The sequence below is a fragment of the Python bivittatus genome, unplaced genomic scaffold, assembly GCF_059951505.1.
Source record: "Python bivittatus isolate LINGU-HERP-01145 unplaced genomic scaffold, Pbiv_v1 ctg000470_np1212, whole genome shotgun sequence".
NCBI lineage: Eukaryota > Metazoa > Chordata > Lepidosauria > Squamata > Pythonidae > Python > Python bivittatus.
In genome coordinates, this window is record NW_028277065.1 from 2,784,499 (window position 1) to 2,845,446 (window position 60,948).

General features: G+C 36.1%; 9 protein-coding genes across 9 annotated transcripts; 8 read left to right on the forward strand and 1 right to left on the reverse strand.

Moving 5' to 3' along the window:
• Positions 1–5,118: 5,118 nt before the first annotated feature.
• LOC107326710 (olfactory receptor 6C74-like) lies at positions 5,119–6,084 on the reverse strand. The gene has a single exon (XM_088143083.1). The coding sequence runs from the start codon at positions 6,082–6,084 to the stop codon at positions 5,119–5,121; it is 966 nt and encodes a 321-aa protein (XP_087999209.1).
• A 5,653-nt stretch (positions 6,085–11,737) lies between these two features.
• On the forward strand, positions 11,738–12,745 carry LOC103051951 (olfactory receptor 11A1-like). Its single transcript, XM_007445161.2, has one exon. The coding sequence runs from the start codon at positions 11,738–11,740 to the stop codon at positions 12,743–12,745; it is 1,008 nt and encodes a 335-aa protein (XP_007445223.2).
• Positions 12,746–18,781: 6,036 nt separating this feature from the next.
• Positions 18,782–19,636, forward strand: LOC103056445 (olfactory receptor 5AP2-like). Its single transcript, XM_007443386.2, has one exon. It carries the CDS (start codon positions 18,782–18,784, stop codon positions 19,634–19,636), a length of 855 nt encoding a protein of 284 aa, XP_007443448.2.
• A 5,966-nt stretch (positions 19,637–25,602) lies between these two features.
• Positions 25,603–26,771, forward strand: LOC103056675 (olfactory receptor 6B1-like). The gene is made up of 2 exons (XM_007443387.4): positions 25,603–26,513; positions 26,672–26,771. Exons 1-2 carry the CDS (start codon positions 25,714–25,716, stop codon positions 26,769–26,771), a joined length of 900 nt encoding a protein of 299 aa, XP_007443449.4. The 5' UTR covers positions 25,603–25,713.
• Positions 26,772–33,970: 7,199 nt separating this feature from the next.
• LOC112542768 (olfactory receptor 1M1-like) lies at positions 33,971–34,828 on the forward strand. Its single transcript, XM_025176402.2, has one exon. The coding sequence runs from the start codon at positions 33,971–33,973 to the stop codon at positions 34,826–34,828; it is 858 nt and encodes a 285-aa protein (XP_025032170.2).
• Positions 34,829–39,099: 4,271 nt separating this feature from the next.
• On the forward strand, positions 39,100–39,702 carry LOC148215615 (olfactory receptor 6C4-like). Its single transcript, XM_088143085.1, has one exon. It carries the CDS (start codon positions 39,100–39,102, stop codon positions 39,700–39,702), a length of 603 nt encoding a protein of 200 aa, XP_087999211.1.
• A 6,046-nt stretch (positions 39,703–45,748) lies between these two features.
• On the forward strand, positions 45,749–46,327 carry LOC148215616 (olfactory receptor 11L1-like). Its single transcript, XM_088143086.1, has one exon. The coding sequence runs from the start codon at positions 45,749–45,751 to the stop codon at positions 46,325–46,327; it is 579 nt and encodes a 192-aa protein (XP_087999212.1).
• Positions 46,328–50,107: 3,780 nt separating this feature from the next.
• LOC112542769 (olfactory receptor 2G3-like) lies at positions 50,108–50,710 on the forward strand. The gene has a single exon (XM_025176403.1). It carries the CDS (start codon positions 50,108–50,110, stop codon positions 50,708–50,710), a length of 603 nt encoding a protein of 200 aa, XP_025032171.1.
• A 2,330-nt stretch (positions 50,711–53,040) lies between these two features.
• Positions 53,041–53,619, forward strand: LOC148215617 (olfactory receptor 11L1-like). Its single transcript, XM_088143088.1, has one exon. The coding sequence runs from the start codon at positions 53,041–53,043 to the stop codon at positions 53,617–53,619; it is 579 nt and encodes a 192-aa protein (XP_087999214.1).
• Positions 53,620–60,948: the final 7,329 nt, after the last annotated feature.

Consider the following 60,948-nt stretch of genomic DNA (forward strand, 5'->3'; position numbering starts at 1 on the left):
ACTGCTGACAATATCCAGGCCTATCTGCCAAGTGTTAGAACCTGGTCTGCCCAGCACAAAAGTTAAAACTAAAGGGTGCACTTCTGGAGGGTTGACCTTGTTTGTTAAGGAGTAATTAGGTTGGCAGGGCCAGAAATTGACTCATAAGGTTGATCCTTCCCATTTTCTAGTAAATAAATTGAAGCATAAAAACAAAGGACATTCTTTTGCTGAAGGAGAAGAAACATCAATAACCTGCTATGCTGATGACACTACTCTAATAGCTGAAAATGCAAAGGTTCTTCAAGGTCTACTAATAAAATCCAGGAAGATAGTGGGGAAAAAAATGGAACTCAAATTAAATATAAAGAAGACCAGACTAAAGACAACATATATAACAACCAGCCTTAGAATACATAATGAACTGTCAACAGTAAAGGAACAAGCAGTCAAGAAATAGGCTGCAGATTAGCACTTGGTAGAGCAGCCATGAAAGCCTTGGAAAAGATATTGAGATACCATGATGTGCCTATACCTACAAAGATCAGAAGAGTGCAAGCAAAGGTATTCCCTGTGACACTCTGTGGAGGTGAAAATTGGACTTTGAAGAAACAAGATAGGAAGAATATTTATGCTTTCGAAATTTAGTGTTGGAGAAGACTCTGAAGAATACCTTGGACAGCCAAGAAAAACAAACAAATGGATCATTGAACAAATCTACCCAGAGTTCTCATTCAAGATACAAATGACCCAGCTCAAATTATCCTACTTCAGACACGTTATGTGAAGACCCAGCTCTCTGAAAAAGGTTCTAATTAGGAAAGGTGGAAGGAAAGACAAGAAATTTGCAAATCAATTTGGGATTACCTAGAGAAGTTGACTCAAAGAGAATGCTATGAACTATTAAAGTTTGGAACTTTTAAAAGAGAATCAGTTTCTTTTAATATGAATATCTTCATTTGAATTGTATCATTAATATTAATGATCTTAATAAAAAGTAATATGGAATGTTCCACATTACTGAGAAATTCCTAAAACAGAACCTGCAGCACATATATTACTGAGTGAAACCTGAGAAGATGCAGGAAAGGAATGTTAACTTTTAAGCTGTTTGTTGTCCCTCCATATATGTTCACATATTAATACTTTAAATTTATATACACTTGTATATGTATATAAGCTTAGCTCATATTCCTGACATAGCAAAGCATTGTTACAAGTATCCAAGACATACCAGTTGATATAGAACCTGGACAATCAAAGGTGCCATTGGTGGAAGCCTGAGGCCACAGCATCATTATATTGTCCCCCAATAATCTTCTCTTCTCCCAGGTGAACACCTTCAGTGTCTCCAAATCTTCCACCTATGTTTTTTCTTCTAGTCTTTTTTCAACTAGGTTGGTGTCCTCTGGACACAATACACTTTATAAGGGTCTTAAAATATGTCACACAGAACCTGAAACAATTATCTAGGTGTGGTTGCATCAACTCAGAATAGAAGGCAATATGATTTCCCTTGATCATGACATTATATTTCTGTTGATGCAGGCTAGAATTGCCTTTCCTCCCCCACTTTTTCTGCAGCTGCATTTCAATACAGCCTTACATTCAGTTTGTGTAAATCTTAGACATCCAGATCCCTTTCATATGAAATGACAATGGGTATGGTTCCTCCAACCTCTTCTATTTTCATTTTTTCTTCCCATACGCAAAAACTGCATTTCTCACTGTTGAAATTTATTTGGTTGATTTCTGCCATTGCTACATCTTGCTATGATCCTCATGAATCTTATTGATATCCAAGGTATTTGCTGCCTTCCTCTTCTATGTCATATGTAACCTTGATTATTGTATCATCCACGTCATGTGTAAATATCTTGATTTAAAAAGAGCCTTTGGGACGTTCCTCAACTCTTTCTTCCAGTTTAATGTGAGCCATTGCTATGTACTTTGGGGGGCATAATTATTCAGACAATGATTTCTACAGCATCCCCATGGTCACCTAAATTTCATACTCTATCAGTAAAGGAGATCTTTTTAGTTTGGCTTTGTTTGTTTGTTTGAATTCCATGCAGTGCAATGCATTTTTTTCTACATGGTTCATAACTTACTGTTTAACTACCTGTTCCTGAGTTTCACCCATTATTGACATGAAGTTGATCAGTTTGCAATTACACTGGTACTTCTTCCCACTTAATGGAATGGAGCATTTGTCTTTCTCTAATCCAATGGCACTATATCCATTCTCATGTTTTTTTCAAAGAACACAGAAAGGGGTTGCAGGTTGACCTCTACAAAACTTCTTGAAGACTCTTGGATACAATTGGTCTAGTTCAACATATAAACTTTATTCATGGTAGCCAGGTGATCCCTAACCATATCATCCCTAATCTGAGGTGTCCCTTCCTTCTTTTGTCAATTGTTCTCATTACTTCTGTTGGAAACTTGTTCCCCTTTGAGGAACAGAACCTATCTGTTGGTGTCCTATCATCTTTTCCTAGGAATGGGTCCGCTATTCTTTTTTCTTCTTTTTGTTAGTGATGTAGTGAAAAAGGTTTCTCTCTTTTGTTTTGTTTTTAGCTTTCCCTGCAAATCTAAGTTTAGCTCTTCATATGTATTGAGCATGGTTTTCTAAATGTACAGCTCCCCCTTTTATTTATTCATTCATTTATTTATTTATTTATTCATTCATTCATTCATTCATTCATTCATTCATTCATTTATGATTGTACATCCAGTAAGCGATTTCTCAGAAATTTCCACCTCTCCTGCAATCCCCTTGACCTAAGGATTGCTATCCATTGACTGGAGAAGCATTTGCAAATATTTTTCAATGGGAACCAAGAATATTGTCAAGAGACCTGTCTCTGATATGACTATGTTTGATGGTTATATCAAATAACTGTCAAAAAGTTTCTTTAACAAATGGCATTCCCCATATTTCATCTATCCCAAAGTTAATGGATGATGCTAAGATTTTCTTTCTGCACTGTGAAGGAATATCCTGTTTTGTTGGAATTAATAAATGTGCAATCATTTTTTTTTCTGAATTCATCATTTATTAGCATATAAATGTTCTGGGTCAACAGTTACTGCACTGCATCTCTCTAAGCTCTGCTGCAGTGACTAATTCCAGTAGTATCCTCATTATTATAGCACTTCCACAGGATCACGCCTTGAAAACCTATCAGATTTTTTAAAATTACTTTCTCTCTCTCTCTCTCTCTCTCTCTCTCTCTCTCTCTCCCTCTCTGAGCTGCTCTCATTTCCACAGGCTGTTTTCATTTTGGTTGTTGTTGTTGTTCTAATTAAGTCTACCAGTTCACCATTGAAATGTCGGACTTTTTCTTTTTAACCCAGCTTCAAAATATACATTTGTCTTATTTGGGAACTTGGATGAAACCCATGTACCTCAAAAAACAACTAAAATGATTAAATGGTGAACTAGTAAACTCTCTCTCTCTCTCTCTCTCTCTCTCTCTCTCTCTTTTAAAGAAAATAAAATCTGTAGCTCAGGAAAATTAAATATATATTTTTGCTTTTTAAGCCAATTATGTTCCATATTACTGAGAGATTCCTAAAACAGAACTTGGAGCATATATTACTGAACTAATTCTAAGAAAATGCAAGAAAGGAATATTAACTTTTAATCACTTTGTTGTTTATGTTTATGTGTGTGTGTGTGTGTGTGTACACCCACACACAGACACACACACACACATTTTTATACTTTAACTTTCAATATACAAATTTATTGAACTTCATTCATATTCATGACACAACAACCAGGTGCTACAAGTATCCAAGACATGCCAATAGATACAGAGGCTAGACAATCAATGTTACCATCAGTTTAAGCATGAGGCCACAGTACTAATACAATAGCTGAGGCCAAAGATGTCGAAGAGCATTGAGTTCAGCCTGTTAAGAGACATCTGAGCCCAAAAGAGCAACTCAACCTTCTTATCTCAGGTCTTTTGCATTTTAACAGCAGCTCAGTTTTAAGAGGTCAGCAATCCATGGAACCGGGGCTTTTTTTTTTTTTTTTTTGGTAATTACTACCTTTATTCTGTTACATATATCTGAGAAATTATGCGCATCTAGTACATTCTAACCTGCTCCTAGAAAGGCAAAGAATGACCCATTACTTCCATAACATAGAAAATTGGGAGTGCATGGAAGCAGATGAATTCCTTAAGGACCCTGTGGTAACCTGCCATCTGGACTGAGTACCTGACAAGTCACTGCTGGAGCATCCCAATGCAGGCAGGCTTTTCGTAAACCAGTTCAGAGTCCAGCTGAAACAATAGGCAAGTTTTATAACTGAAGAAAATCACAGAAGGAATGATCAGTCTCTTTGGCTATACATTAGTGACAGAAGAATTTTAGTATTTCTGTGATATTAACAGGAAGAAATGCAGTTATCTGTAACGCTAGAGCAACAGAAGACCAAGCTTGTTATTCCTTAATTCTTTATAATGCCATGGGTTACAAATTATTGGTATCAGATCACAAAATGTTATTGTTAAAAAGTGACATCCTGTAATCCCAAGGAACTCAAAAACTATGTTTGGATCATACGGGCATTAACTGAATATGTCTTTCCTCCATATGTAAAGTACCTAGGATCCTGGATTAGAATTGTTCCTGGAGAAAACAATTATAGGAAACATGATGTAAAGATATTTCTTGAATTAATAAGAATCAAGATTGCTATTAATTCAAGATTTTATATTTTGAATTCTCCAAAATCCATACATGAATATTGCAAAATATCATTTCAAAATAGCAGAATATATGTGATATCCATAGGAAATGTTTATTTATTTAATTAATAAATGTATATATCACTGAGCATGACTCTGGGCAGCATACAACCAACACTTTACACAATGTCACAGCTGCAAAAAAAAAAAACCTTTAAAATATAAAGAAAAGCAAGACTGTGGGAGAAGAACATCCATCTAAATGCAATATAACCATTGCACAGGCTTCCATGGGATCCCCAAGGCTGCTGGAAAAGCCATGTTTTCAAGGCCTTCCAAAAAGCTAACAGAGATGGAGCTAACCTCACCTCAGGTGTGTGTGTATGTGTGATGTTCAAGAGGACAGGACAGGAGCCACAGCAGAAAATTGAAATTAAAGAGATTCAGAAAACCTCCCAAATTTGAAGAATTGTTTTCTAAGGATTTCCTCTATCTCTTTGTTTCGTAGGCAATAAATGAAGGGATTAACCATAGGGGTAAGAGCTGAATACAGGAAAGAGAAGCCCTTTTTCATATCTTTGAATTTTCCAGTGGTTGGCAAAATGTAGACAAACATTAAGGATCCATAGAAAATGGAGACCACAATAAGATGGGAAGAACAGGTGGAAAATGCCTTTTGTCTCCCATCCACAGAGGGGATTTTCAGAACTGCTCGGATGATAAAAGTGTAAGATGAGAGAGTTATGAAAAATGTAGGTAAAATTGCTAGAGATGATGTTATTAAAGCAGTGGTTTCAATCACCCAAGTGTCATTGCAGGAAAGTCGTATCAAAGGTGTGAAATCACAAAAGAAATGGTCAATTTCATATTGATCGCAGAATGTGAGTTGTGCCAACAAGGATGTCAAAACTGCAATAAGCAGAAATGCTATAAGCCATGACATCAAAACTAGCAAGATACATGTTTTGTCATTCATAAGTGTGACATAATGCAAGGGTCTACATATGGCTAGATAACGATCAGATGACATTGCAGCCAAGAGATAACATTCAGTAGCTCCTGGAGTGAAGAAGAATTGTATTTGTAAAACACAGCCCCAAAAAGAAATTGTCTTGTTGCCTGTAAGACAATTGGCCATCATTTTGGGTAATATAGCTGAGGTATAGCAGATCTCCAGACAGGAGAGATTTGAGAGGAAGAAGTACATGGGAATGCGGAGATGCTTTTCTGCCACAACCAGTGCAATGATGAGAAAGTTCCCAGATAAAGTTACAATATAAATGATTATAAATAACATGAAGAGGAGAGTGTTCAGGTTCTCAGCATTCCCAAATCCGAGGAGGATAAACTCCTTGATGCCTGTTATGTTCTGCCATTCTGAAGGTTTTGCAAACTGCATCTATTAGTAAAACATCAAATGCTGAGGATCTAGAAATGTATGGACTATGTAGGCATACCAATTATCTACCAGTATTGGATAAATTCAAAACTGGTAGTTATGTGTGAAACAATTTTTGCAAATATATTCACTTCAATTTAGCTTTAGCAAAATTTTCATCAAGATCACAGAAAAAAGGGTTGCATCCTCACATTCACATTAACTCCACTGACATCATGAATAACTTATATTTGTGACTAGATTGATTTCTCTTAAGTATTTCCTCCAAATTTGATGAATGGACTATGCTGGTTGCCATACTGCATATGGGACTTTAATTTAAAGGGAATATGTTGAGAGAAGGAGAAGGAGAAGGAGAAGGAGAAGGAGAAGGAGAAGGAGAAGGAGAAGGAGAAGGAGAAGGAGAAGGAGAAGGAGAAGGAGAAAGAACTTGAATCCACATTTCAATTACATGTATTTCATTAATAATATTACAATTTTTTTTTTAAATTCTGACTTTTAGACTTTAAATAAAATGTATGTGTTTCAAGTTGATTTTTGCTAATAGAAAAGATAAAACACTAATAAGGAAATGAAATGAAAAAGACATATAAGCAGAATACCTATGCTTCATTTTCTCCAAGCTGATGTTACAGTTCTATTCTTTCTTCCATTTGATGTAGAGCCATTGACAGACACCTTTGGGGTGTTATTATTCAGGCAACTTTATCCACAGCATTTCTATGGTCACCTAAACTGCTCTCTCTGTCAATCATGGAGATCAGTATAGTTTCAAATGATTTATTTTTCACAACTTTAGGCAGGCTCCTCTCGAGGAATGCATTTTTTTCCCTAAATGATCAATAACTTACTGTTTAATAACCTGTTTCTGAGTTTAGCCCATTATTGACATCAAGTTGATCAGTTTGTAATCACCCTCTCAGCCGTGGGATTGAAGTCCTGGCAAAGTCACTTCTTAAAGGAGTCTACCTTCATAGGTATTTGCAGCAAAATGTTATTGCATCAAAACCTTTGCCCTTACATACTTGCTTTATGTGTGACAACAAGCATGTAAGACACAGGTTGTTTGTCATGATGTTACAATGCACTTTTCATTACTTGTCCTCCTTCTCCCACCTGGGATACTTAGATTTACCTTTTTAATGTTATAATTAAGGATTGAACTCAGCTGAACTCAAATGGAATTGTTTTTGAGTTCAGATTTTAACTTCCTTGACATTGATTTCTGCTCTGTCTACATGTTTTTCATGAGATTTATTTAGGGTTTTTTTGAGGGGGGGGGATTTCCATCTGTCTATTTCATTATCAGTGCCATGATAAATTGATAATTTAAGTTTATGGATATCAAACTAGAGCAAAGAGGACTACATTTCCCATTTTCACAAATTGTTGATTGTTTGGTGTTTTGCTTTATTTTGTTTTTGAGGCTCCTGCATCTGTGACAATGATTACTTAATTATTGGTCTGACTCCAATCTCCCCTTTTAAGAAAATGTTGAGAAGGTGGTAGTTGGCAGTTGCAAAGATCCCAGGATAAAATGGATTATCTGGATCATTTTCAATTTAATTCAATGTATTATGGTCATAGACCACTACAAGCAGAGTGCTCTGTGAATATATATAAATCTATCTTAATAGATAATAAATGAAATAAAATTTAAGACAAAGTTAAAATATGTTTATAACACAACCTAACTAGCATCTATGAGTGAGATTCAGGATGCAGTCTATATTTAAATTATAAAGTAGACACAAAATTATATAAAGTATAATAATGTCTAAAATTACAAGGAAGTTATATCTAAAATTTAAATGAATTACAGTTACATAGAATGCATTTGGCTAGCATAAAATTGGCCTATCAGGGTCCAATGGATCTTCCGTGCTGTTACACAAATCTAGCCACATGCATTGTCATCCAGGAGGTGACTTGTAGTTGGATCTATGAGGTGATGTTGGTTTCTTTGAGTGAGGGAATGGTTTTCTCAGCCTTCAAGGAGGCTGTGGTGCACCCTCTACTCAAGAAGCCATCGCTTGACCCAACAGTCCTAGATAATTATTATCCAGTCTCTAACCTTCTCTTTTCATGGAAAATATTGGAAATGGTGGTTGGGCTTCAGCTCCCAAGGTGCCTGGAGGAAGCAGATTATTTGGACTGGGTTTAATATGGAGACACCATTGGCCCTCTAGCTGATGATCTATGGCAGAACTGGGATGGGGTGGTGGTGCATCCCTCCTTGTGTTCTTTAATCTCTCAGAGGTTTTAATACCATCAGCCATGGAATCCTTTTGGATTGGCTTCAGCAATGGGGGTGGGAGGCTTCTTTCTCTGATTTTATGATGGTTCTCCTCCTTTCTCTGAGGCCTGTTTCAACAGCTGTTGACAGATGGAGAGAGAAAGCCCATGGCCCCTTATTTGTGGAATGCCAAAGAGCTCAACACTCTCTCCCCTTCTGCTTAACATCTGCATGAAACTGCTGCTTGAGGTCATCAACCAGTTATATATATCAGCCCCTGTTTGGCTGAGTAATGTGGCCAAAGTCCTAACCCAGTGACTGGAGGCTGTGCAGGTCTAGATATAGAAAAAACAGTCCTAACAAGACCAATTGGCTATGTTTGCTTGGGTGCTCCAGATCCAGAGGTATTACATTGCTGGCTCTCAGTGGGGCTGCTATTCCACCACTGTGAAATTTGGGGTTGTTTTTGATTTTCAGATCTTGTTGAGGCTAATAGAGTCTTTTACTTATACCAGATGTGCCCTTTCTTGGATTGGGAGAGCCTTCAGACAGACATTCATGCACTAGTCACAATATGATTACTGTAATGTGCTTTATATATGACTGCCATGGTCCAGAATGTGACAGTGTGGACAATGATAAGGATGCCATGTCATGTGTGTGTGATCCTGTTGCATCACAAGCTGCACTAGTTACCACTTGATTTCCACATGCAATTCAAGGTGCTGGTTATCACTTTCAAAGCCTTTCATGGCATATGGCCTGGCTATCTGAGGGACTGCTTATTTTTAGTCATCTCTGGCCATCTGGTATGAACTAGCAGGGTGGGCACATTCCAGGTCTCATCAATTAAGAGAACCAGGAAAGTGCAAATACTCTGTTGGAATTCCTAGCCTCTGGAATGACCTCCCTCCAAAGATTCATGTGGCTCCCACTGTTATATTGTTCAGGAAATTATTGAAGACCTGGTTGTTCTCCCAATCCCTGGGAACAAGGTGACTATGGAGCCCCCTTTATTGTTTGGCTTTCTTTTATTTTGGTCTGATTAGTTTTGGTTTTGGTTTGGTATCTTGCTTTTCCAGTAGGTGGTATTATTTATGTGTTGGTTTTATAGTTGTAAGCTGCCCAGAGTCATTTGGGAATCAGGTGGCCCTTAAATTAAATGAACAAATTGCTTGGGGTGAGGAGAGGTTGAGCCTGTAGGTTTTCTATTTATGGTGTCTTAGGGCTTGACTCTCTCCATCTCCTGTTAAATATCTACCTGAACCCAGGAGAAGATAGCATGTGTGAGTTATCATCAATATGCAGCTGATACTCAGTTATACATCTCCACCCTAGGCTGAACAGAAACTGCAACTGAGATCCTTCCTGGTGCCTAGAGGCTGGATTAATTTGGATGGGGAGAGAAATAGGTTTAGACCCAATCCCAGCAAAATAAAATAAAAGTTCTTATATAATAGAGATTGACAATCCATAACTCATAGGTACCTACATCTACAAGCCTTAATACAACAGAACTCTAGAACCCTAATTTTGCTCTGCTAGTAACAAATCACGAATAATTCATTTTCAGAAGCATGATTCTTTTCTTCTTTTTTAATTTACCACATTTTTTGATGGCAAGGCCTTCACAAATTAGTTTGAAATATGCTAATACAATCAAAATATGTTAAGGTATACATTGGATATATCATAGAATGATTTAAAAAGGGCTGGTTACAATCTGGCATTGGATATGCAACTCAAGATTTGGAACATTAGCTCATATGATTTGGTCTTGTTCTTTTGTGAACCTTTGGTTTAACATGAATAGCTCAATACTATTTTAAAGTATTAAAGTGTTTTAAAAATGTATATACTCTTCTTGGCTGCAGAGCAAGTATTTGGAATGTATAAAGACATCATGATATTTAGTTACAGGGCCTGATTAAAAGGAAAAAAAAGAAAAACTGCCAGAAGAAATTAACACTTAATTTACAGTGATGGATTGCTGACATTTAGATTTCTAGGCATCCCCCTCACCTTTGTTGTTGTTATAATTATTATTGTCTAATTACTATAGTATTGTTAATTTTGAAGGTATATTATAATGGTAATGCTGTTGTATATATCTACATTTTTTCTGTTAATTAGTTTAGTACATTTTAAATATATATTAAAATCATTTTTAAAATACCAAAGGAAAATAAGATTATAAATGGCTCGCAAATAAAATAATTCAAGCAGGAACAAAGGCTTGTTTAAATTAAGATTATGAATGGTAGGAGCACCAACAACAATAGTCACCTGCTTAAAGAATGTAAAAGTTGGTATTTCTTGAATGCAAGGAATTATTCCAAGTTATCAAGCTCCCTTCTTGCGATACAATGTTCTCTAGCTGTAACATTAATTCCATCCAGTAATTAATCCCAGAAGCTTAAACTGTTTGTTTCTTCCCTTCATTCTCCTCATTTTTTTTTACAGAAGTAGTTTAAAAGATCTTGAAGTTATGATCAATTTATCATCACTTAAGAAGGAAATTACAGAGGAGGCAGGGAGGAAAATCACATAGGAGAACAGAATTTATTATATTAAATGCAGGTTTTGTTAATTTGGAATGTTCATTCCAAGTGGCTGTTGTTTTGGTTTGCAAGGTTCATGATACATACCGAATAGGCTTCTTCTGAAGGACATTTTGGATGGGACTAAAATGTTTCTAACTAGAGACACTATTTTTCACTTGAAACATTTTGATTCAAGAGATTACTGCTTGGGCATTTCCTTCTTAAGGTAAACCTTCTCCTGTGATCATTATGTTTTCTGCCATTTTTTTCCCTATGTTAGTCACAACAATTTTGTAATGCACACGGGGGGGGGGGGGAGAGAGAGAGAATCTTAAGGCAGGAGATGGAACCTCTATTAGTATCTCCAAGGGATAGAATGAATGTTGCCCTTGTTCAGAAAACAAAACAAAACAGAAACTAGCAAACATACAGACAACCCATACCATTTTCTGTGTTAAAATTCTAAAATATAGTTTGAAGGTTATTTGCTATTTTCAGGAGATTATGTTCCTGTTCCCTCTCTGAAGCACCCACAAGCTGAGTTCCTACACTGCCTTGAACTGGGATGTGGCTTGTATGGATTTGGCTTACTATACTGTGTGAACCAGGAATGATGGTGACAAACGTAGCACTTTCTGTGAACACAGCCAATTGTGGCTTATTCAACAAATCAATAAACTAATCTTCCACTAATAAATAATATATAGATAAAATAATAATAATTTAAATTGATTTGTAGAAAAGCTGTTGTTTTCAGTCTTAGTAGTGAAACAGTCTCTTGCTAATGCATAATAACATGAATTTCCAGTTATCATAGTATTATAATAATATTTCTACAGATTCAGAAATCATTGATATGATACTCTTCCTCCAGATGCAGATCAGTGGTTTTGACAAAGGGGAAAATGGCACAGACATCACAGAATTCATCTTATTGGGTTTTGGGAAACTTGAAGATTTCTGGATGCTTCTTTTCCTGGTGTTTGTCATGATCTATACTTTGACTATAACTGGAAATGTTTTGATTATCATCCTGATCGTATCTGAGCAGAATCTTCATACTCCTATGTATTATTTCTTAGCAAATTTGTCCTGCTTGGAAGTTTGCTACAGTTCAACCATCCTACCCAAGATGATTGCAGATTTCCTAAAGGATAGCAAATCAATTTCTATCTGGGGTTGTTTCATGCAATTGTTTTGTTTTGGTTGCCTTGTTATTGTTGAATGTTACCTCCTGTCAGTGATGTCTTATGATAGGTTTGTTGCGATCTGCAAACCATTGCATTATTCCATGATTATGAATAATAGAGTCATTTTTGTTTGCATAGCATCATCATGGTTATGTGCAGCATCAATTTTAGTGATAATCATATGTCTAGTAGCACAACTATCATTCTGTGGCCCCAAGGAAATTGATCATTTCTTCTGTGACTTCAGCCCACTGCTCCAACTTTCTTGTACAGACACAAGCCATGTCAGAATTTTAGCTCTCATATTTGGATCCATTGATATTCTGCCCCCATTCATTCTAACCATTGCATCTTATGTTTGTATCATTACTGCTATTATGAGAATTCCATCCACCACTGGAAGACAAAAAGCATTTGCCACATGTTCCTCTCACCTCATTGTGGTCACCATTTTCTATGGAACTCTGATGATTGTCTATATTTTACCAGACACTGGCACACTCAGAGATGTTAAAAAGGTTTTCTCTATCCCCTACACCATCTTAACTCCCATGGTCAATCCTCTTGTTTACACCTTGAGGAATAAAGAAGTGAAGGAATCTTTGAAAAAGGCTCTGAGTAATTTCACTGAGTTCAGTGAAAAGAAAATATGTAACATTGTGGTGATAGCTGAATGCAACTCCAAGCTATAGTTGTTCCATTCAAGTTTTGTTGAAGAAGCTAGGACCTGGATTCACATGAGCAACAAAACTATCATCTGTTTTACTATTACTGTTTTGCCTTTCTCCCACTTCTGCAAATATCCATTGTTATATTGAGCACTTTTGCAATACTGAATGATTGGTAAAACTTCACTATACTATTCATTCTCATTGCTTGACTGCAGAAAAGGGGATAGAAAACACAAACATTATTCTCCAAGATTTTGACTTCCCTCACCACATCCTAGGCCAAAACCTATCCTAAGGTCTGTTTCTGCCTTCACTTATGGTACATAAAGCTGTACCATAACTGAAATATACCTTCACATCAGGGACTGTAATAAAGATTATCTACCTATCTAATTGAAATATATTGCTCCAAAACAATAACCATGTTTATGGAAATCTTTCTTTACCTGAATTCTGCTATCCTATTGTATAATTAATTGTATCAGCAACATTCATTCCCATATTCTTATAAGCCTGTCATTAAATTTGGATGCTACAGTTGTTTTCAGCTATTATGCAGTGGCCAATATAGCAACTGTAAATATTTTTAAATAGCATACCAACAGTGCCTTCTTATGCATGTCTGACAAGATCTAAAATCTAGTGAGCTAAGTGGATTAATTGCCAGTTCTTATATCTCTGAGATAGCAGCCTAGAATAATTTTACAGTAACTATTAGAAGACATTTAGGCCTTCAACTCTTAGTAATTTAACTAAGTATGTCCTAAATTATGAAGCAGACCAATATAATTTATGATCATCTTCTGCAGAAATAAAATATGTTATTGAATATTTCTGTTTATTTATTTATTTAATTCAATTTATACAGCCACCCATTTCACTATGGTGACTTTGGGCAGCTAAGAGCAGTTGAAATACAACCAACAATAAAAATAAAATACATAACTAGCAGCCAAGATAAATCAAATCAAACTATAGTTAACATAGCCATCTCATGGGCTCTAACTGACAATCCAACCCCAAACCTGGCAACACAACCACCTCTTCAGGGCTTTGCATAAAGCAAGCAGGGTGGGGGCCAATTTAATCTTTGGGGGAATAATGTTCTAAAGGGCATAAGCCATGAGAGAAAAGGCTTGTTTCCTGGGTCCAACCAAATGACACTTCTTGATGGAACCCATTACATGTCTCTTCTACTGGTTCTGATGGGACAATCGGTGAGAGGTAGTCCTGTAACTAACTCATGTTAATGCAATAGAGGGCTTTATAAGTAATCACAAGCACCTATATAGAGTTTTATAACCCTAATAGGTTTGAAGTTTCCCTTTAAAATTATGCTCAGTAAATTACCCAGCACACAAATCAACCCCATTCTTCTTTATCTAGCAAGGTTTACTCTGAATTTTTTTAAAAAATGTTGCTTATTTGTTAATTCATCTATCAATTGCAATAGTAGTTTACTGCAGGGCCCATATGAAGGCAGATTAGGAGCTTAATTTTTCATAATTGTCTTCAGTATTGTTCTCTATATTTCTCAGCTGCTTTGTGATTTTCTTAAATAAAATGTGATACATATACACTTATTTTTATATCACAATAAAAATAAGTCCCTATTTCCTAGTATTATCATTTTATCTCTAATAAAACCACATGTCTCTTCTCTGGGTTGCTCATAGAGTGTTAGCCCAGACAGTTAGAATTTACCACTGTATTTTTGTACTACCAGGAAATCCTGACATTTTCCTGTTTATCCCAGGAGGAGTGGAAAGCCAAACGGTTGATGACAGCTTCATCAAGACTAATGGTGCTATATTGAGAAGGCAGACTGGGTTTGCTTGGTTGGTTCTAGATTGGGAACAAGACCAGAAGTACCAACAGTAAGGGAAAAAAAGAGTTGGGAGTATAAGATAAAAAATAAAGGATTAAACCTCACTAAAGCAATTTAAATCAGATTAACAAAGTACAGATTGATAATATAGATTATTTTGGACTATCTTCAAACCAGTTTAAGGTCCACTTCTGTCTTGCAGAACAAGCAGCTCCCTTGCAGGACTGTTCTTTCATCAGGTCCTCCAATATGCAATAAGGATATTGTTGTAAACTGTAATGTGGATTTGTTGTATATTTGTCTTTAGGTCAAGCATTCAAATGAGAATAATCTTGAAAAATAACATTTCAGGGATTTTGTATGCCATCCTTTCAGTTTTGCCCTGACTTCCATCTGCATTATTCATTTTGGAGTTTATATTAGCAGGAATTTGTGACAACAACAAGATTTATATGTTATGTAAGCATGTGTGTATGTCATATGGGTTGAAGGTGCTAAAACCATTGTGTATAAGTGGTTCATTTGTTGGACTTTGACTAAAAAAAGATCAAGGCTCAGATCCCAATTCAGTCCTGAAGCTTATTGGGTGACTTAGAACCAGTCATTGGCTCCGTGAGTGGCTTCACAGAATAATACCCACAAGAGAACTTCAATGCTCCCATTGTGCTAGACTCTGCACGTCCAGACTAGGACTGCAGAACCACCTCTGTGTTCACAGATAAACTCCACAACAGCGTGTCTTCTTTGAACCCGAAGGACTACTGTATTATATATCATTGACAGATAGCCGAAGTGGCTGACATTGGGAAACCCTACCAGTGGCTGGAAAGGGCTGGACTAAAAGACAGTGCTGAAGCACTGATCATAGCAGCACAAGAACAGGCACTGAGCACTTGATCCATAGAAGCAGGGGTCTACCACACTAGACAAGACTCAAGGTGTAGATTGTGCAAAGAGGCCTCAGAGGCAGTCCAACACATAGTGTCAGGAGGTAAGATGCAGGCAGGAACAGCATACACTAATGGCACAATCAAGTACCTGGCATTGTGTACAGGAACATCTGCACAGGGTATGAGCTAGACCCTCCCAAGTCCAGATGGGAGATTCCACAGAAGGTTATGGAGAATAACAGGGCTAAGATCTTGTGGGACTCCAGATCCAGATGGACAGGCAGGTACTGACCAATCAGCCAGACATTGTGGTAGCACACAGGGGCCAGAAGACAATGGTAGTGATAGATGTATCAGTGCCAAGTGACAGCAACATCAGGAAGGAGTATGAGAAGCTGGAGAAGTGTCAGACCCTGAAGGAGGAATTAGTGAGGATGTGAAAAGTAAAGACCAAAGCAGTAAGCAGACTTCTAAGCCCCAGTAGCATGCAAACAAATAAGGAGTAGCTGATATGATTCTTTTAAAGATCACTTGTAGCTCTTAGCATGGTCCTGGTAGACTTGCCTTATAGAAATGTTGATATTTTAAGAGTTTATTTTCATCATTTGCTAAGTACAGTATTTCATTTCATCATGCTGTGGTAAGATGAGGAAAGCATAGGATTGGCAAATCATTTAATTATACAAATGTCCAAGTAGTACAAAGGTCAACAAAAATGTGAATTCTTTAAAGCAATAATATAAATAAAAACATTATTATACTTAAAACTGTATTTTTTTTCTCGCAAGAGTTACAACGGTTACTTTTGTTGCTCCAGAAATACATTGTTCTTGTTGTTGCATGCTTCCAATTAGTATATTCCGCAGTTAAAAATGTGAGAATCAGAGTTTAAACTACAAAATGGCATTCTGTTCTGCTGACAGAACCTGCTGGCGAGCCCTTTGCTATGAAGCCTCTACCAGCTTTGAAGACAGGTGCCACCAAAACTGATAGAAAACCATGAGTGGTGTCACAGAATAACACCCACAGTTACTATAACACTGGACTTCCAGTGCCCCCATCATGCTAGACTCTGCGCTTCCAGACTGGAATGGCAGAGCCACCTTGCTGTCCAGAGGTGAACTGCATGCCTTCTTCAAACCCAAAAGAGTACCATATCATTGTGAATGAACTGATAAAACAGCATACCTAATGAGATTCCCACAGATCAAGCCACAAACTTCCAACCTCTTTTGTTGAAGCATTTGGATATAGATTTGGGGATGTCTGGGGTTAGTACTACTTTGTATTACCTGCAGACAGGTAAATTAAAGGAAAGATTTAATCAGTCTCTGAAAAACTCTTAAAAATCTACACAAGATACAGTACCTCCAAACATTGGAATCTATGGCTGTTCTGATTCACACCAATAAAGCAATACAGGTAGTATTAAATAGTTTTGGGCCAGTGCTATGGGAGAAGGCTCTAGAAGAAAAACAACCAAGTCCTCTTTTCTGTTGGTGCCATCTGTGTTTTGATGTGCTGACAAAACCTTGATTATTATCATAGGGTCATGGGAAAGTAACTACTTTCAAGTCTTTCACTATGTTTGGTTCTGCTATCACTTTCAATCACTCCAAAAAGTGATTATCAAAATATCCCCTTTTCATTCATTCATTCATTCATTCATTCATTCATTCATTCATTCATTCATTCATTTAAATTTATTGGCTGCCCAACTCCAGTGGACTCTTAAAAATGATTTTTAAAAGATCATGGATGGGCCAGGAGGGAGATGGGTAGCTCACCCTAGATCAAGCATCCCCAAACTTTTCAGCCCATCAACACCTTCATGAGGTTTTGGATTGTCTATCAACCCCTAAACATTTAGTATATGAAAATAAGTTAATAAACACTACTTTAACTTATAGTACTACATATAATAATAACAACAATAAAGACAATAATGGTTTCTCCCATCAGCCCTTGGGGGTCAATATTGACCACTTTGGGGAACCCTGCCTTATTTTAAACTCCCCCTAGTTAATGCATATTTAATCTGTCTGTATTTCTTAATTAACGTTTCCTTTGAGGTTAGACTTTTGCGTAAGTCTAATGGGATTTCTTACTGTTTTTGTACATTTTATCCTCTGCAATAACTGGTGCCATTGGATATAGAACCTGTAAATTAAACTTGTCTGTCAGATAATTGACCATAAAACAGGTGATGTATAAAGGACTGTTCTATTTCAGGAACTGTATTTAACTGTAGCATAATCCTACGTATGTCTATTTCAAAGTGGTTTCTATAGAGATGAATAAGTTACATTCCATGTGAAACACTGAAATGTTGCAATATATACTATTTGATGTGTATCATCAGACTACAACATTTCAGTTTTTGTTTTCCCAAATACAAAATTGTGGAACAGAACCAAAAAGCAAGGTAAGACAATCAATCAATCAATTAATCAATTAAAAATATTGTTAGGTTTATTAAATTGAAAGAAATGTATAAGTTAAGATCTGTTGGGTAAAACTATAGTATATGGAAAAGGTTTAAGTGAAAATCAATGTGAGTTCAAATTGATATGGAAATCTGATGAATACTGCTTTAGAGATTTAGTATGTGATATAATTGATAAGGTATAAAATAATTTTGAAAATTAGAGGTTAAATCCTCCACTGTCTAGAGGGGACAATTTTATGATGGGATGGAAGCAAAGAACTGGACAGATGCAGGATCTAGGTTTTCCACTCCTGGGGTACCTAAAAATAAGGACCCTCACCCTTCCCATCTTGGAGTTCAAAGAAACAAATAAACTATATGACATAAAGACTTGTGTGTGTGGGGGGGGGGAAGAAATGTATTTTTAGCAATGAAGTTGACCTAGTTATTGGAATCCTGTCACTACTTGAGACTATAAATTTGCTGCAGTTACCATATACAGAATCAATCTACCATGAGTTTTTTTCTAATTCTTTGTCCATACGTCCCAATATAAAATAATAATAATAATAATAATAATAATAATAATAATAATAATAATAATAATAATAATATAATTCTGGTTTCTTTGCAATATTAATCTTTAAAATCCTTTGCATCATTATGTGAATCTGTATCCAAGATAATGATTAATGATTAGGTCAGTGAAAGATGAAGCTATAATATTTCTAGGCATATTTATTTCATACTAATACCATATTGTATGTCTAAATATGTTTTATCCACAGATGCAACTCCTTAACAGCACTGACACAGAAAAGCCAACAAACATTACCAAATTCATCCTTACAGGATTCAGGAATCTCCAAGAGCTGCAAATTCTTCTGTTCTTCCTCTTTCTGTTAATCTATATGATAACTTTAGCTGGGAATATTCTGATAGTTATGCTTGTTATAAAAGAGAAACATCTTCATACACCCATGTATTTCTTCCTTGGAAATTTTTCCTGTATAGAGACATGCTATAGTTCTACCATTCTTCCCAAAGCTTTGATCAGTCTTCAAACTGGGGACAGATCCATCTCATTCCAGCTGTGTTTTGTTCAACACTATTTCTTTGCATCACTAGGAGCAGTTGAATGCTATCTCTTATCTGTAATGTCATATGATCGGTATTTAGCTATCTGCCACCCTTTACATTATACAATCCAAATGAGTGGTAGATTCTGTGTGCAGTTAGTCGGAGGCTCTTTTCTTAGTGGATTTTTGGCTATTTCCATAACAATCACCTTAGTGTCCAACTTAGCTTTTTGTGGGCCAAATGAAATTAATCATTTCTTTTGTGATGTCTTCCCACTCATAGAATTGTCTTGCAGTGACACTCATCTCCTGAAGATTCTGATTTACCTTATTTCCTTTTTATTCACCATACCTCCATTTTTGTTGACCCTAATATCATATGGTTGCATTATCACTGCCATCCTGAAAATTTCTTCCAGCAGTGGTAGACAAAAAGCCTTTTCTACATGTTCCTCTCACCTTATTGTAGTTACCATTTTTTATGGCACCATAACAATTGTCTATATCTTACCCAATACATTGAGAAACCTTAATAAAGTGTTTTCTGTCTTCTATGCTGTTCTGACACCCATGATAAATCCACTTGTCTACAGCCTGAGAAACAATGAAGTAAAGAGGGCACTGAGAAAACATATATGTCAGTTATTTGTGAATTTAATCATAATCAACAAAACTAGCTATGTTTAAGTCTTTTAAGGTTTTCTCTCCTCAATATGATAATTAACCTTTTTCATAGTTTATCTGTCTTTGGTTATTGATAAGAAGTTTTCAAGCTATCTATATTATGAAATGTTGGCCAATTTATCCTTCCATATCACTAGTGGGAATGTAGAACTAGAGCCACACTATTTTAGACACTGGTTATCATTTATTATTATTGAACATTTTCCTTTTCTTTTGCCTCAGTTCATAACACCACACTATAAGTAGAGTTAGGGAGGGGGAATGGTCAAATTTGATTTTATCCATCTCTTCATGACATCCTGTTTTTGAATCAGTTTGCAATTCTGAAGAAAAAATCCATATTGATATGCATGTTCATGTCACTTTCTCCTAAAATAGTCACTTTTATGTTTTAAATGTGTCTGTGTGTTTATGTGCATAAATGTACACTAACAGAGAGAGAGAAAGGGAGGGGATATATTTTGACAACACATTTCCTTTATATACCTTTTGTACCTTTCTATTCTTTGGAAAATGGAACCTCACATTTCAGAAAGAAAGATGTGCATCCCTTTATTCGGAAATACTAAATAGATGTTCACATTAAATGCAAATAGAATATATTTTCTTTTGTTGTGAAGAACAAGTTATTTTTGAAAAAATTCCACACGTTTAGAGTTTCTTTTCATCTGACATAAAAACATTCTTATTAACAAAATAAAGAGACAAAATAGGAAAGGGTCAAGATCAGCCTTTATATGAAGATTGTTGTCTTCAACAGAAAGCAGATTCTGGCTGTGCTCTGGAAATATATATTCTGTATGTACATTCCCAATAAACTTGATTTTTCAGAACCCTGAAAATGTATTAAGTGGTTGTAAATTATTTCTTAGAAGGCATACATGTTTTACCCTCTGCAGTTCTTAATGGGAGATTTACCAAAGTCTTCATATGTATGAGAACCTGTCCATGTCTCAGTACTATTGAGACTACCACACATGTGCTTTTACATTACTCCTATTACCAATATAGCTGAGAAAATTTCCTTCTTCCTTTATTAGCATGTGTTATAGATCATAATGAATGCTTTCTTCTTGATTTTCTCCTCTCAGATAAGGAACTGTTTATTACACACAATGTTGCTAGATTTTACCTAGCAACAATTAAAATGTGCAAATAATTAAGGGTACTGTGCATGGGTAAACTTATTGAGAATTCCTTTTTTATGTTTATTTTTCTTAATTGTTATCTGTTTTACATTCTTTTTATGACCTTCAGAGCTCCCCGCCTTAATATTCACTATTAAGAATTTTTATAGATATATTTTAGCATTTTAATTTTATAATATTGTGTTAGCAACCCTAGTTTTTAGTTATCTTTCACCTCTTATAAGATCCAGTGGTATTATTGAAATTGTTTTTTCTAGTTTGAGTTTTATACTGACCAAACTATGGTTTGGTTTATACCAAACCAAACCATACTATGACCAACATAAAGATTTGATTAAGTGATTACCTATGGTATTTCTTAAATATATCTCTGTATATTATTTTCGATGATCACATAATGGCCAGGTAGTCAAATTTGATCAGAAAATTAGGATATATTGTACTATTTCCATTTCAATCTTTATTTATATCTGAAATGCTCAGTTTCTGAAACAATTCATTTGTTGATTGTATGAAGTAATTTAATTGTAATTGAGAAAGACAATTGCCTGGGAAATGTGAAACTTATTTAGTAATGAATTATTTGGATATGTTTTCTGTAACATTCACCTATGCTGTTTAAATTTATCCAGATCTCATGTGAATTTGTAACCAACAAAATGAAAATACTTGAATTTGGGAATAGAATGTTATTGATTCTTGTAAAAGAGAACAACCTGATCTTTCTTAAAATTTGAATTACCATATGCCAAGAAATGTTTATTCATAACATATCCCCAAGGTGTATATATGTACACATGCCTGTATGTATGTATAATAGGACCATCAAGAAATGTATATGTATCCTATTTGTTATAGGTTACATCTGGGTATCATTTTAAAAAGTCATTGCAGGTCACTTAATTTATTTCTTTGGCCTTTAGACTTATTGATAATTTATGCAGCCCCTGAATGACTGTACGGCTTGGTCATTTCATTTAGGATGTAATTGGGGAAAGAAAAAAAAAATCAACCTAAGTATTGCAGTTCTGAATCAGAATTCAGATCTCCCACACCTACATTGTTGTTAAATAACAAGAATATTTGATAAACTGGAATAAGCAGAAAGGCTTAAGAATAAGGTTAGTCATAGTGCATTTCATTTGTTCACCTGTGGAAATCACAGGTTCAATCCTCAGGAACGTCTTATGGTATCCTCAACTAAAATGTTGTTTTTGTTTCAAAAAATACCTATTTTAACAACTGATGTACCATTTAAGCAATGGCAGAAAGATATAGCTAGGTTCATATGGCAAGAGAAAAAAAAAAAAACAAAACCAAGAGTAATTTAAAATTCTTCAAGATGCAAAGGAACAAGGGGGCCCAGAACTGCCTGATTTGAAATTGAGATTTGGATGGCATGGTTTTTTATGGTACAATAAAGTTAAGGTTAATGTAGAATTTAAAAACCATTGTTAGAAGTGCCATATTGAGAGTATGGAATAAATACAAACCCAGGTTGTGCCTGAAAACGCCTTTGTGGATCTCAGCACAAGAAGCATTTTATAAAAAAGAAACAGCAGACAAAGAGAAATGGTTGGCATATCATGGGTTGTTAGAACAAGAACATGGGGACTATAAGATGAAGGCAAAAGAGCAATTGAGTGCAGAAGAACTTAGTTTTCAATGGTTTTCATATGTACAGTTGAGAGAAAGTTTTAAAGTAGATAAAAGGACATTTGGAATTGAACAATGTAAGATAGAACTTGAAGCTGAATTGTGTGCAAATGATGAATATGTAATTGCTAAAATGTATAAGCTTTTACTGAGGTTTGAAATGGAAAAAGAACAAGCTAAAGAGTATATGATAAAATAAACTATGGTTATAATATGCAGATGGATCAATGGGAAAATATGTGGTTGGAAGGGCTGAAATTCACATTATAATTTAAAAGACCTTTCTTTCTTTCTTTCTTTCTTTCTTTCTTTCTTTCTTTCTTTCTTTCTTTCTTTCTTTCTTTCTTTCTTTCTTTCTTTCTTTCCAAAATGATGAAAAAAACTTCCTAGAATGTTTAAAGGTACTTCAAATCTATGTTGGAAATGTGGAAAACATGAAAGGTCATTTTATCGTGCTTGGTGGACTTGCAAAAAAGCTAGAAATTTTGTGTTCAGATACAAACAGTAATACAAAGAATTTTAAAGACTAATATTCAGCTGAAACCAGAGCTTTTCTTGCTGGGACTAATGGGCAGACAACTAGAAAGGGGTCAAGAATGATTGTTTTTGTATATGGTAATCACAGTGAGATTATTATATGCACAAAAATGGGAAGACACTGAAATACCTATAAGGGAGGAATGGTTGGTGAAGATGACAGAATTTGCAGAGATAGAAAAATTGACTTATTTGATTAGAGAAAATATCATAACTACATTTGTTAGTAACTGGAAACCCTTTATGGATGTTTTCTGAAAACAGCAACACCAACAACAATAACAACATGAGCTTGTGTTTTATGGGTTTGATTATTAGAAAGGGTAGAATATGGAAAGAATGGAACTGTAACATAATCTTAGAGAGAGAGGACAGAATACAAATGCATTTATAACTGCTGTAAAGAAGATTGGAAGCCCCCCCTTTTTTTCCTTGTTTGTTTTCTTTCATTTGTTTATTACTTATTCACCAATTTTCTCTTACTTTACTTTCTTCTGTCTTTAAATATGTATTGTTTTTACTTTGTAAAAAAAATAGAAGGAGGAGGAGGAGGAGGAGGAGGAGGACTTCTTATGGTATCCAAGAAGGACTCTGCTTGGGAACCCAAAAGAAATATTAGCAGTCATTATTAGTGCTACCAGGCAAATAACATAGTTATTTATTTCATTTATTTCATTTATTTATTTATTTACTTATTTTTGACACCTCACTCCCCAACAGTCATCCCTGTTCTGAGAGGTCACATTTACTACTGACTGTTTCAAATAAAAAATGAAACAAATGGAGGGTCCTTCCATTTCAAGGGTATAACTGATTTTTTGTCATATGTATGTATGTGTGTGTGTGTATGTATATGGGTGTGTGTGTGTATGTGTGTGTGTGTGTATATATGTGTGTGTGTGTGTGACAAAATAGACACACACACACATATGTGTGTGTACACATACATGTACACACACATACACACACACACACTGTTTACAAGACGTGATCCATGTAGCAGCTACTTTGTTTCACTGGGTAATGGGCTTCTGCATATATGCGATGACACTGAAGCAAATGTTTATAACTGATGCAGATTATTCCTGCCTCAGCTATTATTGGGGTTCAGCCACATGCTTCCATGGGGTTCTTTTTCATTTCAAAGTGGATTGTCACACAATTGTCAAATGAAAACTCTCAGTGAGGTGGAGCTCATCCAACTTGAACAAGATTGCATGGTAGCAATTTTGAAAGGCCCAAGTTGTGAGTTTGTCTTATGCATTCAGAAACAAAAACAAAAAACAAACAAATCAACAAACATAAAAACAGAGAAGTACCAATGTCATATTCTGCTTGTAATGTTCTTGGATCCAACTGAATGCTACAAAAAACAGAAAGCTGAACTAGATGGACCTTGGTCTCATCCCACCATTTTTTCCTTCTCAATAATTACCACCATATTTTATATAAAGTAAACTGCAAGGACAATTTTGAGAACTTTATTTTGGAAAAACTCTTCTATGACTTTGTGGCTGCTTTAAATTATGGTCTCTTCATCATTTCAAATTCAGCACCTTTGGCATCTATATTATCACTGAGTCATAATTCCCCATGCCTTAGATAGGATTTATGTTCTGATTCAAAATAATAAAAATTGTGTATTATTCTTATTATACCAAGTATCCACTAGGCTCATCCACAGCATATTCTTCTGTCAAAAGATGGAAAGGAAAGGAAAGGAAAGGAAAGGAAAGGAAAGGAAAGGAAAGGAAAGGAAAGGAAAGGAAAGGAAAGGAAAGGAAAGGAAAGGAAAGGAAAGGAAAGGAAAGGAAAGGAAAGGACTTTGCTGCACTCATTAGGAGATAACAATTTTTCCCATCAACAGTAAATTCCCATTTGGATTTTATAATTCCCCTTTCTACAAGCATATTGAATTCCCAAGGAAGCACTGTTGTTGAAAACTGTATTAAAACAGAAGTCTTCTCTTTAACATACATAATAACTCAATATTAATATAAAAATACAGAGTTGATAGTTACTTTAAATGCAGCTTAGTTTCTAGTCACTTATATCCACTATGTTCTGTTTAAAATGTAATAAAGTTTTGCTTATTTACAGGAAATCAAAAATTTAATTGGATTTATTAATTCATTTGCAACAACTGGCTATTAAATATCTCTTGTAAGGAAGGAAAAGGCATAATAAGTAAAATGTAAATAAGCTTATTAAGTAAAAATGTGATTTTCTCAGCCTACTTTCCTAGTGTAAAAATATGTTGAAGTTACCAGAGGAGAAACAAAAACCCCTTACAACATAAACAAAATATGAGTTCTGTTTATTAACTTGGTATTCTTGAGGATGGCTTTATTTATTTATTTATTTATTTATTTATTTATTTATTTATTTATTTCCTGTTTCCAGAGATTTTCAGAGTTTTGCCTTCTGAAACAACTTTTTTTTTAAAGCTATGCAAATATTTTCCCTTTAATTCTGATGCTTTGATAACAACTAACATAATATTTGTTTCAGAATGAAAGTATGTTTTCCAATAAGGAGTAATGGGAATAAGCAGAGACTGTGTATATATTGTTTGTAATGACTAAAAGTTTCCTACTGTGTTGTTTTTCACAGATGCAGGTTGTTGAAACTCTAGAACTAAAAAATCAAACAATCATCAAGGAATTCATTCTGCTGGGATTTAAGCATCTTCAGAACATAAGAATTATTTTGCTACTGGTGTTCCTTATAATCTATGTCATGACCATCGCTGGAAATATCCTGATTGTTATACTGGTTGTGGCTGATCGACACCTTCATACACCTATGTATTTCTTCCTGGGGAATTTATCCTGCTTAGAGTCCTTCTATACTTCAGCTATTTTACCCAGAATCCTGTCTAGTTTCTTGAATGGAGATAGATCAATATCAGTCAACGGCTGCTTTGTGCAACATTATTTTTTTGCATACCTGGCAGCTGTGGAATGCTATCTTCTTTCTGCAATGTCCTATGATCGATATGTGGCTATATGTAAACCACTTCATTACGCATCTCTAATGAATAGTAAGTTGTGCCTCCAGATGGCAGCTGGATCTTGGGTAATTGGGTTTATTGCCAGTACTATAACAATTATATTAATGTCACGATTAGTCTTCTGTGGTCCAAATGAAATTGACCATTTCTTCTGTGACACCTATCCAATTATCCAGTTGTCTTGCAGCGATACGGTTCTTTTAAGAGTCCTAATTTTAAGTTTTGTATCTCTGTTCACCTTACCCCCCTTTACACTTACATTATTGTCATACACATATATACTATCTGCAATTGTTAAAATCCCATCTACTATTGGAAAGCAAAAGGCCTTTTCCACCTGCTCTTCTCATCTCATGGTGGTAACTATTTATTATGGCTCCATCACAGCTGCATATACCTTACCAGATTCTGCTTCTCTGAGAGACTGGAACAAATTTGTTTCTGCCTTTTACACAGTTGTAACACCTCTGATCAACCCTCTCATATACAGCCTAAGAAACAAAGATGTAAAGGATTCTCTTCAGAGGTCTGTAGTTGTCACATGGATTAGAAATCAGGTAAGTGGTCATAACAATAAGCTTCTGCAAACAAACGTCAGCAGGCAATTGGAAAGTGTCTCAAAAAAAGAAATAAATCTTTCTTGATCATTATTAAAAGCAAATGTTGGTTTATTGAACTCCATAGAATCAGAATAATAGCAATACCAACAACAATAATGTTGATACTACTACTAAAATTTTTGTTTTCCAAAATTAAGGAAAAAAAATGTAGAAAGTGCATATGAGCCCTCTTATTCATAAATATTCGGGCCAGGATAAGCAGATATTAAGCCCGCAATGTCTACTATGCATGCATGTTCTCACTGTCAGGTTCAGCTGGCACCGCACGCCTAGGAACTTGCCCAGCCGCGCTTTAGTCAATTTCACCGCTCGAGCGCTAGCGCAGAAAGAGGAAATGCGAAACCGCAAGCTAATGAACGGCCCCCTGGCGCCACTTCACTAATCTGGAGCGGATGCATTGTGTTAACGCCAGAGGGCCACGGGCGCTATGGACAAAGGAGAGAGCCGCGGAACTGAGGAAGAGATCAGCGCGCGAGGGGGAGCTCCCGGCTGTGCGCGCGACAGAAGCACCAAGGAAGGCAACGACCACGCCACAGGCAACAACAATCAAAGAAACAAGAGAACTGGCCTGAACGTGCCATTCCAGTAGAAGGGGGGGATTACAGGGGGCAATCTGCAATCTAATTTGTAATATGTAACCTAGCAAAGGGGCCCGCGGGGGGATTGAGACAACTATAAAGGAGTAATGTAAATGTACCAAGCCAGTCCTGGCTTTGCTTGTGACTGCTACGTTACCCATGAGTAAACCTCTTTTGTGAACCACACGTGTCACGGGAGTTTCTCTGTCGAACGGGGCAAACCTTACACTCACCACAAAAACTGACCAACCAGAACCTGATACAAAAGCATACATGAAGAATTAAATAACGTTGAACCTAAGAATTTGGCTTTTGCATACCACAATCTTAAATTCACATACAAAAGTCCATTTCTGGTTGTCCCAAATTTTCATTATTGCTGCTATTTAAAAATAAATAAAAAGGGGGAGGGTGGGTGGGTTGGGAAAATTTGTCAATCTCTTATAAATCATACAGATATCTACTAGTAAATTTGGTATTATTTTCTGCCCATCTCTACCTTAGAACACATTCAAATTATATTAGTTATGTAATAATTAGAGTTCCTGATCAACTCTGTTGTTTCAAATCTCTGTTAAATCATAAAACTAATGCTTAACTTCTCAGAAATTATACAGTCTCAAAACTAGTAGAGAAATTGTTCTGGATGTGTCATTTTTATTGTCACACTTCATGCCAGGACTCAACTGAAACTAGGTTTTTTAGACACTTATGCCTTTTAAACAGAAGTGGTGTACATAGGAAAATGTTTTCAAATGTGACATAGCTAGATTGTTTCTTTATTGCAGAAAATGATTAAGCCACATGCACAGAATTAAATCTGTGCTCAGGGGTTTAAATTCTAGGTTTTTCCTGAGTTAATGGGTTGTTGGCTGTTCTCTTGATAGCCTTGGAAGTGCCTCATCTCTGCTGAGATCCTGGTTCTCTGTAGCCTGGACCCATTAATTCCTGCCTTGCCAGCTTTATTTCTTACATGGATATGACTTCTTCTGTAGCATTGCTCAATTTCATTTTTTTGTTGTTGTTGCATTTCAAAAGAAAATTTAAAAAAGGAAAAAAAAAAGTCTACTCAAAATAAAAATTGCTGCTATTCAAACATGAGCCTGGACATGCATGTTAAATACGTTTGGTGTGTGTTCTTTGCTCAGAATATTTATTTTGATATGCATTTCAAAATAAGCATTAGTTTATGATTTTAAGTAACTATTTAAACTGCAGTGAGTTATGTTGCAACTTTAAGAGAAATAAAAGCAGCACCTATAGCACAGGCAAGGTGGTCAGATTGATGGAAGCATCTCCATTCAAGTCCTGTTCCATCCCCATCTACCATGTTTCTTGAGTGCTTCCATCTCTTATAGCTCTTGGGCACTGACTGAAGAATTCCATTCTTTCTGTCCTTTGGACCTGTGTCCCAGAAGCCCAGACTGTCATGTAAAAACTCACTCTATTTTTATATTTACAAAAAGCCTTTGACGTGAGACAAATTGCAAATCCAGATTTGTTTCAGATCACCCATTTCCTTCTTTTCCATTTCTTGAACACACACAATTATATGGACTTCAAAGCAAATGTCCATCCTAAATTTCTCTTTCAGAGATAGATCTAGCAGTGCAACTTCTGTCAGAGGCAATGTGGTGGTATGTTTGATATGTGAAGTAAGTGCTGATTCTAATGTTTTACCATCTCCCAATACATCACTGTAGATTTGGAAAGAAAATGAAAACTTTAAGTAACCAAAACTTCAGCTAGGCTTCTTGTAATCAACCTAACAGATTTAGGTTGCTCTAAATTTAAACAACCTTATCTTAGAACTTCATATTTGAGGACTACATTGTCCAACTGTATACAAAAGTTCCAATGTTTCTGATTTAAAGTATGCGAGTAGCTGGAAGACTCAGTTGGTAGACATTCTGCATTTTGTTTTGTACATAGAACATTCTGCAGTTTAAATTCTGATTCTCACATTTTTCACTGTGGAATATAATGACTGGAAGCATGCAACAACAAGAACGATGTATTTCTGGAGCAACAAATGTAATAGTTGTAATTCTAGGGAGGACAAAAATACAGTTTTAAGTATATGTTATTATTTATAGAATTGTTTTTAAAGAATTCACATTTTTGTTGACCTTTATACTACTTAGACATTTGCATAATTAAATGATTTGCCAAACCTATGCTTTCCATCTTGCCACAGCATGATGAATTGAAATACTTTGCAAATGATGAAAATGAACTCTGAAAATATGAATATGTCTATAAAGCAAGTCTACCAGAGCCATGCTAAGAGCTACAAGTGATCTTTAAAAGAATCATATGAGCTATTCCTTATTTCTTTGCATGTCACTGGTGCTTAGAGGCCTGCTTATTGCATTTTTCTCAGAGCACCAACACCAGTACAGAACTCCACATCAAACGTGGGGGGGGGGGGAAAGTCTACCAGCCTTCAGCCCACAGTTCCTAAATCTTAGTGGAATTTTGGGCTTTGATGTCATAAACTAGTATTCAGCTGTACAAGATTCTCAAGGAATAGCCTTCTTTAAATGTGGGTGTGGGGAGACCTCATAGCTGGTAGTGGCATCATGAGTTTCCTGGGAATCTATAAGCACTAGCAGTTTTTGGAGGGATATGAGACATACGTTCATGGAAACACGGTCTCCATGAGTGGGAGGTAATTTTTAGATAGGATAAAGGAAGAAGCACTTTAGCCATCTTTTAAAGTTAAACGAACATAGTGCCCTAAGCCAAACCACCATCTTGTGAAAGAAACTGAATTTGGACTGGGACAAGTTTCAAATGGATGGTTATCCAGGATAAAATATGACACATAACTGTAATTAAAATAATACCTCTAATACACAAGAACAATTACACTAAAAACAACATTTGAGCATTTAGAGGGAATAGAGATTGCAAAGTTACACTGCTCCTGAAGATGTCATGCAAAATAAGTTGGGGGCATCTGGTAAGTAAAATGTTACTATAATATTTTTATGCACAATTAGTGTTAGGGCAATACATGCAGAGACATTCACTTAGGGAAGCTGCTGAGACTGGGCTTTCCCCCAGGCATTGGGGCCAGTTGAGTGGAGTCCCCTTTTAGTTATTTTGTTGAGGTGCTTGGTCACATTTTGTATTAAATATTGTACATGTTTTAATGTTATATGGTTGTGGGTTTTTTTTTTTTTCCTGGTTTATTTGTTGTTTTCTGCCCAGAGTCACATTGTTTGAGTTGGGCAGCCTTATTAATCTTTCAAATAAATAAATGAATGTGTGTATCAATACAAAAAAAAAAAGATCCTGCATAAATTCATTAATTCATAAATACAGCTGTTCACATAACTCAGCAAAGCTAGCTTTGCGAAATGTTTCATCAATGTACAAGGACTTCTTAAGATGGAGGGCTAGAGATTAGGAATGAACTAAAAGCAAAAAGCAGAACTGTACTTGTTCCAGTTCCAGAATCAATCCATTTGTAGATCCTACATCCACTTCAGTTTTTTTTTAAATCTCTACATCTGTAGAATTAATCTGCCTGTAGATCCTACATCCACTTCAGTTTTTTCCCCCCATCTGTAATTAGGTCCCTGTGTACTTGCTGTGTCTTCTGAGAATTTTGGTTCTTATTACTGTTATATTGTATCTGTGTATTTTGAATATATAAGCAAAGGAAGAAAAGATTCTGAGATATACATACATACATACATACATACATACATACATACTTGCTAAGTTCTTCTCTTCAGAGTTGGTACATACATAATCTATAGATCTTCCTTGACTAATACAGTAAGCACTGGAATGAATAGTTCCTTCTGGTGGATGTATAACAAAATGACCGAAGAATGTTTTTTGATCCCATGAGTTGTAAGAGGTAAGGAAAATGAATGAGCTTAAAGAATTTAAAGACACCCTGTTACAATGGAAAACAAGAGCAATAGTTATAAATATATTTAGATTATTGATATTCTACAGACAATGTCAATATAATTTTCTGTGATGGAGGTAGTAATCATGGGAATATGAAATATCTAGAAGCACTGATAAATTGCTGATAATGTTCTCTCTCTCTCTCTCTCTCTCTGTGTGTGTGTGTGTGTGTGTTTGAGTGTGTATGATTCATCAATGTTTTTCCAAGCCTGACTGTCATGGATAGGATAGACAGACAGACAGACAGACAGACAGACAGATAGATAGATAATAGATAAATTTATTTTAGGTGGAACAGATGTACCTTATGCTTCCTATATGGTACCATAAATGGGGATATAATTTGATCTGATTACAGTTTTGATCTGAAATATCTCCTTGACCCTATAAATCTAGGCAAAATGCTATTTGCTCTGGTTTAGAAAAAATGGTATGAAATTGAAGAAAAAGATGCTAAAATTAAGTGTTGAAACAAACACTAAATACAAATTTCTCAAATTGTCATATTTCAATGCTAGAGATGGTTTGTGACTGTGCATTGCTGGGAATGAACTAAAATGGTGATCATCACTGGGAGATTGTAAACACTTCAGGGAAGAAAAAAACACTATGAAAAATAAATATAACACAAAATCTTCTGAAGAAGTTGCATTGGGATCCTAACTCACTCTAGCATGATAATTACTCCACTGATGGTATGTAACTGTTGTTGTTGTTAGTTACCATTATCATCATTCATCATTATTCTTACTTTTGATTATGGCCTAGATTTATTTGTCTACATAGAAGATGGATTTCATGGACAGTGATTCATATATGCATTTTTTTTTAAAGGCTAAGAGCAAAGAGACAGAAGAAAGATCAGGGAACTTAGCTCTAAATCAGGAACATTTACACTGATTATCACTGAATTATAACACTGAGACTATTGAGTCAAATGAGCCTTTAAGCCATCTCCTCATTAGGGGTAAGATGTGTACCACAAATGTCCCAAGAAGTAACCCTTCCATGGACTAAGACTGTAATCCTATATCCACTTAGATGATAAGAGTGCGAAGGAAATAGATGGTGCTTCACTATAAACCAATGGATATCTTTTCAGAATTACCTCAGAAGAAGTTTGTTTTGCTTTTTGTTTTAGGAATTCATCTGTACACTTCATTTCTTCCTCCATTAAAATTAAACCTGGCCTCTCATTGAGTTAGGGGGATGTATCACTTTTTTTTTTTTCTTTTGCTAAGCAAAATATAGACTGGCTTCATATCGCACATCTGGGCTGCTTACTGAATCAACCCATTTCATGGGTTTCCACAATACATTAAATAATAGGACTGTGCAAGTCTTTGAGGAATTGCTTTAGTTTGATGACGGTCAAACAAAACACTCAATTGGAACTGCAAACCAATCCAGTCCTCTTGTTTCTAGGAGCCAAGAGCAATGATTCACTTTGCTTCCCTCTGTTTCACAGACCCTCCTTAGTATCCTTCAGGTGTTTGAAAATGCTGGCAGATGCTAAGAGTAGACTGTGAGACAATGGCCCTGCTCATTAAATCCACTGGCACTTGCAAAAAGTTAAAGAGGCACCTGCTTTTGCAAATGCCAGAAGCTGCTAAGAGAACTTTGCAGTTTCGTCATAGAATCCTTCCTCTCTTGAAAAAGCTGGAAGAGCCTTCTACAAATATGTGGTGCCTAGGCGTAAGCTTTGAAAGTAAAGGAGACAAAAAGGAAAGAACAGTAAAAACAGGAGATACAAAGAGCTTCATTGAAAGTCAAGTGCTTTAAAGCTAGTCAAAGCTGCCATACATAGGGTTATTGACTAATACATTTAAAAAATACTCTGGCTTCAAGAAAGATTGATAAAATCAAAATTAATTAATTTTAGCATGTTGTGTTAATGTAGTCCTCTGTTCCTTAACTAACCTGGATGAATATGACATAGAAGTCTAGCCAAAATTTCAGTAATTTACAATTGTGCTGAAATGTTCACACATTTTGTTTATCTATTATATGCCATAAACATAACTATAAAATTGCGAAGAAAAGAACTGGAAATGTCAGTATTGCATCTATCTGTCTGTCTGTCTGTCTGTCTGTCTGTCTGTCTGTCTGTCTGTCTCTGTCTGTCTGTCTGTCTATCTATCTATCTATCTATCTATCTATCTATCTATCTATCTATCTATCTATCTATCTATCTCTGTGTTTCAAAAACACATAAAAGAGGAACTAGATATCTAGTGCAGTGTTTATCAAGTTCCTTTCATACAGATAATTTTGATCAACAGTGAATCTGTTGGCCCAATTGTGGAATAAAATGGACAATGTATATTCTAAGTGGAGTGGATATGCTTTCTTGTGAGAGAAAGACTCAAGTTTTTTTTAAAAGGTGATAGTAAAAATAGGCAGGGCTAGACAGATCAGATTCTCAATTATAACTAGGGACTTTATTCCCATGCATAATTATATCATATTGTATATCACAGTGAACATAATGGATGTTATCTGTATTTGTAATCAAATTCTAATGTGTCACTTTACTCCCATGGCAACATAAAAACAAAGATGTATCATATATATTCAAAAATTGGCATCTCGGTTCATAAAGCAGAAAAGCAAAAGTGCACTGAAATAATAAATCAAATTTTCTACACATCAATTTTGAAACAAATGTGCTGGGATCAAAGACACAACAGTAACTATGATTTACAATTAATATGGTTTTGCAGATACAGTTATTTGAACATTCAGAAATGGAAAATCAGACTCATGTAACTGAATTCATTTTGTTGGGATTTGGAGAACAACAACTTCTTCAGACTCCTCTGTTCTTATTGTTTCTTCTCATTTATGCTGTGACTATGGCTGGAAACATCCTCATTATTCTGCTGGTTGTCACAGATCATCACCTTCATACACCTATGTATTTTTTCCTTGGGAACCTCTCATGCTTAGAAATCTGTTGCAGTTCAAATATCTTGCCTAGGGTGCTTTCCCATTTTCTTACAGGACCTATGACTATTTCAATCAATGCATGCTTTGTGCAAGAATATATATTTGGTTCTTTGGGAGCTGTGGAATGCTGCTTATTATCTGCAATGTCTTACGACAGGTACTTGGCTATATGTAAGCCATTACATTATGTCACCATGATGAATGGCAAGTTGTGTCTCCAGTTGATTGCCATCTCTTGGATAAGTGGCACTTTTGCAAGCAGTTTGATCGTTATCATAATGTCCAAACTTGCTTTCTGTGTTAGCAATACAATTGATCACTACTTCTGTGATACCCTTCTAGTTATAGAACTATCTTGTAGTGATACGTACACATCAAAACTGTTTCTCTACATTGTTAGCTCTATAGTCACTTTTCCTCCTTTTACACTGACTTTAACAACATATGTTTATATCATTGCAACTATAATGAAAATCCCTTCTACCACAGGGAAGCAGAAAGCATTTTCCACCTGTTCTTCTCATCTCTTGGTAGTCACTATTTTTTATGGCACACTGATGAGCATCTACGCAATACCAAACACCATAAAAGTGAGTGGTCTTCATAAAGTGTTCTCTGTCATCTACACCATCCTAACCCCTATGCTTAATCCTATTATATATTCTCTGAGAAATAAAGAAGTGAAGGTTGCTTTTAAAAGATTAATTTCACTGATTTTTGTTCAAATTCATAAGAAAAGTAAGTTTGGAGCCAGTTTGGCATAGTGGTTAAGGTACTGGCCTAAAAACCAGGAGGCTGTGAGTCCCATTTTAGGCACAAAGCAGCTGGGTGACTTTGGGCCAGTCACTCTCTCTCAGCCCAACCCACTTCACAAGATTGTTGTTGTGGGGAAAATAGGAGAAGGAAGGAGTATTAGGTATGCTTGCTTCCTTGAGTTACTTATAAAGTAATAAAGGCAGGATAAAAGAATCTTTAAAAAAAGTCAGATTTAAGAAAAGCGAGCTATACTAGTTTCTGATACATACTTTCAAAGAGTTATTTTTAATTGATGGGGAATGTGCTTTTTACTGATGTATTTTCATTTCATAGTTGCTATGTAAACATTTGTTGTCTGTACTTCTGTATGGAATGGAATTGTACGATCATTAGTAATGATAGTACACACTATATATAAAATCATTAATAAAAGTAAATTAATTGATTTAACTTTATCTGGTTAGTTGTAAAGTCTGCATACTCATTTAAAAGTATGAATTATATTCAACATGCAAAACTTTCCTTTAACTATCCTACTAAACTTATTCACGGTTCAGTTTTTCACCCATCTGAAAATCCATCTGCTTATTTCATCCCTTCTCAACTGCTCAGAATGCATGGAAGCATATGAAGATTTGCAAAAAGGCAGAAATCTACTGTAAACGTAGATTGCATAAAAAGCAAGTTGGAAAAGGAAGCGTTCACACAAAAAGAATAAGAAAGATCCTGAGGGGGGTGGGGAGAGATTCAGAATTACAGATGTAAAACAAATCCACCACAAATTTTATTGGTCTCCATATAGTAATTAGCTGTTCATTTCTCATGGGTTTTCTCATGTGGCACAAACAAGCAACAAACATAATTTTACCCCTTAACCCAAACTGTGTAAAATAACATTTTAGCACTTGAAAAATGGATGGATGAATCACAAAAATATAGCCTTTGAATGCAGCAGGTACCTGCCCCTTCATTGCTACTTTATCTAGGGCAGTAATTCAGACTAGATTAGATGCAGACTAGGCAAACTTTTGACTGGCTGTGCAAAGTTCTTGATGGCTGCCTAAAACCAAAATTGATTATTTTCCAACCACAATTCTTACAGTTCTCTTTAGTAAGATTTGTTGAGATTAATAGGATGGGACTGTAAGGATTCCAGAAACTGAACTATTTTCAGAGTAGAACCAATATACATCTATGTACAGAAACTTTCTGTTTTTCTTTATAACAACATTGCTATGATCCAGAAAGGAGGCAGTTCTCTTCATCGATAAAAGCTGGAAGCTGGAAGTCTGCAGCTGGTTTTTCATATCATGGTCACCTGTATCTTTATCAGTCTGGAACAGGCTGTTTTACAATTCTGTAGTAAATTCAGGCTTTATTATTTAAAAATGACTAAATCTTTCTCTACTTCTTTTGCCCACTTCCTGGATGCAATGGAACAGTTGTGATGGCATATAATTTGCACTTTCATTAACAGTAAAAATAACTATCATCAAAACCTCATCTTATACTATTACCATCCATTGATGGTGAGACTACTGAACCTTTCAACTGAAAACTTCAGAGAGAATCAGATGCTCTCAAATTGGACCATACTCTGGAATGGTGCTTTCTCAATTCTACCAAGAAATTATATTATATTACTAATAGCCACATTAGCACAATTTGATAATTTCCTTAACATTTTGGGAAGGATGGAAGGGAACTCATACAGTTTCAAATGACAGGCAACTTCCACTTGCTCCCTACATTGACCTCCTGGCTGAGGACTCTAATATCACAGAAGTACCCCAAACTTGAACACATGGGTTGGAAGGGTCCTTGGAGGTTAAACACCTAGCTTGAAGTCTTCATAGCTTCCATGGTGATCTCAGCGAAAGCTCCAAATTAAGTATAATTAGGAAGGTCCTGTCACTTTCGCAAAATAAGCACCTTAGTTTATACCTTTAAGCAGAACTAAACATTAATCTTCCCCACAATATCTGAGAATGGTAACATATTTCACATTGTCACTCTCTATTTTTATATCAGGTCTGACCAAAGCTTTCCAAAAGGTAGCTGTGCCAGAGCAGTGATTTACTTGTGGTATTGGTCGTAGACTTTGATAATAACTCAAAGTAAAAAAGCAGTGATAAGTGTGAAGCTTATTTTCATTTAATTTAGAATGTTATTTTTTTTTTTTAAATCCCATTCCCATTTTTAACTCCCATCTCCCAAAGGTAAAAATAGTTTTAAAGTACTTGTAATTGTAGCTGTCTCAATACATTTGCAACCATCAGGGAATGTACACCCTCTTGTATATTCCTTCTGTTCAACTCTGGAGAGGGGAGCTAATTAGTCATTCCTCCGTAGGAACTATAGTATGAAACATAAAGAAAGCCTCATATCCAATTAATTGGTGATTTCTTTTTTCCTTTATGTATGCTTTGTCTGGCAATAAACTAGAACTAAATGGAATTTTATCTTCAATCACTTGTTAGAGAAATGGGCTTATAAATCTAGCTACAGTGAAGTTTTCTTGCATCATACAGAAAGAAACACAGTTGGAAATAAAGATGCCCATAATTATGTGCTCAGCCTAACAAATGTATGTCTAACTTTGAAGTTCCATGATGAATGCTTCTTTTTGCTGAGCATGACGTTGTACTGAATGGAAGAAGCAGCAGAATTGCAAATATCAGGAATGTTAGGAACGTAACAAAATGGATTATACAGTTGAGAGAGTTCTGATGAAATGCTATGTTAGCTCCTGAAATACTAGACCAGATATCTGCATTTCTTTATTTGTCATGACTACTCCATTGAAGGTACATAGTTCTTTTGTTCCCTACAAAATGCTATTTTTAAAATACTGCTTATATGTATGTATAAATGATGGGCTTCAGCAAGAACTGTCTAGACTTGCCTTTAGTGAAAATTATAGATTTGAAAATTCAGTGAATTAGTAAATGGTATTGAAACTGAACTGGAAGAATGAGAGGGCACGATACAGTATCATATTCTAAATCAGAAAATCCTAATATCACAGCAGTAAAAACTCAGCTGAATGAAATGCTTGCTTAGATCAAATATCCAGGTTCTGGATAACACAGATCTTTAATATCCTTTGAAATATATTAAAGAGGGGGAGAGAAAAAAAATCAAAGTATACTTCCTTGAACATACATCATCAAGAAATATCATCCATCATAATAGAATTAAGAGGCTACTTATGTCAAATCAGCTTTTAGAACAAGGGCCTGTGTGTGTTTGTACTATATGTGACACATATCTCACAAACCACCACCACCACCACCACCACCACAAAAACCATATATATCTCTCACTCTAATCAGAACTGAGAATCGGGTTTCACTGTGAATAAAATCATGATGAAGCCCCCTTCTGAGGCTTTTGTTGATTTGGTGGTCTGTCTGTTTTTGCAACGAGAACAATATATTATCATTGGTTCTAGATGCAAACCCTTGCACAAAGTTAGTTGCATGACTGAGAAAGGTATTTCTGAATAAACATCAAAGTGTATCTCATTTTGAACCAAAGTTTCTTCATTACTGCAAAAGCATCACTACTTTTATACCATATGAATTTCGATAAAGATTAGTGGTTTGGTTTGGTTTGCTCTGTGTGTGTGTGTGTGTGTGTGTGTGTGTGTGTTTTAATCAGTTCATAAAAACTGCAAGAGAAACCACGTTTTGGGGTATATATGAAGGAATGAATGAGGCTTTTTACAATTTTTTTAATCATTATCACCTGTTTTGAACAATTTCATGAACATATGAATCAGTCAAAATTCAAGGAAAGATGACTCAGGAGTCTGTATCTACTGTATATTTGTTTCCTCTATTTTCACATATTTTGAAAATGAAGGAAAAAAGATCAAATATGATTTGCCATAGTTCTTTTATTTCAGGGGCGGTTATTTCAAAATCCAGAATTAAAAAATAAGACATGCATCAATGAATTCATTCTGCTTGGATTTGGAAATCACAAAACCCTACAGATTTCTCTCTTCATACTATTCTTTCTCATCTACATGGGGACCATGGCCGGGAACCTACTAATTATTCTATTGATTACCATTGATAAACACCTCCACACTCCTATGTATTTCTTTCTTGGGAGCCTTTCATGCTTGGAGAGCTGCTGCAGTTCAAATATCTTACCACAAATGTTATCCAGCTTTATTAATGGAAGCAACGTGATTTTATTCAAGGCTTGCTTTGTACAACATTATTTGTTTGGGTCTTTTGTATCTGTGGAATGTTACCTGTTATCTGCAATGTCCTATGATCGGTACTTAGCGATATGCAAACCGCTCCATTATGTCACCATGATGAATGGCAGAAGGTGTTTCAGGCTGATTGCCTGTTCTTGGTTTAGTGGTTTTCTGGCAACTGCAGTAACCCAGTTTATCATGTCTCAGTCAGCTTTATGTGGTAATAAAATTGATCATTTCTTTTGTGACACCTTCCCCATTATAGAATTATTTTGTGGTGGCACTCATGCCTTCAAACTGTTCCTTTATGTTTTAAGTTCTATATTTACTTTTCCACCATCTATATTAACTCTAACCTCTTATGCTTTCATCATTTTAGCCATAATAAGGATGCCTTCTACTAGACGAAAGCAGAAGGCATTTTCCACTTGTTCTTCTCATCTCTTGGTGGTGACTATTTTTTATGGGACACTGATGAGTATCTACGCAATACCAAACACCATAAAAGTGAGCGGTCTTCATAAAATGCTCTCTGTCATCTATACCATCCTAACCCCCATGCTTAATCCTATTATATATACTCTGAGAAATAAAGAGGTGAAGGATGCCTTCAAAAGATTTATTTCCTTCCTCTTTCTTCAAATTTATAGAAAAACCAGATATTAAAACAGTTGAATGTGTCATTTTCATGCCATTCTACAGATAGGATTTCAGCGTGTGTTTTCTTAATCTGATAGGTTTCATTTTTCATTTTCAGTGAGTGTCAATACCTATAAAGACCTTTGGAAGGAAACATTTTCATTTGTAAAGATAAATAATCATTTTTTGTGTGTGCAGAAAACAGTTATTAGCTATTATGTATTTTGAGTTTGCTAAATGGATTGAACTTTTTATTTTTTTATAATGCTTGTTTTTATTCACTTCTTGTTTTATTCAATTGCTGTGCACCACCCAGAGTCACTTTATGTGAGATGGGGGGTATATAAATGTAACATATAAATAAATTTTAAAAAGTACCGATAGATTCTAAATCAAAGGATACTTCTAATATTTGGAGAAAAGTATTTGACTACATATCTACAGTATACATATCTATACTCAGTCTCCAAATTTGGTTTGTCATCTCTCAGTAACAAGATGGGAGAAATATTTTTGTAAGTTATATACAGAGAGTCCAGTCCTATGATCTCTTTCAAGGAATTAAAAGGTAAAGAGAAAGTGTGGTTGACCCAATTTTCCTAAACCTGATTAAAGTATTTTAGTATTTATAAAGGCACACATCCTAGGTCTCACAAGATGAGAGTGTTTAACGGAGGAGACCTGGAGTGCACCCACTCTGCTGGAACCTACTGGGCAAGTAGAAATGATTAGAGACAAGCGGTCCCTCAGATATCCAGGCCATATGGCATACAGGGCTTTATAGGTAATAACCAGCACCTTGAATTGCACGTGGAAGCCAAATGGCAGCCAATGCAGCTCATGCAGCAGTTGCTTACACAGGGACACATGGAGAGGGGCCCATTACTCTTTGTGCCACTGCATGTTGAACCAAGCTGTAGCTTCCAGGTGGTCTTCAAGGACAGCCCCATGAAGAACACATTGTAATAATCCAATCATGAGGTGACCAGGTCATGACTAACTGTTTGAAAGATACTCCTATTACTCATAATACCCTATTACCGTAGGATGAGGTATCATCAATATGCAGATGATACCCATACATTATACAGCTCCATCCTGGGTGACTTTAGTGATGCTGTGTCCACCCTCTTCTGGTGCCTGGAGGCTGTGGGGGTCTGGATGGGGCACAACAGGCTTCAACTGAACCCAGGTAAAACAGAGTGGCTGTGGATTGGAACCCTCTCTGTATCCAAGAACTTACCGTCTTTGGTTTTGGATGGGTTGCAGTGCCCAGACACATCTGGCGTGTAATCTGGGGGTCCTCCTGGACTCATGACTCCTGCTTGAAGAGCAGGTGGCAGTTATAGCCAGGAGGGCCTTTGCCCACTTTTGTGTGGTGTGCCAGTTATGCCCTTTCCTGGATCTGGAGGCTCTCCAGTCAGTCACTCATGCCCTGGTCATCTCTCAGGTAGACTATTGCAATGTGTTCTACATGGGGCTACTCTTGAAGAGTATCTGGAAGCTACAGCTGGTTCAAAATGTGGCTGTGTGGACAATCTTGGGTGCCCTAAGGATGGCACATATAACAGTTTTACTGTGGGAGTGGCACTGGGTGCCAGTTTACTTCTGGGTCCAATTCAAGGTGTTGGTTATCACCTTTAAAGCCCTACTTGGCATGGCTCTAGGTTACCTGAGGGACCATCTCATCCCATTACATCAACCCGTCCCACCCGGTCAGGCAGAGAGGGCATGTTGCGGATCTTGTCAGTGAGAGAATGTTGGCTGGTGGGGCCCAGGAGGAGAGCCTTCTCTGCCATTGCCCCCACCCTTTGGAATATTCTCCCCTCAGAGGTGCAGCGGGCCCCTACCCTCCCAGCTTTCCACAAAGGATTAAAGACCTGGCTCTGCCAGCTTGCAAGGGGAGATAAAAGCTCTAATTGTCCCTGGGGGTGGTTAGTGCCCTGATGACACTCCCTGAGCTATTCATCAATTTCCATCATTCTTGGAATTTATTTATTATTAAGATTGTTTTTATATTGTATTTTAATTGATTTTATATTTTCTGTAAACTGCCCAGAGTCACTTTTTAACAAGACGGGTGGTGACAGATTTGAGATATATATACAGTGTGTGTGTGTGTGTGTGTGTGTGTGTGCATCACATTATGATTTTTTTTTCCAAAAAGACCAGATTTTGTACTTGGGTTATTAATAAGCAGAACTTTACCTAGGGATGATTTTTCATTCTGCTGTAATCGTAAAGCCCATTTTTTATATATTGACCAGAAAGCACAAAAGAATTGCTGCTATTTTATCCCTCCTTGATACAAGAAAGCTCACTATATACTAGCTGCCTTTAAATTGCTTACAACCATATTTTTGACATCACTTTTTAATTGCATAGAAATAGATTTAGAGAATAAAGACCTGTCACAGAGACCATCCAATCCAGCTTTTTAGGATATGACTTCTAGGTACCTAATTCCATCCTGAATGTACTTCTCCAGTTGGAAGCAGGTCTTAAAAAGGCAGAATCCAAAAGAGGTTAAGAATAATTACTTACTGGTTGAAGCAGAGCTTTCACCCACAAAGCCCATGCACCTTGAACACATTTGATCACTTTTAGATTTATTGCGTATAGGAGTTACTGAACAAAATGACTCAAACTGGGCTTCCTCCTCTGATGCTTCCAAGGAGCTTGTGATGAAGCTAAAATATTGCTAAGCCAGAGGATAATTGATATTGACTTACAGATGAAACATGATGTAGTCTCCACAAATGTAATATCCACAATATATCTTTAATTTTAAAGAACTCCATTCAACAGAATGTGGTGCAACACAGAAAATCCGTTCATACAATGTACACTTCTTACACATGAGTTAAATCCCAACTGCCATTTTATATATCCATAAAATATTCCACACATAAAACCCCCTTCCATTTTATACATGTATACTGTCTGCAAAGCACATAAAAAATACGTATCTCAAATCTCATTCAACAGAAATCCCATTCAGATTTAATGGACATTTCAGCTTTAAGAGACAAACCTCCCCTAATGAATCCATTAAATCTTTCCTTGAGAATAGGATGTTTTAATCCCAGCTATCAAAATTTCTGGAACATCTTTTTATAGTAAAATGTTGTAGAAAGTTTATCTTGTCAGTCAGCAAGAACCTCCTAGAAGAGAGGTTAAAAAACAACACAATTACAAATCTCTTTCATATTTTTTAATGGTTATTTAAGATACTGTCTTTTATTGCTTCACTTTTACTGAATACTGCCCAGAGTTACATCCATGAGATGGGCAGCTATAAAATTTAATTAATATAATAATATAATATAATATAATATAATATAATATAATATAATATAATATAATATAATATAATATAATATAATATAATATAATATAATACAATATTTATTATAATCATCAAGCATAGATGTCAATTCCTAACCATAATGATGCCAGTTTGCCCCTTTATATTTGCACCACAATTTTACAAGCAACTCAGAAACAGAGTTCATTTTGCAATGTTTCAGTATACATTCTACCACTTCCCTCACTCCACTCCATAAATAAGTTTGTGGGTTCCTTTTTTTATATTGTTGCATAAGAACACATGTAAAAACCCATAGTTAGAAATGTAATGGGGCTATATTCTTCCAGTGTTGTATCATAATATTGGGAGCCACTCTGCCGTACAAGAAATGTCCATAATTCTAGGTCAATCAATTAAAAATACTGGGGATATTGCTAACAAGAATATGGGCCTATCTGACAAAAAACGAAAATTCCCTCCCTTTGCTTCTTCCAGGAGATTTCCACCAGCAAGAGAAGAAGTCCCTTCATTCAAGGAGGAACAGCTCTGTATCCAATGTAAGGAATTGTTTCAAGGCACATATCTGTATAAGACAATCACCTTAGAAAGATATTAATAGTACATTCTGGAGCTAAAATTCTTCAAGAGATAATCACACATTTGTTTCACTGAAGTCCTGCTTCTCATGGAGGGCCAAACATTCTTTCACATCCATCTGTGAGCGTGAAAAGCTGATGCAAATCTCTCTCATGGGAGTCATAGGTGTTTAGACTTTTCAAGAAAGAATAAAGTATATTGTTTTGTGCGAACAGGTCACTAATTATGCTTAGTTATTGTTAATTGCTCCCTCTCTAATAAATTTCTCCTGAGTACGGAATCTGCAGGTACTAGCAAAAGTATTCAACATGATCCCAAGGAAACTGGAACATAATATATAAAGGGAACTTTATTTCTAAAAGATACCTGCGTGTACTTATATTTTCAAATATTATGAAATTTGCTCTTTTTCCTCTAAAGAAACGTGAGCATAATTAGTCATTAAAGACAACATGATGATTCCCAACTTTCAAATATCCAGAATGGGTGAAGTTTGTTTATTGTGCTTTGTTTTTAGCTAAGCACTGCTGTGCATTACATGAATAAAAGACTGTTGCATTCACAACTGATTGTTAGTTTGAACTAGCAAAACCAGTGTGATAAAACTAATTCTGGGACTGAATAATATTAGAACAAATTGAATATTTATACTTGAAATTCTGGGTCAAATTTTTCCCTCCATAAGTAAATCATAACTACACCAATGAAGGTAGGTTATATTTTACTGGGTTTTTTAAAATAAATTCTTTATTAAGAAAATTAAGTGTACAGAAATGATTTCTTTCAGATACAACTAGTGGAAACAATAATCTATGAAACTCAAAATTCAAGGTTCAAGGGGATAATATTGAAATTATAAGAATAAAGAGCTAGAAAGACAGTTGGCAATTATATTTTAAGTCTGCAAACCCAATATTTCTATTAAAAATTTGATAGTAGTTGAATTTTTAGCAATTCATTCAGACCACATGTCCATCAGAAGGACTAATATTTCGTCTCCTCTCATATTTTGCACTTATATTGCTAGTGTATTCAATTGTCCACAAAATGTCCACAGTATAGCTGTGACTTCCCATTTCTATCTGGCATTGTTTCCATTTCTACCAAATAGGCAAGCTATGAATTTATAAGGACACTAATAAAATAATATCTCATAAAGGAGAACTTGATAAGATTTTCTTACTAAATCTCTCTTTTGGAAAAAGAACCCTCACAATATATTGTAAGCATCTGTTTTATGTGATTCTTGATTTTCTGGTTCATAGAACTTGGAAAATCCAGTTCTATGAACCAGAAAATAATGCTGACATAGCAGAAAGAAAGAAAGAAAGAAAGAAAGAAAGAAAGAAAGAAAGAAAGAAAGAAAGAAAGAAAGAAAGAGGGAGGGAGGGAGGGAGGGAGGGAGGGAGGGAGGGAAGGAAGGAAGGAAGGAAGGAAGGAAGGAAGGAAGGAAGGAAGGAAGGAAGGAAGGAAGGAAGGAAGGAAGGAAGGAAGGATCAAGGATCAATTAGCTGAATCCTTCATAAAGAAATTTCATAGATATCTTGCTTAGACCAAATTTAATTTCTTTTCTGCCCCATGTGAATTTGGGTGAATGCAAATGCACTTTTAAAAATTCAGTTTGTTAGAGAAAAAGAGAGAGTGTTGGCAAAGATTTTACAGGTGTATCAATCACAGAAGTAGAACATTTGAAGAAACACGTGTCAGCCTTCTAGAGCTATATTTCTGTCATTAGCACATATTTGGAAATGTAAGACAAAAGTATCAGTATGATTTGCCATAGTTCTTTTATTTCAGGGGCAGTTATTTCAAAATCCAGAATTAAAAAATAAGACATGCATCAATGAATTCATTCTGCTTGGATTTGGAAATCAGAAAATACTACAGATTCCTCTCTTCCTGCTCTTCTTCCTCATCTACATGGGGACCATGGCTGGTAATCTGCTAATTGTTCTACTAGTTGCCCTTGATCAAAACCTCCACACCCCCATGTATCTTTTCCTTGGGAATCTTTCATGCTTGGAGGCCTGCTGCAGCTCAAATATCTTACCACATATGTTATCCAGCTTTATTACTGGAAGCAATGTGATTTCATACAAGGCTTGCTTTGTACAACATTATTTGTTTGGGTCTTTTGTATCTGTGGAATGTTACCTGTTATCTGCAATGTCCTACGATCGGTATTTAGCAATATGCAAACCGCTCCATTATGTCACCATGATGAATGATGGAAGGTGTTTCAGACTGATTGTCTGCTCTTGGATTAGTGGCTTTCTAGCAAACACTATTACACTGGTTATCATATCCAAGTTAGATTTCTGTAATAATAGAATTGATCATTTCTTTTGTGACACCTTCTCAATTACAGAATTATTTTGTGGGGACACTTATGCTTTAAAACTCTTTCTTTATGTTTTATGTTCTATATTTACATTTCCACCATCTATATTAACCCTAACCTCCTACACTTTCATCATTGTAGCCATAGTGAAAATGCCTTCTACTATAGGGAAACAGAAGGCATTTTCTACCTGTTCTTCTCATCTCTTGGTAGTCATTATTTTTTATGGCACCCTGATGAGTATCTATGTGGTACCAAACACCAATAAACTGAATGGGCTTCATAAAGTCCTCTCTCTCTTTTATACTATCTTGACTCCCATGCTCAATCCTCTTATATACAGCCTGAGAAATAAAGAGGTGAAGGATGCCTTCAAAAAATGTATTTCATTCCTCTTTCCTTAAATTCATGGAAAAACCAGATATCAAAACAGTTGAGTGTGTTCTTTCCTTGCAAATGTTTTCAAGATGTGTTTGTCATTCTGTAGCTATGACATCCTTTCTAAAGAAACTTTGTAAAGACAAATTATTAATTTTTGTGTACCGAAACTGTTTTTTTTTTTTTTTTGAACTAAGACTCCTTTTGTAAACTCTGCAACCAATTACTTGCAATTTGTAACTCTCTTGGCTTTAGGGTTATTGAAATAGGAAATCAATGTTTCTGCTCTTTCTTTTTTCTCTAACAATATTCCTACTAGTCTTCCTTAGAGTGAGGTAGAAGTAGAGTTAGAAATGGATAGATAAATACAGAGAGATAATAATAGGCATAATAGATATTATATTGTTTATTTTATATGATAGCACATAATATACTACAGTAGAGTTTTATTATATAAACCAAATAGCTAGTGTGGTGTAGGGGTTAAGATACTGGATCAGGACAGGGATACCCCATATTCTAGTCCTCTCCTATGTCCCAAATGTGGCTAGGTGACTTGGGCTATTCATTCTCTCTCAGCCCTAGGCTGGAAAGTTGAACATGTCAGGTTCGGTCAGCACGGGGCTTCAGGGAAGCTCGCAGCCAGACCACGCGGAATCCACCGGCGGTAGCTAGCGGGGAAAAGAGGAACTGAAAGCGCCGCTAATTAACGGGCCACCTGCGCCCAGCCAGACCGGAAAACCGCAGCGGAAGCTTTTAACTATAAACTGATAACGGCGCGAGCCAGCAAGGAACGGGGCCGCAGGCAGCGAAACAAGATCGCAACGCAGCACAGAACCCGCGGGCTTGCACGTAACAGGGAGGAACCAACCCAGCCGGAGGGGGACTGGCAATCAAGGACAATAGACCCTGACCGATCCTGCCATCATGAACAATCAAGGGGGATTATTGGGGGCCCATAATCCGCAGCTGCAACGTGATCGCGGGGCGGGAAAAAAGCGCGGGAAGGGGGGATATATAACAAGTGATGCAATTGTACCAAGCCAGTCCTGGCTTTGCTTGTGACTACTACGTTACGCATGAGTAAACCTTCTTTGTGAACCACACGTGTCACGAGAGTTTCTCTGTCAAACGGGGCAAACCTTACAGAACATTCATGGAATGCTCCTAAATAAATAACTACTTGTATGCCTATTAACAGTTACGTCACCTTGTTTTAATTAACAATTTCATTGTTCATAGTATTGGCTCTTAAATTTATGAACTCGAGTATGGGTCAGTGACCATAATAAAACTGAATCCATGTGTGCTTCTAATTGTTCTGTTATCTACATAAATATATGGTTCAAACATACATGCCAGTTCCTAACTGTTATGATACTAAATGATGAAATATAGCATCACATCTCCTTGCAAGTTTGCCCCTTCAGATTTGTATTGCAACATTGCAAGCAAGTCAGAGGCAAAGTTTATGTCGCAATGTTGCATTGTATATTTCAGCACTTCCCTCATCCCACTCCATGGATACATTTGTGTGTGTGTGTATGTGTGTGTGTGTGTTTAAATTAGTTTCAGAAGAGCACATGTAAAAAGCCATAGTTGCAAATCAGCTGTGGCTATATACTTCCAGTTTTGCAAAAGGGGGGGGGGGTTTCACACTGCAAGAAATGGCCATAATTATGGGTGAATCAATCAATTCTAAATACCTGGGATATTGCTTGCAAGAATATGTGCCTATCTGACAAAATCAAAATGTTCCCTCTTTTCCTTCCTCCTGTAGATATCAACCAAAAAAAGAAAAAGTCCTTCCATTCCAGGAGGAAGAGTTCTGTATTCAAAGTAATGAATTTTATTTCAAGGCATAGACGTATCTGTGTAAGGCAATTACATCAAACAATATATTAAGGATACATTGTGGAGTTAAAGATGTTCATGAGATACATAATCACACATTTCTTTCCTTGAAGTCCTGCACCTCATGGAGGGCCAACTTTCTCCCACATCAATCTGTTAGGATGAAGAGTTGATACAAATCTCTCCCTAGGCTCACAAGTTTTTAGTCTTTTTGAGATAGAAGCAAGTTTACTGTTTTGCTGAAATAGGTCACCAATTACACTTAGTTGTTGTTAAATTCTCCCTCACCAGTAAATTTCCCCTGAGTACAAGTAATAGCAAGTGTATTAAGTATAATGCCAAGGAAACTGGAACAAAATTTATAAATGAAAATTATGTCCAAAATCTGTTTGGATCTATATTTCAAATGTTATGAAAGCTGTTTCAGGAGGAAAGAAAGATGAGCATAATTGGGCATTAAAGATAACATGGTGATGTGCAATTCTCAAATTTCAAATATCGATAATATATGAGGTGTTTTTTTATTTGATTTGTTTTTACTTGAGAGGTGCTCTGCATTAAATAAACAAAACAGTATTTTAATCACAATTTGTTGTTAGTTTGGTCTGGCAAAAACAATGTAATAAAAAAAACTCTAAGGGTGAATAACAGAAGAAATTGAATGGTGATTCTTGAAATTAAGGTTGAAATATTTCCCTGTATAAACAAGTCATGACCACACTGATGAAGGTACGTTACATTTTACTTTTTTTCTTGCAAAATTCTATGGCTAAAAAAAAAAAATTAAGTGTTCATAATCAAATTCTTTCAGACACAGGTGCTAGAAACAACTATCTGTTAAACTCAAGATTGAAATGTTCAAAGTCAGTGCCAGAAAGAACGTAGGGTCATTTTACTGTAATTTTGGAAATCCAATACTAATTTTGTCAGGTTAAAGTAGTAGAATTAAATATATATATAGGCTACATCTTACATAGGCTACATCTTACTCTAAAAGACCAATTTTTCTTCTCTTTTCATATTTCATACATATATTATTTTGTATACATTTATTTTATCTTCTCTCTAAGGAAAATAAGTCATTAAATAAATAAAAAGTCATTGAATTTTTTTTTTAATGAAACTTCCAGCATTTCACTTTATAACATTTGCTTATAGCCTGCAGAAATATATTCTAGAAATGACCATGCATAATAGATAGATAGATAGATAGATAGATAGATAGATAGATAGATAGATAGATAGATAGATAGATAGATAGATAGATTTCCTGGATGTCTAAGAAAGAAATTTCTTAGATATCTTATTTAGAATCAATATAGCTTTTTTTCTGCACCATATGCAGTGGGCTTAATGCAAACACACTTCTTATCAATTCATAAAAGCAAAAGAGAAAGAGGGAAGGAGGGAGGGAGGGATATAGAGAGAATTGGCAACATTTTAAGAATGTTTCAATCACAGAAATAGAACATTTGAGGAAAGAGAAATAAGGCTTCTGAAGGTTTATATTTTTCTTTCATTATCACATATTTTGAAATCAGAGAGAAAAATATCATTATGATTTTCCACATTATTTTTCCCAGGGGCAGTTATTTGAAACTACAGAATTAAATAATCAGACATTTATCAATGAATTCATTCTGCTTGGATTTGGAAACCATCAGATCTTACAGATTCCTCTCTTCCTACTGTTCCTCCTCATCTACATGGGGACCATGGCTGGAAACCTACTCATTATTCTACTGGTTGTCCTTGATCAACACCTCCACACTCCCATGTATCTTTTCCTTGGGAGCCTTTCATGCTTGGAGAGCTGCTGCAGCTCAAACATCTTACCACGAATAATATCCAGCTTTCTTACTGGAAGCAATATGATTTCACTCAGGGCTTGTGCTGCACAACATTATTTGTTTGGTTCTTTGGGAGCTGTGGAATGTTACCTGCTTTCTGCAATGTCTTTTGATCGCTATTTAGCGATATGCAAACCACTCCATTATGTCACCATGATGAATGGCAGAAGGTGTTTCAGACTGATCACCTTCTCTTGGATTAGTGGTTTTCTGGCAACTGCCATAACACAAATGTTTATGTCCCAATCAGTTTTGTGTGGTAATAAAATCGATCATTTCTTTTGTGATACCTTCCCAATTATAGAATTATTTTGTGGGGACACTTATGCTTTAAAACTCTTTCTTTATGTTATAAGTTCAATATTTACTTTTCCGCCATCTATATTAACCCTCACTTCTTACAGTTTCATCATTGTAGCCATAATGCGAATGCCTTCCACTATGGGGAAACAAAAGGCATTTTCCACCTGTTCTTCTCATCTCCTGGTAGTGACTATTTTTTATGGGACACTGATGAGTATCTACGCAATACCAAACACCATAAAAGTGAGCAGTCTTCATAAAGTGCTTTCTGTGATCTACACCATCCTAACCCCCATGCTTAATCCTATTATATATACTCTGAGAAATAAAGAAGTGAAGGACGCCTTCAAAAGATTTATTTCCTTCCTCTTTTTTCAAATTTATAGAAAAACCAGATATTAAAACAGTTGAATGTGTCATTTTCATGCCATTCTACAGATAGGATTTCTTCTTGTGCTATCATAATCTGATAAGTTTCATTTTTCATTTTCAGCAAGTGTCAAGATTTATAAAGGCCTTTGTAAGGAAACATATTTCCATTTGAAAAGATAAATATTTGTGTGTTTGTGTGCAGAAAACAGTTATCAACTAGTTATTAAGTGTTCAATATGCTAAGTTGATTTAAATTTAAAATACTTTGGAATAGATTCAGAATTATCTTGCTTTCTTATTATTAAAACAGGTAATTAATGTTTGCATTTTGTTTTTCTTAAGTCTGTGTCTCTATCTGTGTGTGTGTGTGTGTATCCAAATATTCTCACACATGAGATGCCTGACTCGGAATGAGATTACCCACTTCCTAGTCCTCCCTTGGGTACCAAAGATATCTTGACAATTTGGGCCAATTGCTTTCTCTCAACCCTTTAGTGGAAAATTTGAATATATCTATCTACCAACCTGTGATGGACCAGTGGGTACATTTTAGTCCACACCTTTCAAAGAAGAGGCAGTGGATTAATTTGGGCTGACAATTATTTGTGTTATAAGGAGACTGAACGTAGGAGATTTCCTTCAACAAATCTTTTATCTCTCCTCAGCATAAATACAAAAAAAAAAAAAAAAGTGTAATAGTATAACTAAGGTTTGAATTTACAGAATGTGAAGAACAGTCTAAACACACTGTTTAGGAAAATAAAATAGAATTAGTGATGAACATTATTGGAGAGCAAAGAGTGTTTTTATTTTTGTTTTTAAAGACTGGTGACTATGGCTGGTACGAAGAAAGATTGTTTACCTTCAGAGAGTGTGCTAGGGCTAAATAAATTCCATTGTGCCCTATTCAGTGACTACATACAGTCTTGTGAGAAAGAAAGTACACCCTCTTTGAGTTATATGGTTTTACGTATCAGGACATAATAAAAATCATCTGGTCCTTAGCAGTTCAAGAATAAAGTATATTGTTTTGTGCAAACAGGTCACTAATTATGCTTAGTTATTGTTAATTGCTCCCTCTCTAATAAATTTCTCCTGAGTACAGAATCTGCAGGTAATAGCAAAAGTATTCAACATGATCCCAAGGAAACTGGAACATAATATATAAAGGGAACTTTATTTCTAAAAGATACCTGCCTGTACTTATATTTTCAAATATTATGAAATTTGCTCTTTTTCCGCTAAAGAAATGTGAGCATAATTAGTCATTAAAGACAACATGATGATTCCCAACTTTCAAATATCCAGAATGGGTGAAGTTTGCTTATTGTGCTTTTTTTTTAACCAAGCACTGTTGTGCATTACATGAATAAACCACTGTTGCATTCACAACTGATTTTTAGTTTGAACTAGGAAAACCAATGTGATAAAACTAATTCTGGGACTGAATAATATTAGAAGAAATTGAATGTTTGTACTTGAAATTCTGGGTGAAATATTTCCTACTATAAATAAGTCATGACTACATCAATAAAGGTATGTTATATTTTACTAGGGTTTTTTTTACTAGATTCTTACTAGATGTGTTAGTAAAATTAAGCATACATGAGTGATTTCTTTCAGACACCATCAGTGGAAACAATAATCTATGAAACTCAAAATTCGAGATTCAAGGAAGTAATATTGAAATTATAAGAATAAAGAGCTGGAAAGTCAGTAGGGGGAAGGAAGGAAGGAAGGAAGGAAGGAAGGAAGGAAGGAAGGAAGGAAGGAAGGAAGGAAGGAAGGAAGGAAGGAAGGAAGGAAAAAATCAATTTGTAAGAGGAAAAGAGAGAGAGCTGGCCAAGATTTTACAGTTGTATCAATCACAGAAGTAGAACATTTGAAGAAACACGTGTCAGCCTTCTAGAGCTATATTTCTGTCATTAGCACATATTTGGAAATGTAAGACAAAAGTATCAGTATGATTTGCCATAGTTCTTTTATTTCAGGGGCAGTTATTTCAAAATCCAGAATTAAAAAATAAGACATGCATCAATGAATTCATTCTGCTTGGATTTGGAAATCAGAAAATACTACAGATTCCTCTCTTCCTACTCTTCTTCCTCATCTACATGGGGACCATGGCTGGTAATCTGCTAATTGTTCTACTAGTTGCCCTTGATCAAAACCTCCACACCCCCATGTATCTTTTCCTTGGGAATCTTTCATGCTTGGAGGCCTGCTGCAGCTCAAATATCTTACCACATATGTTATCCAGCTTTATTACTGGAAGCAATGTGATTTCATACAAGGCTTGTTTTGTACAACATTATTTGTTTGGGTCTTTTGTATCTGTGGAATGTTACCTGTTATCTGCAATGTCCTACGATCGGTATTTAGCAATATGCAAACCGCTCCATTATGTCACCATGATGAATGATGGAAGGTGTTTCAGACTGATTGTCTGCTCTTGGATTAGTGGCTTTCTAGCAAACACTATTACACTGGTTATCATATCCAAGTTAGATTTCTGTAATAATAGAATTGATCATTTCTTTTGTGACACCTTCCCAATTATAGAATTATTTTGTGGGGACACGTATGCTTTAAAACTCTTTCTTTATGTTATAAGCTCTATATTTACATTTCCACCATCTATATTAACCCTAACCTCCTACACTTTCATCATTGTAGCCATAGTGAGAATGCCTTCTACTATAGGGAAACAGAAGGCATTTTCTACCTGTTCTTCTCACCTCTTGGTAGTCACTATTTTTTATGGTACACTGATGAGTATCTATGCGGTACCAAACACCAATAAACTGAATGGGCTTCATAAAGTCCTCTCTCTCTTTTATACTATCTTCACTCCCATGCTCAATCCTATTTTATACAGCCTAAGAAATAAAGAGGTGAAGGATGCCTTTACAAAATGTATTTCATTCCTCTTTCCTTAAATTCATGAAAAAATCAGATATCAAAAGAGCTGAATGTGTTATTTTCCTGTAAATGTTTTCAAAAGGTGTTTGTCATTCTATAATTATGACATCCTTTCTAAAGAAACTTTGTAACAATAAATTATTAATTTTTGTGTATCCAAAATGATTTTGAACTAGGATTCATTTTTTAAACTGTGGAACCATTTAATTGTGATTTGTAACACTCTGAAATAGATTCAGAATTCTCTTGGCTTTAGGATTACTAAAACAGGAAATTTGTGTTTCGGTTCATTTTCTTTTTCCCCCCAACAATATTCTTACTAGTCTTCCTTAGAGTGAGGTAGAAGTAGAGTTGGAAATAGAGAAAATATAGAGAGAGATGTGGTAATTTTTCAAGTTTAAAGAAGACACACTGTTGTGTAGTTCATCTGTGGACACAGAGGTGGCTCTGCAGTCCCAGTCTGGAATTGCGGAGTCTAGCATGTAAAAATCCATAGTTGCAAATCAACTGTGGCTCTATTCTTCCAGGGCTGTATAATAATTGGAGGTGTGGGGGAGCTCACCCTGCAAGAAATGTGGTCTTGATCTTGTTTCTGAGATCCTGGGAGGGATCCTCCATTTTTTTTTTTTTTTACTTCAATTTCCACTGGAGATGGAGAGCTTGGCAAAATTTTCCTTGAATTGGTAGCCCTAAAGTATACAAATTCAGGATCACATCTGGTCAAGCTTATGCACTTGTCTAGCTCTAGGGCACACAACACTCCAGATGTTTAGGAACTGTAATTTGTAAAGTAAGATAGACAGTGTAGCTATTGGCCATGGAAGCTGCAGCATTCTCTGAGTTTTCCTCCCCCAGAATCTGCAGAGCATCAGAATGGGGAAGATTCCTCTAAAAATGCAGGAGAAATCTGTGACCCTAATTAGAAGATTAGGATGAAATCAAGGCATTCCTATCCTCGTATGGGGAGGGGATTACTCTCTTTTCCCATGCTGAAATTTGATCCATTTGAGGTTCTGCATAAGTAAGGGATTTATAAATCTGCCTTAATGTATACAACCAATATTTAGAACAAGTGAACAAGTGAACAAGTGAACAAGTGCTGCCTTTGTTAGACTACATATCTTGTTAGACTGAAGGTTTCCAACTAGCATGGAAAATGATGGGATGAGAGATAACAGGCATTATAATCTAGGCTTTGTTTCTTTCCATGCTTTAGATCTCCAAGAATTTCCCATGGCCATCCAATCTGATAATTCTAGCACTTGGAATCCCAATACAACTAGAGGGCCCCAGGTTGAGTAAGGCTATGTTAATTTCAATATAACCTCAGTAGATAATGGGGTTGGATTATGTACAAGATTTTGAAGATGTTCTGCTTCTGTAATCAATTTAGGAGTGCTGGTGTCAAAAAGAAACTGACACCCAATAATCAACCTGGTTAACCTCACAAAATTAGATCATAATTACTGATTTATCACTGATGCACTATGACTGAAATGCTTGTGTGTAGTAGTATATACTTCACTATAAGCAGGCCAAAGCAGCAAATTACTATACTCTGCTGAGACACAATAGATTCAGATGAAAGAGAGAACACAGATTTTAAGTTAATGAAAGGAAAAACCCCAAATTTAACTGACCATGTCAATAAAAAGAAAAGAATTTGAACAATATAGTAAAAAGAAAACATGAGGTTTTTTGACAGTAGGAATCTATTCATCTCATTCACTTCATTCATGAGATGTAGCTTCAGAGCTGGGCAAAACACTCAAACTCCCAGGCCTTGAGGAGGCCCCAAGATTGAGGAAGACACATATCACATACCACCCATAGGGGTGAGAGGGGAATTTTTATATCAGACTTCTTTGGATTTTTGGCTACTATAGACTAAAACATCTTTCCTCCTACTATATATACAATGGTGTGTGTGTGTGTGTGTGTGTGTGTGTGTGTGTGTATGTTGTTCAAGTCATTGTTGACTCCTGGTAACCACCTGGACATGTACCTGCAGCTTCCTTGGCAAGATTTCAAAAGGGATTTGCCACTGCCTCCTTCCTAGGGCTGAGAGGAAATGACTGGTCCAAGGTCACCCACCTGCCTTTTTGCCAAGATGGGACTACAAACAGTGGTCTCCCGTTTTCTAGCCTGATGCATTAACCACTACCCCAACCAGGCTTTCACAATGATATTGTTTAGATAATTTATTTCTTAATAATTCTGCTCTGAGTTCTTTACATAATGATTTTCTTCCTTGGTGAATGTTGGATTTATCTATAGAAATGAATCAAGTTTTTATTTTTATTTTTTTAAAAAAACTGTAGAATGTTTTACATTTTTAAATGTCAATTTCTTGGGATGTCAACCTTCTTTGCAAGATAGATTAAAACTAATTAAATATGCCCAAAGCAATCTCAGAATGTAAGAAATAAAGATTGTTTGATCATCACATGGAAGAAGTCCCAATCAGTTTTTTTGTGATAATAAAATTGATTTTTTTTTTTTTTTTTGGTGATGCCTTTCCAATCATAGAACTATTTTGTGGTGATACTCATGCCTTCAATATGTTCCTTTATGTTATAAGCTCAATACTTACTTTTCCACCATCTATATTAACCTCTTATACATTCATCATTGTAGCCATAATGAGAATGCCTTCTACTATGGGGAAACAAAAGGCATTTTCTACGTGTTCTTCTCATCTCTTGGTAGTGACTATTTTTTATGGTACACTGATGTGTATCTATGTGGTACCAAACACCAATAAATTGAATGGTTTTCATAAAGCATTCTCTGTGATCTACACCATTATAACCCCCATTCTTAATCCTATTATATATAGTTGAAGAAATCAAGAGGCGAAATATTCTTTGAGAAGACTGTGCTATGTTTTGTTCAAGTTTACAAAAATATAAAAAAGAGAAGTTAATTTTTCTTCTTTTATATTTTTAAATGAAATACTTTCTTTTTTCTGATAGTTTAGAGTGACTGTTCTTGTGTTTCATTTTATGTGCATTGAAATATTATATGTATCATTTTGGGCTAAGTTATATGAAATGTCAAGTGAAGTCCATTCACTTGGCATTTTAACATTGTGTGTATTTTTCAAAACTAGCTTACTGATGTTGCTTACCTAAAAATCAGAATTAACCTGATAGTACCTTTTCTGACTAACAAATGTTATTAAAAGCATAATAAAGTTCAGGAAATTTTTTTGTTCAATAATATTTGTTAATCAGAAAAAGTATTGCAAGACTCCTAAATTTTGGCTCCAATAGACTAACACAGCTGTACTCCTACAATGTCAACAATAATATTCTTTATTTAATTTTCTTGTTGATAATTTTGCTCTGAGCTCATTAGATAATCCCCTTCATGGATCACTGCCTTGTCGTGGCGAAGGGGCTTGCGTAACTCAGTGAAGCCATGAGCTATACCGTGCAGGGCCACCCAAGACGGACAGGTCATGACAGAGAGTTCTGACAAAATGTGGTCCACTGGAGAAGGAAATGGCAACCCACTCCAGTATCCTTGCCAAGAAAACCCCATGGACAATGTTAAAAGGCTAAAAGATATGACGCCGGAAGATGAGCCCCTCAGGTCGGAAGGTGTCCAATATGCTACTGGGGAAGAGCGGAGGGCAATTCCAAGTAGCTCCAGAAAGAGTGAAGCGGCTGGGCCAAAGCCGAAAGGACGTTCAGCTGTGGATGTATCTGGAAGTGAAAAGAAGGTCTGATGCTGTAAAGAACAATATTGTATAGGTACCTGGAATGTAAGATCTATGAACCAAGGCAAGCTGGATGTGGTCAAACATGAGATGACAAGATTGAACATCGACATCTTGGGAATCAGCGAACTGAAATGGAGGGGAATGGGTGAATTTAATTCGGGTGACCATTATATCTACTACTGTGGGCAAGAAACCCTTAGAAGAAATGGAGTTGCACTCATAGTCAATAAGAGAGTGGGAAAGGCAGTAATGGGGTACAACCTCAAAAACGACAGAATGATCTCAGTGCGTATCCAAGGCAAACCATTCAATATCACAGTCATCCAAGTCTATGCCCCAACCACTGATGCTGAAGAAGCTGAAGTTGACCGCTTCTATGAAGACATACAACACCTTCTAGAACTAGCACCAAAAAAAGATGTCCTTTTCATCATAGGGGATTGGAATGCTAAAGTAGGAAGTCAAGGAGTAATCGGAATAACAGGCAAGTTTGGCCTTGGAGTACAAAATGAAGCAGGGCAAAGGCTAATAGAGTTCTGTCAAGAGAACAAGCTAGTCATAGCAAACACTCTTTTCCAACAACACAAGAGACGACTCTACACATGGACATCACCAGATGGTCAATACCGAAACCAGATTGATTATATACTTTGCAGCCAAAGATGGAGAAGCTCTATACAGACAACAAAAACAAGACCAGGAGCTGACTGTGGCTCAGATCATGAGCTTCTTACTGCAAAATTTAGGCTTAAATTGAAGAATGTAGGGAAAACCACTAGACCACTCAGGTATGACTTAGATCATATTCCTTGTGAGTACACAGTGAAGGTGATGAATAGATTTAGAGGATTAGATTTGGTAGACAGAGTGCCTGAAGAACTATGGAGGGAGGTCTGTAACATTGTACAGGAGGCAGCAACTAAAACCATCCCAAAGAAAAAGAAATGCAAGAAAGCAAAATGGCTGTCTGATGAGGCTTTACAAATAGCTGTGGAAAGAAGGAATGTGAAAAGCAAGGGTGAAAGGGAAAGATATAAGCAACTGAATGCAGATTTCCAGAGAATAGCAAGGAGAGATAAGAAGGCCTTCTTAAATGAACAATGCAAAGAAATTGAGGAAAACAATAGAATGGGGAAGACTAGAGATCTCCACAAGAAAATTGGAGATATCAAGGGAATGTTTTGTGCAAAGATGGGCATGATAAAGGACAAAAAAGGCAGGGACCTAACAGAAGCAGAAGAGATTAAGAAGAGGTGGCAAGAATACACAGAAGAACTATACAAGAAAGATCTTAATGTCCCTGATGTCCACGCTGGTATGATCACTGACCTTGAGCCAGACATCCTAGAGAGTGGGCCTTAGGAAGCATTGCTAACAACAAAGCTAGTGGAGATGACAGTATTCCAGCTGAGTTATTTAAAATACTAAAAGATGGTGGTGTTAAAGTGCTGCACTCAATATACCAGCAAGTTTGGAAAATGCAACAGTGGCCACGGGATTGGAAAAGGTCAGTTTATGTTCCAATTCCAAAGAAGGGCAACGCCAAAGAATGCTCAAACTATCTCACAATTGCACTCATTTCACATGCTAGCAAGGTTATGCTCAAAATCCTACAAGCTAGGCTTCAGCAATACATGAACCGAGAACTACCGGATGTACAAGCTGGGTTTCGAAGAGGCAGAGGAACTAGAGATCAAATCGCCAACATTCACTGGATCATGGAGAAAGCACAAGAGTTCCAGAAAAATATCTACTTCTGCTTCATTGACTATGCAAAAACCTTTGATTGTGTGGATCACAACAAACTGTGGCAAATTCTTAAAGAGATGGGAGTACCAGACCACCTTACCTGTCTCCTGAGAAATCTGTATGCGGGCCAAGAAGCAACAGTCAGAACCGGTCATGGAACAACCGATTGGTTCAAAATAGGGAAAGGTGTACGACAAGGCTGTATACTGTTACCCTGCTTATTTAACCTATATGCAGAGTACATCATGAGAAATGCCAGGCTGGAAGAATCACAAGCCGGAATTAAGATTGCAGGGAGAATCATCAACAACCTCAGATATGCGGATGATACCACCCTAATGGCAGAAAGTGAAGAAGAACTAAAGAGCCTCTTGATGAGGGTGAAAGAGAAGAGTGCAAAAGCTGGCTTGAAACTCAACATTAAAAAAACTAAGATCATGGCATCTGGACCCATCAATTCCTGGCAAATAGAAGGGGTAGAAATGGAAGCAGTAACAGACTTCATTTATTTGGGCTCCAAGATCACCGCAGACGGAGACTGCAGCCATGAAATTAAAAGACGCTTGCTCCTTGGGAGGAAAGCTATGGCAAGCCTAGATAGCATATTAAAAAGCAGAGACGTCACCTTGCCGACAAAGATCCGCATAGTCAAAGCTATGGTTTTTCCAGTAGTAATGTATGGCTGTGAGAGCTGGACCATAAAAAAGGCTGAGCGCCGAAGAATTGATGCCTTTGAACTGTGGTGCTGGAGAAGACTCTTGAGAGTCCCCTGGACTGCTAGGAGGTCAAACCAGTCAATCTTAAAGGAAATCAACCCTGACTGCTCATTGGAAGGATTGATCATGAAGCTCAAGCTCAGATACTTTGGTCACCTAATGCGAAGAGAGGACTCTTTGGAAAAGACCCTGATGCTGGGAAAGATTGAAGGCAAAAGGAGAAGAGGATGGCAGAGGATGAGATGGTTAGATAGCATCACTGAAGCAATGAGCATGAAACTGAGCAAACTCAGGGAGGCAGTGAAGGACAGGAAGGCCTGGCGCAATATGGTTCATGGGGTCACGAAGAGTCGGACATGACTTAACGACTAAACAACAACAACATTAGATAATACATTTCTTTCTTGATTAATGTTGGATTTCTGCATAAAAATGAATGAAGCTTTAAATTCCAGAATCTAAGAAATAAAGATTATTCTGAGCACAACATGGAAGAAGATTGCTATCCAACTAGAAGATTCTAGCATAAACACTATGAGATGGGGGGACATTCGGTACGATCCACTACATATACTTCTGGATCAGCTTCAGGGGTTGGAAGTGGGGAGTGTCTTCCTTCCTCTGTGGCAGTTTCCAGTCAGTTTTGTGGGAAGGATATTAGCCTAGTGAAATAAAAATTAGATAACAAATACACAGCAGTTATCAGACAAACAAGTCTCTTCATCCCACATCAGGATGACCCAGAGAATTCCACTCACCCTGCAATCAGTAAGTCACTTTATGCATACATTATATATGGACTTCACTCAGGATTTGTCAACATGGAGAACCTATAATTTTAGGAGGATAACAGCTCTGCAGAACCACATGCCTTCCAACATCTAAAGAAAACATGTTTATCAGATTTCATCTTTTCCTCTCCTCCACAATGGAATTGCAAAAATCATACTGCACCTTATGGACTACATTCAGTCCTAGTAATTCTGATGTAGACTAGCTCTGCATTTGGTGCCTTTCCAAAAGGCTTCCTTGGATCAGTTGACATTGTTCCCCAGATATTTGGATTTAAACACCTTTTGCATTTTATTTAGTGACAATACTAGTCCTACACCTGTTTTGGACTTGCGTCCTAAAAATACTACTAGTTAGCCTTC

Coding starts and splice junctions, on each gene's coding strand:
- LOC107326710 (XM_088143083.1), bottom strand. CDS start 6,084: ATGCAGTTTGCAAAACCTTCAGAATGGCAGAACATAACAGGCATCAAG.
- LOC103051951 (XM_007445161.2), top strand. CDS start 11,738: ATGCAGATCAGTGGTTTTGACAAAGGGGAAAATGGCACAGACATCACA.
- LOC103056445 (XM_007443386.2), top strand. CDS start 18,782: ATGATAACTTTAGCTGGGAATATTCTGATAGTTATGCTTGTTATAAAA.
- LOC103056675 (XM_007443387.4), top strand. CDS start 25,714: ATGACCATCGCTGGAAATATCCTGATTGTTATACTGGTTGTGGCTGAT. Junction 26,514..26,671: donor GTAAAGGATTCTCTTCAGAG/GTCTGTAGTTGT, acceptor TGAACTCCATAG/AATCAGAATAATAGCAATAC.
- LOC112542768 (XM_025176402.2), top strand. CDS start 33,971: ATGGCTGGAAACATCCTCATTATTCTGCTGGTTGTCACAGATCATCAC.
- LOC148215615 (XM_088143085.1), top strand. CDS start 39,100: ATGTCCTATGATCGGTACTTAGCGATATGCAAACCGCTCCATTATGTC.
- LOC148215616 (XM_088143086.1), top strand. CDS start 45,749: ATGTCCTACGATCGGTATTTAGCAATATGCAAACCGCTCCATTATGTC.
- LOC112542769 (XM_025176403.1), top strand. CDS start 50,108: ATGTCTTTTGATCGCTATTTAGCGATATGCAAACCACTCCATTATGTC.
- LOC148215617 (XM_088143088.1), top strand. CDS start 53,041: ATGTCCTACGATCGGTATTTAGCAATATGCAAACCGCTCCATTATGTC.